Raw genomic sequence first — 71,199 nt, forward strand, 5'->3', positions numbered from 1 at the left:
ACCAAGGACTGGATATTATACAGATAGTAGGCTATTGGACAGAAACACACAAGACCAAGGACTGTATATTATACAGATAGTAGGCTATTGGACAGAAACACACAAGACCAAGGACTGTATATTATACAGATAGTAGGCTATTGGACAGAAACACACAAGACCAAGGACTGGATATTACACAGATAGTAGGCTATTGGACAGAAACACACAAGACCAAGGACTGTATATTACACAGATAGTAGGCTATTGGACAGAAACACACAAGACCAAGGACTGTATATTATACAGATAGTAGGCTATTGGACAGAAACACACAAGACCAAGGACTGTATATTATACAGATAGTAGGCTATTGGACAGGAACACACAAGACCAAGGACTGGATATTATACAGATAGTAGGCTATTGGACAGAAACACACAAGACCAAGGACTGTATATTATACAGATAGTAGGCTATTGGACAGAAACACACAAGACCAAGGACTGGATATTATACAGATAGTAGGCTATTGGACAGAAACACACAAGACCAAGGACTGGATATTATACAGATAGTAGGCTATTGGACAGAAACACACAAGACCAAGGACTGTATATTACACAGATAGTAGGCTATTGGACAGAAACACACAAGACCAAGGACTGTATATTATACAGATAGTAGGCTACTGGACAGGAACACACAAGACCAAGGACTGGATATTACACAGATAGTAGGCTATTGGACAGAAACTCACAAGACCAAGTTTCCCCGAAGGCAGCTGATGCTTGCTTGATCCTATTTTGAATTTCGAGGTCGATGCTGCAGTCCTCCGAGAGGATGCTGCCCAGGTATTTGAAGGAAGGGACTATTGCCAGTGATTTGTGTTCAATGGTGAAGACAGGCATGGTGTGTGGAGGGCTGGATCTCTCCATTGGCAGACCACCTCTGTCTTGGTGGTGTTGATAGCCAGTTCCATCCTGCTATAGACCCTCACAGCCGCTACAAGGACGGACTGAAGGTCTTCTGGGCCACAAGAGAACAGTCATCAGCATACTGCAGCTCAAGAACCCGCTCCGTCCAAACCTTGGTGGTTGCTTGGAGCCTCCGGATGTTGAATAGGCTTCCATCCAGCCTGAAGTCCACTGCAACCCCTCTGCTGGCCTCAAGCTCCTTGTGGAGAAGCTGGGTGACGCCTGAAGTCCACTGCAACCCCTCTGCTGGCCTCAAGCTCCTTGTGGAGAAGCTGGGTGACGCCTGAAGTCCCACTGCAATCCCGCTGCTGCTCTCAAGCTCCTTGTGGAGAAGCTGGGTGACGCCTGAAGTCCACTGCAACCCCTCTGCTGTCCTCAAGCTCCTTGTGGAGAAGCTGGGTGACGCCTGAAGTCCCACTGCAACCCCACTGCTGCTCTCAAGCTCCTTGTGGAGAAGCTGGGTGACGCCTGAAGTCCCACTGCAACCCCTCTGCTGTCCTCAAGCTCCTTGTGGAGAAGCTGGGTGACACATAGGAGGAAGATGTTAAAGAGTACAGGTGCCAGTACACACACCCCCTGCCTCACACCGATGCTTACTCCAAAGGGCACTGACTCCTGCCCACCTGTGGCCACCCGAGCCATCATCCCATCATGGAACTGGCAAAGGATGTTGACAAATTTGGCTGTCCAGAGTAGAACTCTCAAAGCACTTCATGATGACAGAAGTGAGTGCTACGGGGCGATAGTCATTTAGTTCAGTTGCCTTTGCTTTCTTGGGTACAGGAACAATGGTGGACATCTTGAAGCAAGTGGGGACAGCAGACTGGGATAGGGAGAGATTGAATATGTCCGTAAACACTCCAGCCAGCTGGTCTGCGCATGCTCTGAGGACGCGGCTAGGGATGCCGTCTGGGCCGGCAACCTTACGGGGGTTAACATGTTTAAATGTCTTACTCATGTCGGCCACAGTCCTTGGTAGCGGGCCGCGTCGGTGCCACTGTGTTATCCTCAAAGCGGGCGAAGAAGGTGTTTAGCTTGTCCAGGAGCAAGACGTCGGGTGTCGGCGACGTGGCTGGTTTTCCCTTTGTAGTCCGTGATTGTCTGTAGACCCTGCCACATACGTCTCGTGTCTGAGCCGTTGAATTGTGACTCCACTTTGTCTCTGTACTGACGTTTTGCCTGTTTGATTGCCTTACGAAGGGAATAACTACACTGTTTGTATTGAATAGTCAGTAGCAAGTCTTTAAACTGTAGCTAGAAAATATCAATTTTTTGTATAATCATTAGCTAGCTACATTGATGAACTCAGCTGATGGTGGGAGTTAGCTCATCCAACAGGCTTAAACTGCAGTGAAACAGAGACCAGACCAACAGAGACCAGACCAACAGAGACCAGACCAACAGAGACCAGACCAACAGAGACCAGACCAACAGAGACCAGACCAACAGAGACCAGACCAACAGAGACCAGACCAACAGAGACCAGACCAACAGAGACCAGACCAACAGAGACCAGACCAACAGAGACCAGACCAACAGAGACCAGACCAACAGAGACCAGACCAACAGAGACCAGACCAACAGAGACCAGACCAACAGAGACCAGACCAACAGAGACCAGACCAACAGAGACCAGACCAACAGAGACCAGACCAACATAGACCAGACCAGACAGACAGCCAGACCCTGATCCTATTGTGTTTAAGCTAGCTACCTAGTGGCCTTTTTATAGAGAATATAAATATATTCAGCGGCAGGTAGCTTAGTGGTTAAGAGCGTTGTGTCAGTAACCGAAAGGTCGCTGGTTGTAATCCCCGAGCCGACTAGGTTAAAAATCTGTCGATGTGCCCTTGAGCAAGGCACTTAACCCTAATTGCTCCTCTAAGTCGCTCTGGAAACCTGAACAACCCTCCATGACCCATCCATCAGACTTAATAATAATAATATAATATGCCATTTAGCAGACGCTTTTATCCAAAGCGACTTACAGTCATGCGTGCATAAATTTTTGTGTATGGGTGGTCCCGGGGATCGAACCCACTACCTTGGCGTTACAAGCGCTGTGCTCTACCAGCTGAGCTAAAGAGGACCAAAAAAATTTAACAATTGACACACTTTTTATTTTTTTGTATTTTGTATTTTTTTGTATTTTTTTAGTCATTTAGCAGACGCTCTTATCCAGATCGACTTACAGTTATTGAGTGCATACATTATAAAAAAAATAATATATATATACTGGCCCCCCGTGCGAATCGAACCCACAACCCTGGCGTTGCAAACGCCATGCTCTACCAACTGAGCTACATCCCTGCCGGCCATTCCCTCCCCTACCCTGGACAACGCTGGGCCAATTGTGCGCCGCCCCATGGGTCTCCCGGTCGCGGCCGGCTACGACAGAGCCTGGATTCAAACCAGAATCTCTAGTGGCACAGCTAGCACTGCGATGCAGTGCCTTAGAGCGTCCGCTAAATGAATAAAATGTAATAACTCGATCCGGTGGAATACGACGATTTGAGCGCTTATTCCAGAGGCTCAGTAAGCCAGCCACGACGCAGTGGGCATGTTGGACTGGGACACGTTTCAATACGATAAAAAGCCTCCCATTTTACAGTGGGACCTGCCATGTAGCCTAGTTATGCTCATATATTATGGAAGAGTTACAGTGAATATAGATAGAGATGTTGTATTGGTATTTATTATAGAAGAGTTAAAGTGAATATAGATAGAGATGTTGTATTGGTATTTATTATAGAAGAGTTACAGTGAATATAGATAGAGATGTTGTATTGGTATTTATTATGGAAGAGTTACAGTGAATATAGATATAGATGTTGTATTGGTATTTATTATGGAAGAGTTACAGTTAATATAGATATACAGTGGGGAAAAAAAGTATTTAGTCAGCCACCAATTGTGCAAGTTCTCCCACTTAAAAAGATGAGAGAGGCCTGTAATTTTCATCATAGGTACACGTCAACTATGACAGACAAAATGAGAAAAAAAATTCCAGAAAATCACATTGTAGGATTTTTAATGAATTATTTGCAAATTATGGTGGAAAATAAGTATTTGGTCAATATCAAAAGTTTCTCAATACTTTGTTATATACCCTTTGTTGGCAATGACACAGGTCAAACGTTTTCTGTAAGTCTTCACAAGGTTTTCACACACTGTTGCTGGTATTTTGGCCCATTCCTCCATGCAGATCTCCTCTAGAGCAGTGATGTTTTGGGGCTGTCGCTGGGCAACACGGACTTTCAACTCCCTCCAAAGATTTTCTATGGGGTTGAGATCTGGAGACTCCAGGACCTTGAAATGCTTCTTACGAAGCCACTCCTTCGTTGCCCGGGCGGTGTGTTTGGGATCATTGTCATGCTGAAAGACCCAGCCACGTTTCATCTTCAATGCCCTTGCTGATGGAAGGAGGTTTTCACTCAAAATCTCACGATACATGGCTCCATTCATTTTTCCTTTACACGGATCAGTCATCCTGGTCCCTTTGCAGAAAAACAGCCCCAAAGTATGATGTTTTCACTCCCATGCTTCACAGTAGGTATGGTGTTCTTTGGATGCAACTCAGCATTCTTTGTCCTCCAAACACGACAAGTTGAGTTTTTACCAAAAAGTTCTATTTTGGTTTCATCTGACCATGTGACTTTCTCCCAATCCTCTTCTGGATGCACTCTAGCAAACTTCAGACGGGCCTGGACATGTACTGGCTTAAGCAGGGGGACACGTCTAGCACTGCAGGATTTGAGTCCCTGGCGGCGTAGTGTGTTACTGATGGTAGGCTTTGTTACTTTGGTCCCAGCTCTCTGCAGGTCATTCACTAGGTCCCCCCGTGTGGTTCTGGGATTTTTGCTCACTGTTCTTGTGATCATTTTGACCCCACGGGGTGAGATCTTGCGTGGAGCCCCAGATCGAGGGAGATTATCAGTGGTCTTGTATGTCTTCCATTTCCTAATAATTGCTCCCACAGTTGATTTCTTCAAACCAAGCTGCTTACCTATTGCAGATTCAGTCTTCCCAGCCTGGTGCAGGTCTACAATTTTTTTTCTGGTGTCCTTTGACAGCTCTTTGGTCTTGGCCATAGTGGAGTTTGGAGTGTGACTGTTTGAGGTTGTGGACAGGTGTCTTTTATACTGATAACAAGTTCAAACAGGTGCCATTAATACAGGTAACGAGTGGAGGACAGAGGAGCCTCTTAAAGAAGAAGTTACTGGTCAGTGAGAGCCAGAAATCTTGCTTGTTTGTAGGTGACCAAATACTTATTTTCCACCATAATTTGCAAATAAATTCATAAAAAATCCTACAATGTGATTTTCTGGATTTTCTTTTCTCAATTTGTCTGTCATAGTTGACGTGTACCTATGATGAAAATTACAGGCCTCTCTCATCTTTTTAAGTGGGAGAACTTGCACAATTGGTGGCTGACTAAATACTTTTTTTCCCCACTGTAGATATAGATGTTGTATTGGTATTTATTATGGAAGAGTTACAGTGAATATAGATAGAGATGTTGTATTGGTATTTATTATGGAAGAGTTACAGTGAATATAGATATAGATGTTGTATTGGTATTTATTATGGAAGAGTTACAGTGAATATAGATATAGATGTTGATGTTGTATTGGTATTTATTATGGAAGAGTTACAGTGAATATAGATAGAGATGTTGTATTGGTATTTATTATGGAAGAGTTACAGTGAATATAGATATAGATGTTGTATTGGTATTTATTATGGAAGAGTTACAGTGAATATAGATAGAGATGTTGATGTTGTATTGGTATTTATTATGGAAGAGTTACAGTGAATATAGATATAGCTGTTGTATTGGTATTTATTATGGAAGAGTTACAGTGAATATAGATAGAGATGTTGATGTTGTATTGATAGGGTGACCTTTGGGATGCATTCTGCACCATTGCTCCAGGGTTGGAATGAGTTCCATGTAGTCACGTCTCTGTGTAGCCCCACCCGCACCAAAAAATATATAAAATAATAATAATTAAAGAGCAGCAGTAGAATAACAGTAGGGAGGCTATATACAGGGGGGTACCGGTACAGAGTCAATGGGAAATAACAGTAGGGAGGCTATATACAGGGGGTACCGGTACAGAGTCAATGGGAAATAACAGTAGGGAGGCTATATACAGGGGGTACCGGTACAAAGTCAATGGGAAATAACAGTAGGGAGGCTATATACAGGGGGGTACCGGTACAGAGTCAATGGGAAATAACAGTAGGGAGGCTATATACAGGGGGTACCCGGTACAGAGTCAATGGGAAATAACAGTAGGGAGGCTATATACAGGGGTACCGGTACAGAGTCAATGGGAAATAACAGTAGGGAGGCTATATACAGGGGTACCGGTACAGAGTCAATGGGAAATAACAGTAGGGAGGCTATATACAGGGGGTACCGGTACAGAGTCAATGGGAAATAACAGTAGGGAGGCTATATACAGGGGGTACCGGTACAGAGTCAATGGGAAATAACAGTAGGGAGGCTATATATAGGGGGTACCGGAACAGAGTCAATGGGAAATAACAGTAGGGAGGCTATATACAGGGGGTACCGGTACAGAGTCAATGGGAAATAACAGTAGGGAGGCTATATACAGGGGGTACCGGTACAGAGTCAATGTGAAATAACAGTAGGGAGGCTATATACAGGGGGTACCGGTACAGAGTCAATGGGAAATAACAGTAGGGGAGGCTATATACAGGGGGTACCGGTACAGAGTCAATGTGAAATAACAGTAGGGAGGCTATATACAGGGGGTACCGGTACAGAGTCAATGGGAAATAACAGTAGGGAGGCTATATACAGGGGGTACCGGTACAGAGTCAATGGGAAATAACAGTAGGGAGGCTATATACAGGGGGTACCGGTACAGAGTCAATGGGAAATAACAGTAGGGAGGCTATATACAGGGGGTACCGGTACAGAGTCAATGGGAAATAACAGTAGGGAGGCTATATACAGGGGGGTACCGGTACAGAGTCAATGGGAAATAACAGTAGGGAGGCTATATACAGGGGGTACCGGTACAGAGTCAATGGGAAATAACAGTAGGGAGGCTATATACAGGGGGTACCGGTACAGAGTCAATGTGAAATAACAGTAGGGAGGCTATATACAGGGGGTACCGGTACAGAGTCAATGGGAAATAACAGTAGGGAGGCTATATACAGGGGGTACCGGTACAGAGTCAATGTGAAATAACAGTAGGGAGGCTATATACAGGGGGTACCGGTACAGAGTCAATGGGAAATAACAGTAGGGAGGCTATATACAGGGGGTACCGGTACAGAGTCAATGGGAAATAACAGTAGGGAGGCTATATACAGGGGGTACCGGTACAGAGTCAATGGGAAATAACAGTAGGGAGGCTATATACAGGGGGTACCGGTACAGAGTCAATGGGAAATAACAGTAGGGAGGCTATATACAGGGGGGTACCGGTACAGAGTCAATGGGAAATAACAGTAGGGAGGCTATATACAGGGGGGTGCCGGTACAGAGTCAATGGGAAATAACAGTAGGGAGGCTATATACAGGGGGTACCGGAACAGAGTCAATGTCCGGGGGCACCGGTTAGTCTAGGTAATTGAGGTAATATGTACATGTGGGTAGAGTTAAAGTGACTATGCATAGATAATAAACAGAGAGTAGCAGTGTAAAAGAGGGGGTGGGGGGACAATGCAAAGAGTCTGGTTAGTTTGATTAGATGTTCAGGAGTCTTATGGCTTGGTGATACAGACTGGTTCAGGAGTCTTATGGCTTGGGGATACAGACTGGTTCAGGAGTCTTATGGCTTGGGGATACAGACTGGTTCAGGAGTCTTATGGCTTGGGGATACAGACTGGTTCAGGAGTCTTATGGCTTGGTGATACAGACTGGTTCAGGAGTCTTATGGCTTGGGGATACAGACTGGTTCAGGAGTCTTATGGCTTGGGGATAGAGACTGGTAAGCAAAGGTAGCATTAAATGTCCTGTGTTTTGTATTTTAACCATTTATTTAAATCTCTAGTTGAGTAAAATACTGGAAGTTGTTTTGTTCTGGTCACAAGATCATTCTGATATATGCGCTAAACAGCGCCACACTCAGGCAGAAAACAGAATGTTCCGTTCCCGGCCAGGCCCATCTTTTCAAAGAAAACACAATTTAATGATATCTCTATTTCAGCAAAATACGTAGTTTTGTTGTGATCACAAGAAAATCCTAATAATTCAGATAAAGAGTCCCACGGTCAGACAGACAAATCAGAATGTTCCATCATGAAGTGAGAACAATTAGTTTCCCTGGCGATATTCTACTCAGAAATACTATGAGTAAATTAATAGATGACATTCACTGCTATAAACATTTTTACATTTTTAGTCATTTAGCAGACGCTCTTATCCAGAGCGACTTACAGTTATAGTGAATGCATACACGCTATTGTAGATTTGGAAGGACACAGCCTTCATACCGCGCAAGCACTGGCGGATGTCGAGAGAGCGCAGGCAAGTATACCGTGGGCAGAGAGATGCCTGATCGACACGTCGTTTCTCGCTCTCAATTCCACTTTCTCCACACGCCGCGCTCAACATTATTCTCTGCGTTCTCGACATGCCTCCTTGCTTCTGTTCTGGGAAATAATCACTATACTTTATTAAAAATCAAAGTTCTTCCAGAGTTTTTTTTTTGTAGAATCAAGATTTACTTTATTACAATTCAACAAAGCCGGGCTGGTCTGTAGAGTAGCCTCCTTCCTCTCTCTCTGCTCCCCATCTATATAGTCCCGGTCTGTAGAGTAGCCTCCTTCCTCTCTCTCTGCTCCCCGTCTATATAGTCCCGGTCTGCAGAGAAGCCTCCCTCCTCTCTCTCTGCTCCCCATCTATATAGTCCCGGTCTGTAGAGTAGCCTCCTTCCTCTCTCTCTGCTCCCCATCTATATAGTCCCGGTCTGTAGAGTAGCCTCCTTCCTCTCTCTCTGCTCCCCGTCTATATAGTCCCGGTCTGTAGAGTAGCCTCCTTCCTCTCTCTCTGCTCCCCGTCTATATAGTCCCATTCTCATCCCTTCTAGCCCCTCCCAAAACCCCTCCCTCCTCTCTCTCTGCTCCCCGTCTATATAGTCCCATTCTCATCCCTTCTAGCCCCTCCCAAAACCCCTCCCTCCTCTCTCTCTGCTCCCCGTCTATATAGTCCCATTCTCATCCCTTCTAGCCCCTCCCAAAACCCCTCCCTCCTCTCTCTCTGCTCCCCGTCCCATTCGCATCCCTTCTAGCCCCTCCCAAAACCCCTCCCTCCTCTCTCTGCTCCCCGTCCCATTCGCATCCCTTCTAGCCCCTCCCAAAACCCCTCCCTCCTCTCTCTCTGCTCCCCGTCTATATAGTCCCATTCTCATCCCTTCTAGCCCCTCCCAAAACCCCTCCCTCCTCTCTCTGCTCCCCGTCCCATTCGCATCCCTTCTAGCCCCTCCCAAAACCCCTCCCTCCTCTCTCTCTGTTCCCCGTCTATATAGTCCCATTCTCATCCCTTCTAGCCCCTCCCAAAACCCCTCCCTCTTCAGTTTCCCGCTCTCTATCACTCCGCCCACTCCCTTTGTCTATGATGGCGGCTAAATTTGACTTTCATTCAGTTCAGAATCAATAGTATTACAATCAATCACTTATCTTGCAAAAACACTCATGTTTAGTTTAAACTCCGTTCAACCCCGGCTCTCCCGGGCTTGACCTGAAGACTGATGGTTGGACATGACAGGTCCACACTTAATATTTCAAACATACACAAACCCCACCCATCAGTCAAGAAGATAGCCAAGGAGAGACAAAAGGTTTAGCCTGAACTCTGTTCAACCCTGGTTCGCTCCAGGGATCTGCCCAAGGAGAGCCACAGGCTCCAACCCTGGTTCGCTCCAGGGATCTGCCTAAGGAGAGCCACAGGGTTCAACCCTGGCTCGCTCCAGGGATCTGCCTAAGGAGAGCCACCCTGGTTCGCTCCAGGGATCTGCCCAAGGAGAGCCACAGGGTTCAACCCTGGCTCGCTCCAGGGATCTGCCCAAGGAGAGCCACCCTGGTTCGCTCCAGGGATCTGCCTAAGGAGAGCCACAGGGTTCAACCCTGGCTCGCTCCAGGGATCTGCCTAAGGAGAGCCACCCTGGTTCGCTCCAGGGATCTGCCCAAGGAGAGCCACAGGCTCCAACCCTGGCTCGCTCCAGGGATCTGCCCAAGGAGAGCCACAGGGTTCAACCCTGGTTCGCTCCAGGGATATGCCCAAGGAGAGCCACAGGGTCATAGTCTGGTTCGCTCCAGGGATCTGCCCAAGGAGAGCCACAGGGTCACAGTCTGGTTCGCTCCAGGGATATGCCCAAGGAGAGCCACAGGGTCATAGTCTGGTTCGCTCCAGGGATCTGCCCAAGGAGAGCCACAGGGTCATAGTCTGGTTCGCTCCAGGGATCTGCCCAAGGAGAGCCACAGGGTCATAGTCTGGTTCGCTCCAGGGATATGCCCAAGGAGAGCCACAGGGTCCAACCCTGGTTCGCTCCAGGGATCTGCCCAAGGAGAGCCACAGGGTCATAGTCTGGTTCGCTCCAGGGATCTGCCCAAGGAGAGCCACAGGGTCATAGTCTGGTTCGCTCCAGGGATCTGCCCAAGGAGAGCCACAGGGTCATAGTCTGGTTCGCTCCAGGGATCTGCCCAAGGAGAGCCACAGGGTCATAGTCTGGTTCGCTCCAGGGATCTGCCCAAGGAGAGCCACAGGGTCATAGTCTGGTTCGCTCCAGGGATCTGCCCAAGGAGAGCCACAGGGTCATAGTCTGGTTCGCTCCAGGGATCTGCCCAAGGAGAGCCACAGGGTCCAACCCTGGTTCGCTCCAGGGATCTGCCCAAGGAGAGCCACAGGGTCATAGTCTGGTTCGCTCCAGGGATCTGCCCAAGGAGAGCCACAGGGTCATAGTCTGGTTCGCTCCAGGGATATGCCCAAGGAGAGCCACAGGGTCCAACCCTGGTTCGCTCCAGGGATCTGCCCAAGGAGAGCCACAGGGTCATAGTCTGGTTCGCTCCAGGGATCTGCCCAAGGAGAGCCACAGGGTCATAGTCTGGTTCGCTCCAGGGATCTGCCCAAGGAGAGCCACAGGGTCATAGTCTGGTTCGCTCCAGGGATCTGCCCAAGGAGAGCCACAGGGTCCAACCCTGGTTCGCTCCAGGGATCTGCCCAAGGAGAGCCACAGGCTCCAACCCTGGCTCGCTCCAGGGATCTGCCCAAGGAGAGCCACAGGGTCATAGTCTGGTTCGCTCCAGGGATCTGCCCAAGGAGAGCCACAGGGTCATAGTCTGGTTCGCTCCAGGGATCTGCCCAAGGAGAGCCACAGGGTCATAGTCTGGTTCGCTCCAGGGATCTGCCCAAGGAGAGCCACAGGGTCATAGTCTGGTTCGCTCCAGGGATCTGCCCAAGGAGAGCCACAGGGTCATAGTCTGGTTCGCTCCAGGGATCTGCCCAAGGAGAGCCACAGGGTCACAGTCTGGTTGCAGTCACAGATAACATAAGACTACTGTAGAATTTGACCCAATGACAGGGCAGATGCCCATTTTAAACACACACACAAACCTAGTGAGAGGAATTCACTAAGTTCTTGCCTAGCAACAGCAATGTACCAATGTTTAATTATGACTCCTTGTTTGTCATGTGTGTAATTAACTTTGTTTATCTAATAGTTTACAGAAAAATCACCATCACTTCTTTCAATTGTGAGACTGAAACGACGCCATAAGGTTTGCGCGCTAACCCAGAGCAGTGAGACAGGTTCTCTCTCTGACCCAGAGCAGTGAGACAGGTTCTCTCTCTGACCCAGAGCAGTGAGACAGGTTCTCTCTCTGAACCAGAGCAGTGAGACAGGTTCACTTTCTGACCCAGAGCAGTGAGACAGGTTCACTCTCTGACCCAGAGCAGTGAGACAGGTTCTCTCTCTGACCCAGAGCAGTGAGACAGGTTCACTCTCTGACCCAGAGCAGTGAGACAGGTTCTCTCTCTGACCCAGAGCAGCGAGACAGGTTCACTCTCTGACCCAGAGCAGTGAGACAGGTTCTCTGACCCAAAGCAGTGAGACAGGTTCACTTTCTGACCCAGAGCAGTGAGACAGGTTCACTTTCTGACCCTGAGCAGTGAGACAGGTTCACTTTCTGACCCAGAGCAGTGAGACAGGTTCTCTCTCTGACCCAGAGCAGTGAGACAGGTTCACTTTCTGACCCAGAGCAGTGAGACAGGTTCTCTCTCTGACCCAGAGCAGTGAGACAGGTTCTCTCTCTGACCCAGAGCAGTGAGACAGGTTCACTTTCTGACCCAGAGCAGTGAGACAGGTTCTCTCTCTGACCCAGAGTAGTGAGACAGGTTCACTCTCTGACCCAGAGCAGTGAGACAGGTTCTCTCTCTGACCCAGAGCAGTGAGACAGTGTAATATATGTAAAAATTTATGCACACATGACTGTAAGTCGCTTTGGATAAAAGCATCTGCTAAATGGCATATTATTATTATTATTGTAATAGTGAGCCAGTGGAACACCAGTTTCTCTCCTCCTAACCCAGAGGAACTGGAGAAACTGGACTCACCTCCACTGAGACGCGTAAAGACGCCATTTTGTGCCAAAACTCTTCTTCCTTCCGTCGCCCCAGTTTTGTTCTTCCTCGTTGAATTTAAAATTCACTGCACAACTGAGGGACCTTACAGATACTTGTGTGTGTGGGGTCCAGAGATGAAGTAAATGATTATTGATCACAGTGTGAGTCCATGCAACTTATGTGACTTAAACTCATTTTTCCTCCTGACCTTCAGGCCATAACAAAAAAGGGGTTGAATACTTATTGACTCAAGGCATTTCAGCTTTTCTTTTTTTAATCAACTTGTAAAAAAAAAACATGTTGACAAACATCATTCCACTTTGACATTATGGGGTATTTTGGGTAGGCCAGTGACCAAATACATATATTTTTAGGCTGTAACACAACAAAAATGTGGAGAAAGTCAAGGGGTGTGAATACTTTGTGAAGGAACTGTGATGTCTATGTCACGCAGCGCGAGTCTTAAAGAAGCATTCAACACAGGATGGTGTGAGAGAGTTTAACGGGGTGTGTGAGGGGGATCCCACTCCTGGATGGTGTGAGAGAGTTTAACGGGGGTGTGTGAGGGGGATCCCACTCCTGGATGGTGTGAGAGAGTGTAACGGGGTTGGTGAGGGGGATCCCACTCCTGGATGGTGTGAGAGAGTGTAACGGGGTTGGTGAGGGGGGATCCCACTCCTGGATGGTGTGAGAGAGTGTAACGGGGTTGGTGAGGGGGATCCCACTCCTGGATGGTGTGAGAGAGTGTAACGGGGTTGGTGAGGGGGATCCCACTCCTGGATGGTGTGAGAGAGTGTACGGGGTTGGTGAGGCGGGGGTTGGTGAGGGGGAGCCCACTCCTGGATGGTGTGAGAGAGTGTAACGGGGGTTGGTGAGGGGGAGCCCACTCCTGGATGGTGTGAGAGAGTGTAACGGGGTTGGTGAGGGGGAGCCCACTCCTGGATGGTGTGAGAGAGTGTAACGGGGTTGGTGAGGGGGATCCCACTCCTGGATGGTGTGAGAGAGTGTAACGGGGTGTGTGTGGGGACGGGGTTGGTGAGGGGGATCCCACTCCTGGATGGTGTGAGAGAGTGTAACGGGGTTGGTGAGGGGGATCCCACTCCTGGATGGTGTGAGAGAGTGTAACGGGGTTGGTGAGGGGGAGCCCACTCCTGGATGGTGTGAGAGAGTGTAACGGGGTTGGTGAGGGGGATCCCACTCCTGGATGGTGTGAGAGAGTGTAACGGGGTGTGTGTGGGGGCGGGGTTGGTGAGGGATCCCACTCCTGGATGGTGTGAGAGAGTGTAACGGGGTTGGTGAGGGGGGATCCCACTCCTGGATGGTGTGAGAGAGTGTAACGGGGTTGGTGAGGGGGATCCCACTCCTGGATGGTGTGAGAGAGTGTAACAGGGTTGGTGAGGGGGATCCCACTCCTGGATGGTGTGAGAGAGTGTAACGGGGTGTGTGTGGGGGCGGGGTTGGTGAGGGGGTCCCACTCCTGGATGGTGTGAGAGAGTGTAACGGGGTTGGTGAGGGGGTCCCACTCCTGGATGGTGTGAGAGAGTGTAACGGGGTTGGTGAGGGGGTCCCACTCCTGTAGCATACGAATGATGAAAAGTACAGAGATCCCTGTTAAAATAGTACATTTTATACAAATTGACAAAACCTCTTTAGAGGACAAACCAACCAGTCAGTTTGTGTTAAATTCATCATCCTCAGGGTGTCTTGTGCTTCCGAACGCTGTAAGGATCCTTCTATAGCCTCATGTAGCGTTACAACCCCCAACAGCTGATATAACAGCCACGTTGTTAATAAATAAAATACCCAGAGTTCAGACTGCGAGTCCATCTGAGCGCGTTCCACGACCCCTGACCCCTGGCCAGTCTCTTGTTGCCATGGTATCAGCCAGTCAACTCTCTGTGTGTGTGTGTGTCTCAGTCGATGCGGTTTCCACAGATGGTGAAGCGGTCGATCTCCAATAAGTCTTTCTTGGGGGCGGGGTTTCTATGTTTAAGCCCCTCACCTTCCTCTCCCGTTGCTGCGGAGATGTCCTTGTCGCCGTCCTCGTCGTCGGGTGTGGTCAGGAAGTGATCGTCTGATTGGCTGGTGGGCAGAGTGGAGGTGGAACTCTCTGGCAGGTGGTTGGTTGGCTGAATAGTGATTGACGCTGAAGACACGGCCCCCTCTTCTACGATTGGCACACCTTGGGGGTGGGGTTAGCAACCGTTAGCATGGAGACTATATTTTTCCTAACTTTATTTAAACAGTTCTGAACCACATGGACATAATGATATTTAGGGGGGGGTTAGGGTTAGGGACAGAGAGGAGGAGGGGTTAGGGAGGAGGAGGGGTTAGGGAGGAGGAGGGGTTAGGGAGGAGGAGGGGTTAGGGACAGAGAGGAGGAGGGGTTAGGGGAGGAGGAGGGGTAGGGGGGAGGAGGGGTTAGGGAGGAGGAGGGGTTAGGGAGGAGGAGGGGTTAGGGAGGAGGAGGGGTTAGGGACAGAGAGGAGGAGGGGTTAGGGAGGAGGAGGGGGTTAGGGACACAGAGGAGGAGGGGTCAGGGAGGAGGAGGGGTTAGGGGAGGAGGAGGGGTTAGGGAGGAGGAGGGGTTAGGGAGGAGGAGGGGGTAGGGAGGAGGAGGGGTTAGGGAGGAGGAGGGGTTAGATACAGAGAGGAGGAGGGGTCAGGGACAGAGAGGAGGAGGGGTCAGGGAGGAGGAGGGGTTAGGGACAGAGAGGAGGAGGGGTTAGAGACAGAGAGGAGGAGGGGTTATAGACAGAGAGGAGGAGGGGTTAGAGACAGAGAGGAGGAGGGGTTAGAGAGGAGGAGGGGTCAGGGACAGAGAGGAGGAGGGGTTATAGACAGAGAGGAGGAGGGGTTAGGGAGGAGGAGGGGTTAGGGAGGAGGAGGGGGTTAGGGAGGAGGAGGGGTTAGGGACAGAGAGGAGGAGGGGTTAGGGAGGAGGAGGGGTTAGGGAGGAGGAGGGGTTAGGGACAGAGAGAGAGCGGTAGGAGGAGGGGTTAGGGACAGAGAGGAGGAGGGGTTAGGGAGGAGGAGGGGTTAGGGACACAGAGGAGGAGGGGTCAGGGAGGAGGAGGGGTTAGGGAGGAGGAGGGGTTAGGGAGGAGGAGGGGTTAGGGAGGAGGAGGGGTTAGGGACAGAGAGGAGGAGGGGTTAGGGAGGAGGAGGGGTTAGGGACACAGAGGAGGAGGGGTCAGGGAGGAGGAGGGGTTAGGGAGGAGGAGGGGTTAGGGAGGAGGAGGGGTTAGGGAGGAGGAGGGGTTAGGGAGGAGGAGGGGTTAGATACAGAGAGGAGGAGGGGTCAGGGACAGAGAGGAGGAGGGGTCAGGGAGGAGGAGGGGTTAGGGACAGAGAGGAGGAGGGGTTATAGACAGAGAGGAGGAGGGGTTAGAGACAGAGAGGAGGAGGGGTTAGAGAGGAGGAGGGGTTAGAGAGGAGGAGGGGTCAGGGACAGAGAGGAGGAGGGGTTATAGACAGAGAGGAGGAGGGGTTAGAGACAGAGAGGAGGAGGGGTTAGAGAGGAGGAGGGGTTAGGGACAGAGAGGAGGAGGGGGTTAGGGAAAGAGAGGAGGAGGGGTTAGAGAGGAGGAGGGGTTAGAGACAGAGAGGAGGAGGGGTTAGAGACAGAGAGGAGGAGGGGTTAGAGACAGAGAGGAGGAGGGGTTAGAGACAGAGAGGAGGAGGGGTTAGAGACAGAGAGGAGGAGGGGTTAGAGACAGAGAGGAGGAGGGGTTAGGGACAGAGAGGAGGAGGGGTTAGGGAGGAGGAGGGGTTAGGGAGGAGGAGGGGTTAGAGACAGAGAGGAGGAGGGGTTAGAGACAGAGAGGAGGAGGGGTTAGAGACAGAGAGGAGGAAGGGTTAGAGACAGAGAGGAGGAGGGGTTAGGGACAGAGAGGAGGAGGGGTTAGAGACAGAGAGGAGGAGGGGTTAGAGACAGAGAGGAGGAGGGGTTAGAGACAGAGAGGAGGAGGGGTTAGAGAGGAGGAGGGGTTAGAGACAGAGAGGAGGAGGGGTTAGAGACAGAGAGGAGGAGGGGTTAGAGAGGAGGAGGGGTTAGAGACAGAGAGGAGGAGGGGTTAGAGACAGAGAGGAGGAGGGGTTAGAGACAGAGAGGAGGAGGGGTTAGAGAGGAGGAGGGGTTAGAGACAGAGAGGAGGAGGGGTTAGAGACAGAGAGGAGGAGGGGGTTAGAGACAGAGAGGAGGAGGGGTTAGAGAGGAGGAGGGGTTAGAGACAGAGAGGAGGAGGGGTTAGAGACAGAGAGGAGGAGGGGTTAGAGACAGAGAGGAGGAGGGGTTAGAGACAGAGAGGAGGAGGGGTCAGGGACAGAGAGGAGGAGGGGTTAGAGAGGAGGAGGGGTTAGAGACAGAGAGGAGGAGGGGTTAGAGACAGAGAGGAGGAGGGGTTAGAGACAGAGAGGAGGAGGGGTTAGAGAGGAGGAGGGGTTAGAGACAGAGAGGAGGAGGGGTTAGAGAGGAGGAGGGGTTAGAGACAGAGAGGAGGAGGGGTTAGAGACAGAGAGGAGGAGGGGTTAGAGAGGAGGAGGGGTCTGGTGTGTTACCTGTCTGAAACCTGTCTTACCTACTAAAACTACATACTGTGTACTCATCATACTACATACTATTTAGAACAGACTGATTAGTAGAAATGTATGCAGTAAGCAACAAATATCAACATCCATACTGAGAAGGCATCATCCAATGAGCAATTGTGTTGTTTGTTGATAGTCAGTCCTCTTATCTGATTATCAGCTGATTATGAAAATACCGTTCTCTTCCTCAATAGTGTTCAGTGAATTCTACTAGATAAAGACCGTTCTCTTCCTCAATAGTGTTCAGTGAATTCTACTAGATAAAGACCGTTCTCTTCCTCAATAGTGTTCAGTGAATTCTACTAGATAAAGACCGTTCTCTTCCTCAATAGTGTTCAGTGAATTCTACTAGATAAAGACCGTTCTCTTCCTCAATAGTGTTCAGTGAATTCTACTAGATAAAGACCACTCTCTTCCTCAATAGTGTTCAGTGAATTCTACTAGATAAAGACCGTTCTCTTCCTCAATAGTGTTCAGTGAATTCTACTAGATAAAGACCGTTCTCTTCCTCAATAGTGTTCAGTGAATTCTACTAGATAAAGACCGTTCTCTTCCTCAATAGTGTTCAGTGAATTCTACTAGATAAAGACCGTTCTCTTCCTCAATAGTGTTCAGTGAATTCTACTTGATAAAGACCATTCTCTTCCTCAATAGTGTTCAGTGAATTCTACTAGATAAAGACCGTTCTCTTCCTCAATAGTGTTCAGTGAATTCTACTAGATAAAGACCGTTCTCTTCCTCAATAGTGTTCAGTGAATTCTACTAGATAAAGACCGTTCTCTTCCTCAATAGTGTTCAGTGAATTCTACTAGATAAAGACCGTTCTCTTCCTCAATAGTGTGTGTGTGTTTTACCTGAGGGGGCGGTCTGTGTGTGTTTTACCTGAGGGGGCGGTCTGTGTGTGTTTTACCTGAGGGGGCGGTCTGTGTGTGTTTTACCTGAGGGGGCGGTCTGTGTGTGTGTGTTTTACCTGAGGGGGCGGTCTGTGTGTGTTTTACCTGAGGGGGCGGTCTGTGTGTGTTTTACCTGAGGGGGCGGTCTGTGTGTGTGTGTTTTACCTGAGGGGGCGGTCTGTGTGTGTTTTACCTGAGGGGGCGGTCTGTGTGTGTTTTACCTGAGGGGGCGGTCTGTGTGTGTTTTACCTGAGGGGGTGGTCTGTGTGTGTTTTACCTGAGGGGGCGGTCTGTGTGTGTGTTACCTGAGGGGGCGGTCTGTGTGTGTTACCTGAGGGGGCGGTCTGTGTGTGTGTTACCTGAGGGGGCGGTCTGTCTGTGTGTATTACCTGAGGGGGCGGTCTGTGTGTGTTTTACCTGAAGGGGCGGTCTGTGTGTGTTTTACCTGAGGGGGCGGTCTGTGTGTGTGGGTTACCTGAGGGGGCGGTCTGTGTGTGTGTTACCTGAGGGGGCGGTCTGTGTGTGTTTTACCTGAGGGGGCGGTCTGTGTGTGTGTGTGTTACCTGAGGGGGCGGTCTGTGTGTATTACCTGAGGGGGCGGTCTGTGTGTATTACCTGAGGGGGCGGTCTGTGTGTGTTTTACCTGAGGGGGCGGTCTGTGTGTGTTTTACCTGAGGGGGCGGTCTGTGTGTGTGTTACCTGAGGGGGCGGTCTGTGTGTGTTTTACCTGAGGGGGCGGTCTGTGTGTGTTTTACCTGAGGGGGCGGTCTGTGTGTGTGTTTTACCTGAGGGGGCGGTCTGTGTGTGTTTTACCTGAGGGGGCGGTCTGTGTGTGTTTTACCTGAGGGGGCGGTCTGTGTGTGTGTTACCTGAGGGGGCGGTCTGTGTGTGTTTTACCTGAGGGGACGGTCTGTGTGTGTGTGTTTTACCTGAGGGGGCGGTCTGTGTGTGTTTTACCTGAGGGGGCGGTCTGTGTGTGTTTTACCTGAGGGGGTGGTCTGTGTGTGTTTTACCTGAGGGGGTGGTCTGTGTGTGTTTTACCTGAGGGGGCGGTCTGTGTGTGTTTTACCTGAGGGGGCGGTCTGTGTGTGTGTTACCTGAGGGGGCGGTCTGTCTGTGTGTATTACCTGAGGGGGCGGTCTGTGTGTGTTTTACCTGAAGGGGCGGTCTGTGTGTGTGTGGGTTACCTGAGGGGGCGGTCGTGTGTGTGTTACCTGAGGGGGGCGGTCTGTGTGTGTTTTACCTGAGGGGGCGGTCTGTGTGTGTTTTACCTGAGGGGGCGGTCTGTGTGTGTGTGGGTTACCTGAGGGGGCGGTCTGTGTGTGTGTTACCTGAGGGGGCGGTCTGTGTGTGTTTTACCTGAGGGGGGCGGTCTGTGTGTGTGTGTGTTACCTGAGGGGGCGGTCTGTGTGTATTACCTGAGGGGGCGGTCTGTGTGTGTGTGTTTTACCTGAGGGGGCGGTCTGTGTGTGTTTTACCTGAGGGGGCGGTCTGTGTGTGTGTATTACCTGAGGGGGCGGTCTGTGTGTGTTTTACCTGAGGGGGTGGTCTGTGTGTGTTACCTGAGGGGGCGGTCTGTGTGTGTGTGTTTTACCGGAGGGGGTGGTCTGTGTGTGTTTTACCTGAGGGGGGCGGTCTGTGTGTGTGTTTTACCTGAGGGGGCGGTCTGTGTGTGTTTTACCTGAGGGGGCGGTCTGTGTGTGTTTTACCTGAGGGGGCGGTCTGTGTGTGTTACCTGAGGGGGCGGTCTGTGTGTGTGTGTGTTACCTGAGGGGGCGGTCTGTGTGTGTGTGTTTTACCTGAGGGGGCGGTCTGTGTGTGTGTGTTTTACCTGAGGGGGCGGTCTGTGTGTGTTTTACCTGAGGGGGCGGTCTGTGTGTGTGTGTGTTACCTGAGGGGGCGGTCTGTGTGTGTGTGTTTTACCTGAGGGGGCGGTCTGTGTGTGTTTTACCTGAGGGGGCGGTCTGTGTGTGTTACCTGAGGGGGCGGTCTGTGTGTGTTTTACCTGAGGGGGCGGTCTGTGTGTGTGTGTTTTACCTGAGGGGGCGGTCTGTGTGTGTTTTACCTGAGGGGGCGGTCTGTGTGTGTTACCTGAGGGGCGGTCTGTGTGTGTGTGTGTTACCTGAGGGGGTGGTCTGTGTGTGTGTTACCTGAGGGGGCGGTCTGTTGTGTGTGTGTTACCTGAGGGGGCGGTCTTGTGTGTGTTACCTGAGGGGGGCGGTCTGTGTGTGTGTTACCTGAGGGGGCGGTCTGTGTGTGTTACCTGAGGGGGCGGTCTGTGTGTGTGTGTGTTACCTGAGGGGGCGGTCTGTGTGTGTTTTACCTGAGGGGGCGGTCTGTGTGTGTGTATTACCTGAGGGGGTGGTCTGTGTGTGTGTGTTACCTGAGGGGGCGGTCTGTGTCTGTGTTTTACCTGAGGGGGCGGTCTGTGTGTGTATTACCTGAGGGGGCGGTCTGTGTGTGTTTTACCTGAGGGGGCGGTCTGTGTGTGTTTTACCTGAGGGGGCGGTCTGTGTGTGTGTGTTTTACCTGAGGGGGCGGTCTGTGTGTGTGTATTACCTGAGGGGGCGGTCTGTGTGTGTGTGTTTTACCTGAGGGGGCGGTCTGTGTGTGTTACCTGAGGGGGCGGTCTGTGTGTGTGTGGGTCTGTACGCTCTAGAGTTGGAGCGGCTGGAGGCAGCAGAGGGGGGAGACTGGAACAGCTTCTCCTCCATATTGGCTTCTTTAACGAACACACACGACGTCCCCAGCAACACGATACTGTTCAGTACCTTCAGAGAGATCATCCTACACACACACACACACACACACACACACAGACACACACACACACACACACACACACACACACACACACACACACAGACACACACACACACACACACACACACACACACACACACACACACACACACACACACACACACACACACACACACACACACACACACACACACACACACACACACACACACACACACACACACAGACACACACACACAGACACACACACAGACACACACACACACAGACACAGACACAGACACAGTTAAAGATACCCTTTCGGGTGGTAAGGTAAGGTGATGCTGCACCTTAGAACCCATCATACCAGAGTGGTAAGGTGATGCTGCACCTTAGAACCCATCATACCAGAGTGGTAAGGTGATGCTGCACCTTAGAACCCATCATACCAGAGTGGTAAGGTGATGCTGCACCTTAGAACCCATCATACCAGAGTGGTAAGGTGATGCTGCACCTTAGAACCCATCATACCAGAGTGGTAAGGTGATGCTGCACCTTAAAACCCATCATACCAGAGTGGTAAGGTGATGCTGCACCTTAGAACCCATCATACCAGAGTGGTAAGGTGATGCTGCACCTTAGAACCCATCATACCAGAGTGGTAAGGTGATGCTGCACCTTAGAACCCATCATACCAGAGTGGTAAGGTGATGCTGCACCTTAGAACCCATCATACCAGAGTGGTAAGGTGATGCTGCACCTTAGAACCCATCATACCAGAGTGGTAAGGTGATGCTGCACCTTAGAACCCATCATACCAGAGTGGTAAGGTGATGCTGCACCTTAGAACCCATCATACCAGAGTGGTAAGGTGATGCTGCACCTTAGAACCCATCATACCAGAGTGGTAAGGTGATGCTGCACCTTAGAACCTATCATACCAGAGTGGTAAGGTGATGCTGCACCTTAGAACCCATCATACCAGAGTGGTAAGGTGATGCTGCACCTTAGAACCTATCATACCAGAGTGGTAAGGTGATGCTGCACCTTAGAACCCATCATACCAGAGTGGTAAGGTGATGCTGCACCTTAGAACCCATCATACCAGAGTGGTAAGGTGATGCTGCACCTTAGAACCTATCATACCAGAGTGGTAAGGTGATGCTGCACCTTAGAACCCATCATACCAGAGTGGTAAGGTGATGCTGCACCTTAGAACCCATCATACCAGAGTGGTAAGGTGATGCTGCACCTTAGAACCCATCATACCAGAGTGGTAAGGTGATGCTGCACCTTAGAACCCATCATACCAGAGTGGTAAGGTGATGCTGCACCTTAGAACCCATCATACCAGAGTTGTAAGGTGATGCTGCACCTTAGAACCTATCATACCAGAGTGGTAAGGTGATGCTGCACCTTAGAACCTATCATACCAGAGTGGTAAGGTGATGCTGCACCTTAGAACCCATCATACCAGAGTGGTAAGGTGATGCTGCACCTTAGAACCCATCATACCAGAGTGGTAAGGTGATGCTGCACCTTAGAACCCATCATACCAGAGTGGTAAGGTGATGCTGCACCTTAGAACCCATCATACCAGAGTGGTAAGGTGATGCTGCACCTTAGAACCCATCATACCAGAGTGGTAAGGTGATGCTGCACCTTAGAACCCATCATACCATAGTTGTAAGGTGATGCTGCACCTTAGAACCCATCATACCAGAGTGGTAAGGTGATGCTGCACCTTAGAACCTATCATACCAGAGTGGTAAGGTGATGCTGCACCTTAGAACCCATCATACCAGAGTGGTAAGGTGATGCTGCACCTTAGAACCCATCATACCAGAGTGGTAAGGTGATGCTGCACCTTAGAACCCATCATACCAGAGTGGTAAGGTGATGCTGCACCTTAGAACCCATCATACCAGAGTGGTAAGGTGATGCTGCACCTTAGAACCCATCATACCAGAGTGGTAAGGTGATGCTGCACCTTAGAACCTATCATACCAGAGTTGTAAGGTGATGCTGCACCTTAGAACCCATCATACCAGAGTGGTAAGGTGATGCTGCACCTTAGAACCTATCATACCAGAGTGGTCGTATGCATGACCTTATCAGAATGCATCTCTCCCTTTACTCCATGTGCGAGTGCTGGCCCATCCGATATGGGACATAAGCCTTCGTTTAGACCCCTGGGATCACTAGGGGGCCTTTTAAAATGTTGTCTTACCCCAGGTAGAAGAGAAGGTGTCTTACCCCAGGTAGAAGAGAAGGTGTCTTACCCCAGGTAGAAGGGAAGGTGTCTTACCCCAGGTAGAAGAGAAGGTGTCTTACCCCAGGTAGAAGGGAAAGTGTCTTACCCCAGGTAGAAGAGAAGGTGTTTTACCCCAGGTAGAAGAGAAGGTGTTTTACCCCAGGTAGAAGAGAAGGTGTTTTACCCCAGGTAGTAGAGAAGGTGTCTTACCCCAGGTAGAAGAGAAGGTGTCTTACCCCAGGTAGAAGAGAAGGTGTCTTACCCCAGGTAGAAGAGAAGGTGTATTACCCCAGGTAGAAGAGAAGGTGTCTTACCCCAGGTAGTAGAGAAGGTGTCTTACCCCTTGTAGAAGAGAAGGTGTCTTACCCCAGGTAGTAGAGAAGGTGTCTTACCCCAGGTAGTAGAGAAGGCGTCTTACCCCAGGTAGTAGAGAAGGCGTCTTACCCCTTGTAGAAGAGAAGGTGTCTTACCCCAGGTAGTAGAGAAGGTGTCTTACCCCAGGTAGTAGAGAAGGTGTCTTACCCCGGGTAGAAGGGAAGGTGTCTTACCCCAGGTAGTAGAGAAGGTGTCTTACCCCAGGTAGTAGAGAAGGTGTCTTACCCCGGGTAGAAGGGAAGGTGTCTTACCCCAGGTAGAAGAGAAGGTGTCTTACCCCAGGTAGAAGAGGTGTCTTACCCCAGGTAGTAGAGAAGGTGTATTACCCCAGGTAGTAGAGAAGGTGTCTTACCCCAGGTAGTAGAGAAGGTGTCTTACCCCAGGTAGTAGAGAAGGTGTCTTACCCCAGGTAGTAGAGAAGGTGTCTTACCCCAGGTAGAAGGGAAGGTGTCTTACCCCAGGTAGTAGAGAAGGTGTATTACCCCAGGTAGAAGAGAAGGTGTCTTACCCCAGGTAGAAGGGAAGGTGTATTACCCCAGGTAGAAGGGAAGGTGTATTACCCCAGGTAGTAGAGAAGGTGTCTTACCCCAGGTAGAAGGGAAGGTGTATTACCCCAGGTAGAAGGGAAGGTGTATTACCCCAGGTAGAAGGGAAGGTGTATTACCCCAGGTAGTAGAGAAGGTGTCTTACCCCAGGTAGAAGGGAAGGTGTATTACCCCAGGTAGAAGGGAAGGTGTATTACCCCAGGTAGTAGAGAAGGTGTCTTACCCCAGGTAGTAGAGAAGGTGTCTTACCCCAGGTAGTAGAGAAGGTGTCTTACCCCGGGTAGAAGAGAAGGTGTCTTACCCCAGGTAGAAGAGAAGGCATCTTACCCCAGGTAGAAGAGAAGGTGTCTTACCCCAGGTAGAAGAGAAGGTGTCTTACCCCAGGTAGAAGGGAAGGTGTATTACCCCAGGTAGTAGAGAAGGTGTCTTACCCCAGGTAGAAGAGAAGGTGTCTTACCCCAGGTAGAAGAGAAGGCATCTTACCCCAGGTAGTAGAGAAGGTGTATTACCCCAGGTAGAAGAGAAGGTGTCTTACCCCAGGTAGTAGAGAAGGTGTCTTACCCCAGGTAGTAGAGAAGGTGTCTTACCCCAGGTAGAAGAGAAGGTGTCTTACCCCGGGTAGTAGAGAAGGTGTCTTACCCCAGGTAGTAGAGAAGGTGTCTTACCCCAGGTAGTAGAGAAGGTGTCTTACCCCAGGTAGAAGAGAAGGTGTCTTACCCCAGGTAGTAGAGAAGGTGTCTTACCCCGGGTAGAAGGGAAGGTGTCTTACCCCGGGTAGTAGAGAAGGTGTCTTACCCCAGGTAGTAGAGAAGGTGTCTTACCCCAGGTAGAAGAGGAGGTGTCTTACCCCAGGTAGTAGAGAAGGTGTCTTACCCCAGGTAGTAGAGAAGGTGTCTTACCCCAGGTAGAAGAGGAGGTGTCTTACCCCAGGTAGTAGAGAAGGTGTCTTACCCCAGGTAGAAGAGGAGGTGTCTTACCCCAGGTAGTAGAGAAGGTGTCTTACCCCAGGTAGTAGAGAAGGTGTCTTACCCCAGGTAGAAGAGGAGGTGTCTTACCCCAGGTAGTAGAGAAGGTGTCTTACCCCAGGTAGTAGAGAAGGTGTATTACCCCAGGTAGTAGAGAAGGTGTCTTACCCCGGGTAGAAGGGAAGGTGTCTTACCCCAGGTAGTAGAGAAGGTGTCTTACCCCAGGTAGTAGAGAAGGTGTCTTACCCCAGGTAGTAGAGAAGGTGTCTTACCCCAGGTAGTAGAGAAGGTGTCTTACCCCAGGTAGTAGAGAAGGTGTCTTACCCCGGGTAGAAGGGAAGGTGTCTTACCCCAGGTAGTAGAGAAGGTGTCTTACCCCAGGTAGTAGAGAAGGTGTCTTACCCCGGGTAGAAGAGAAGGTGTCTTACCCCGGGTAGTAGAGAAGGTGTCTTACCCCAGGTAGAAGGGAAGGTGTCTTACCCCAGGTAGTAGAGAAGGTGTCTTACCCCAGGTAGTAGAGAAGGTGTCTTACCCCAGGTAGTAGAGAAGGTGTCTTACCCCAGGTAGTAGAGAAGGTGTCTTACCCCGGGTAGAAGGGAAGGTGTCTTACCCCGGGTAGTAGAGAAGGTGTCTTACCCCAGGTAGTAGAGAAGGTGTCTTACCCCAGGTAGTAGAGAAGGTGTCTTACCCCAGGTAGAAGAGAAGGTGTCTTACCCCAGGTAGTAGAGAAGGTGTCTTACCCCGGGTAGTAGAGAAGGTGTCTTACCCCGGGTAGTAGAGAAGGTGTCTTACCCCAGGTAGAAGGGAAGGTGTCTTACCCCAGGTAGTAGAGAAGGTGTCTTACCCCAGGTGGTAGAGAAGGTGTCTTACCCCTTGTAGAAGAGAAGGTGTCTTACCCCAGGTAGAAGAGAAGGTGTCTTACCCCTTGTAGAAGAGAAGGTGTCTTACCCCAGGTAGAAGAGAAGGTGTCTTACCCCGGGTAGAAGAGAAGGTGTCTTACCCCAGGTAGTAGAGAAGGTGTCTTACCCCGGGTAGTAGAGAAGGTGTCTTACCCCAGGTAGAAGGGAAGGTGTCTTACCCCAGGTAGTAGAGAAGGTGTCTTACCCCAGGTAGAAGGGAAGGTGTCTTACCCCGGGTAGTAGAGAAGGTGTCTTACCCCAGGTAGTAGAGAAGGTGTCTTACCCCAGGTAGTAGAGAAGGTGTCTTACCCCGGGTAGTAGAGAAGGTGTCTTACCCCAGGTAGTAGAGAAGGTGTCTTACCCCAGGTAGAAGAGAAGGTGTCTTACCCCAGGTAGTAGAGAAGGTGTCTTACCCCAGGTAGTAGAGAAGGTGTCTTACCCCAGGTAGTAGAGAAGGTGTCTTACCCCAGGTAGTAGAGAAGGTGTCTTACCCCAGGTAGTAGAGAAGGTGTCTTACCCCAGGTAGTAGAGAAGGTGTCTTACCCCTTGTAGAAGAGAAGGTGTCTTACCCCAGGTAGTAGAGAAGGTGTCTTACCCCAGGTAGAAGAGAAGGTGTCTTACCCCGGGTAGTAGAGAAGGTGTCTTACCCCAGGTAGAAGAGAAGGTGTCTTACCCCAGGTAGAAGGGAAGGTGTCTTACCCCAGGTAGTAGAGAAGGTGTCTTACCCCAGGTAGTAGAGAAGGTGTCTTACCCCAGGTAGAAGGGAAGGTGTCTTACCCCAGGTAGAAGAGGAGAACACACATGAAGGAGAGAGATCCCTGGATCTTCACTGAGCTGGTCACCACCCTGATCAACTGAAACAGACCCACACCAATATCAGCCAAATCAATAATAAACCTGTTCCCCCCTCCCATCTAAAATACACCAATATCAGCCAAATCAATAATAAACCTGTTCCCCCCTCCCATCTAAAATACACCAATATCAGCCAAATCAATAATAAACCTGTTCCCCCCTCCCATCTAAAATACACCAATATCAGCCAAATCAATAATAAACCTGTTCCCCCCTCCCATCTAAAATACACCAATATCAGCCAAATCAATAATAAACCTGTTCCCCCCTCCCATCTAAAATACACCAATATCAGCCAAATCAATAATAAACCTGTTCCCCCCCATCTAAAATACACCAATATCAGCCAAATCAATAATAAACCTGTTCCCCCCATCTAAAATACACCAATATCAGCCAAATCAATAATAAACCTGTTCCCCCCCATCTAAAATACACCAATATCAGCCAAATCAATAATAAACCTGTTCCCCCCATCTAAAATACACCAATATCAGCCAAATCAATAATAAACCTGTTCCCCCCCCATCTAAAATACACCAATATCAGCCAAATCAATAATAAACCTGTTCCCCCCCCATCTAAAATACACCAATATCAGCCAAATCAATAATAAACCTGTTCCCCCCATCTAAAATACACCAATATCAGCCAAATCAATAATAAACCTGTTCCCCCCTCCCATCTAAAATACACCAATATCAGCCAAATCAATAATAAACCTGTTCCCCCCCCATCTAAAATACACCAATATCAGCCAAATCAATAATAAACCTGTTCCCCCCATCTAAAATACACCAATATCAGCCAAATCAATAATAAACCTGTTCCTCCCATCTAAAATACACCAATATCAGCCAAATCAATAATAAACCTGTTCCACCTCCCATCTAAAATACACCAATATCAGCCAAATCAATAATAAACCTGTTCCCACAAATCAAATAACCTTCCCCCATCTAAAATACACCAATATCAGCCAAATCAATAATAAACCTGTTCCCCCCCATCTAAAATACATGTGTATGTGAGTATTGACCTGTCCCCCTCCCACAGTGAGTATTGACCTGTCCCCCTCCCACAGTGAGTATTGACCTGTCCCCCTCCCACAGTGAGTATTGACCTGTCCCCCTCCCACAGTGAGTGATTGACCTGTCCCCCTCCCACAGTGAGTATTGACCTGTCCCCCTCCCACAGTGAGTATTGACCTGTCCCCCTCCCACAGTGAGTATTGACCTGTCCCCCTCCCACAGTGAGTATTGACCTGTCCCCCTCCCACAGTGAGTATTGACCTGTCCCCCTCCCACAGTGAGTATTGGTTATTTAAATACTTGTTTCTTTCCATTTGAGAATTTTCAAATCCACAGCCCAAAACAAGTACTTTTATTTGAGTATTTGAATGGTTATTTGAACAATCCAAATAGTCTAGCAATAGTATTTTTAAGTTTTTTCAAACACTTATTTCAAATACATGGGAGTGTATTTGAGTCAGAGGCCGAGTCTGAAATCTGTCTTACCTACTAAAACTACATACTGTGTACTCATCATACTACATACTATTTAGAAAGTACTGTTTAGTAGAAATGTATGCAGTAAGCAACAAATATCAACATCCTGCTTCCTCAATAGTGTTCAGTGAATTCTACTAGATAAAGACCGTTCTCTTCCTCAATAGTGTTCAGTGAATTCTACTAGATAAAGACCGTTCTCTTCCTCAATAGTGTTCAGTGAATTCTACTAGATAAAGACCGCTCTCTTCCTCAATAGTGTTCAGTGAATTCTACTAGATAAAGACCATTCTCTTCCTCAATAGTGTTCAGTGAATTCTACTAGATAAAGACCATTCTCTTCCTCAATAGTGTTAAGTGAATTCTACTAGATAAAGATCGTTTCTCTTCCTCAATAGTGTTCAGTGAATTCTACTAGATAAAGACCGTTCTCTTCCTCAATAGTGTTCAGTGAATTCTACTAGATAAAGACCGTTCTCTTCCTCAATAGTGTTCAGTGAATTCTACTAGATAAAGACCATTCTCTTCCTCAATAGTGTTCAGTGAATTCTACTAGATAAAGACCATTCTCTTCCTCAATAGTGTTCAGTGAAATCTACTAGATAAAGACACGTTCTCTTCCTCAATAGTGTTCAGTGAATTCTACTAGATAAAGACCATTCTCTTCCTCAATAGTGTTCAGTGAATTCTACTAGATAAAGACCATTCTCTTCCTCAATAGTGTTCAGTGTAAATTCTACTAGATAAAGACCATTCTCTTCCTCAATAGTGTTCAGTGAATTCTACTAGATAAAGACCATTCTCTTCCTCAATAGTGTTCAGTGAATTCTACTAGATAAAGACCATTCTCTTCCTCAATAGTGTTCAGTGAAATCTACTAGATAAAGACCGTTCTCTTCCTCAATAGTGTTCAGTGAATTCTACTAGATAAAGACCATTCTCTTCCTCAATAGTGTTCAGTGAATTCTACTAGATAAAGACCGTTCTCTTCCTCAATAGTGTTCAGTGAATTCTACTAGATAAAGACCATTCTCTTCCTCAATAGTGTTCAGTGAATTCCTACTAGATAAAGACCGTTTCTCTTCCTCAATAGTGTTCAGTGAATTCTACTAGATAAAGACCGTTCTCTTCCTCAATAGTGTTCAGTGAATTCTACTAGATAAAGACCGTTCTCTTCCTCAATAGTGTTCAGTGAATTCTACTAGATAAAGACCGTTCTCTTCCTCAATAGTGTTCAGTGAATTCTATTAGATGAGAAGCTGAAATGAGGATGACATCCTGGCATTTAAAGTATACTCGATTTTCGAAATTCGTTCTATTTTCGCATACTCAAACGGCCTACTATTTACGATACCAGTATGGGTTAGGGTTAGTATGGGCATTGGGACACAGCCAGTGTATTTCAGATTAAATACATTCCAATATTCAACTACTTGTTTTTTGAAATAAAAAGGTAAATCTGAATACTTATTTTGAAATGAATTGAAAAGTAATTTAAATACCTGAAATAGTACTTGAACCCAGGTCTGCACACACACACACACACACACACACACACACACACACACACACACACACAGACAAAGGACAGACACACACAGACAGACACACACACACAGACAGACACACACACAGACACACACACACACACAGACACACACACACACACACACACACACACAGAGACAGACACACACAGAGACACACACACAGAGACAGACACACACACAGACACACACACACACACACACACACACACACACACACAGACACACACACACACACACACAGACACACACACACACACACACACACACCCAGTCAGTCTCTTACCAGCAGTGCTAAAGGCAGTGGTATGAAGCCCATTCTCCTGGAGACTGCGTCGCTGTAGTCTGTATAGGCCTGGTAAGCAACACCATTATAATAATGACCCCGTCAATAACAACTAATCAACACAATCAACACAATCTATTCATCATCAAGATACATTTTTAAAGCTCACGTTTTTCTGTCTGCTGCTGACGAGGTCGAAGGCCAGGCTGGCGCGGTACTCTCCGTACACCTGATGACATAGTTAGATGTTTCATACAGATTAACTCTAATATATATTGGCACCCCTTGATGACATAGATGTTTTATACAGATTAACTCTAATACACTGCTCAAAAAAATTAAGGGAACACTTAAACAACACAATGTAACTCCAAGTCAATCACACTTCTGTGAAATCAAACTGTCCACTTAGGAAGCAACACTGATTGACAATACATTTCCATGCTGTTGCGCAAATGGAATAGACAACAGGTGAAATTATAGGCAATTAGCAAGACACCCCAATAAAGAAGTGGTTCTGCAGGTGGCGACCACAGACCACTTCTCAGTTCCTATGCTTCCTGGCTGATGTTTTGGTCACTTTTTGAATGCTGGCGTTGCTTTCACTCTAGTGGTAGCATTAGTCGGAGTCTACAACCCCACATAAGTGGCTCAGGTAGTGCAGCTCATCCAGGATGGCACATCAATGCGAGCTGTGGCAAGAAGGTTTGCTGTGTCTGTCAGCGTAGTGTCCAGAGCATGGAGGCGCTACCAGGAGACAGGCCAGTACATCAGGAGACGTGGAGGAGGCTGTAGGAGGGCAACAACCCAGCAGCAGGACTGCTACCTCCGCCCCTTGTGCAAGGAGGAGCAGGAGGAGCACTGCCAGAGCCCTGCAAAATGACCTCCAGCAGGCCACAAATGTGCATGTGTCTGCTCAAACGGTCAGAAACAGACTCCATGAGGGGGTGGTATGAGGGCCCGACGTCCACAGGTGGGGGGTTGTGCTTACAGCCCAACACCGTGCAGGACGTTTGGCATTTGCCAGAGAACACCAAGATTGGCAAATTCGCCACTGGCGCCCTGTGCTCTTCACAGATGAAAGCAGGTTCACACTGAGCACGTGACAGACGTGACAGAGTCTGGAGACGCCGTGGAGAACGTTCTGCTGCCTGCAACATCCTCCAGCATGACCGGTTTGGCGCTGGGTCAGTCATGGTGTGGGGTGGCATTTCTTTGGGGGCCGCACAGCCCTCCATGTGCTTTCGCACAGAGGTAGCCTGACTGCCATTAGGTACCGAGATGAGATCCTCAGACCCCTTGTGAGACCATATGCTGGTGCGGTTGGCCCTGAGTTCCTCCTAATGCAAGACAATGCTAGACCTCATGTGGCTGGAGTGTGTCAGCAGTTCCTGCAAGAGGAAGGCATTGATGCTATGGACTGGCCTGCCCGTTCCCCCAGACCTGAATCCAATTGAGCACATCTAGGGGACATCATGTCTCGCTCCATCCACCAACGCACGTTGCACCACAGACTGTCCAGGAGTTGGCGGATGCTTTAGTCCAGGTCTGGGAGGAGATCCCTCAGAGACCATCCGCCACCTCATCAGGAGCATGCCCAGGCGTTGTAGGGAGGTCATACAGGCACGTGGAGGCCACACACTACTGAGCATCATTTTGACTTGTTTTAAGGACATTACATCAAAGTTGGATCAGCCTGTAGTGTGGTTTTCCACTTTAATTTTGAGGGTGACTCCAAATCCAGACCTCCATGGGTTGATACATTTGATTTCCATTGATAATTTTTGTGTGATTTTGTTGTCAGCACATTCAACTATGTAAAGAAAAAAGTATTTAATAAGATTATTTCATTCATTCAGATCTAGGATGTGTTATTTTAGTGTTCCCTTAATTTTTTTGAGCAGTGTATATTGGCACCCTTGATGACATACTGTGCATTCGGAAAGTATTCAGACCCCTTGACTTTTTCAACATTTTGTTACGTTACAGCCTTATTCTAAAATGGATTGTTTTTTCCCCCCCTCATCAATCTACACACAATTCCCCATGACGACAAACTGAAATAACAAATTTTACATAAGTATTCAGACGCTTTACTCAGTACTTTGTTGAAGCACCTTTGGCAGCGATTACAGCCTTGAGTCTTCTTGGGTATGACACTACAAGTTTGTCACACCTGTATTTGGGGAGTTTCTCACATTCTTCTCTGCAGATCCTCTCAAGCTCTGTCAGGTTGGATGGGGAGTGTCGCTGCACAGCTATTTTCAGTTCTCTCCAGAGATGTTCGATCGGGTTCAAGTCCGGGCTCTGGCTGGGCCACTCAATGACATTCAGAGACTTGTCCCGAAGCCACTCCTGCGTTGTCTTGGCTGTGTGCTTAGGGTCGTTGTCCTGTTGGAAGGTGAACCTTCACCCCAGTCTGAGGTCCTGAGCGCTCTGGAGCAGGTTTTCATCAAGGATCTCTCTGTACTTTGCTCCGTTCATCTTTCCCTCGATCCTGAATAGTCTCCCAGTCCCTGCCGCTGAAAAACATCCCCACAGCATGATGCTGCCACCACCGTGCTTCACCGTAGGGATGGTGCCAGGTTTCCTCCAGACGTGAGGCTTGGCCTTCAGGCCAAAGAGTTCCATCTTGGTTTCATCAGACCTGAGAGTCTTTAGGTGCCTTTTGGCAAACTCCAAGCGGGCTGTCATGTGCCTTTTACTGAGGAGTGGCTTCCGTCTGGCTACTCTACCATAAAGGCCTGATTGGTGGAGTGCTGCAGAGATGGTTGTCCTTCTGGAAGGTTCTCCCATCGCCACAGAGGAACTCTGGAGCTCTGCCAAAGTGACCATCGGGTTCTTGGTCACCTCCCTGACCAAGGCCCTTCTCCCCCGATTGCTCAGTTTGGCCGGGCGGCCAGCTCTAGGAAGAGTCTTGGTGGTTCCAAACTTCTTCCATTTAAGAATGATGGAGGCCACTGTGTTCTTGGGGACCTTCAATGCTGCAGAAATGTTTTGGTACCCTTCCCCAGATCTGTTCCTCGACACAATCCTGTCTCGGAGCTCTACGGACAATTCCTTCGACCTCATGGCTTGGTTTTTGCTCTGACATGCACTGTCAACTGTGGGACCTTATATAGACAGGTGTGTGCCTTTCCAAATCATGTCCAATCAATTACATTTACCACAGGTGGACTCCAATCAAGTTGTAGAAACATCTCAAGGATGATCAATGGAAACAGGATGCACCGGAGCTCAATTTCGAGTCTCATAGCAAAGGGTCTGAATACTTATGTAAATAAGGTATCTGTTTTTATTTTTAATAAATTTGCAAACATATATAAAAACCTGTTTTCAATTTGTCATTATTGGGTATTGTGTGTAGATTGATGAGGACATATTTTTATTAAATCAACTTTAGAATAAGGCTGTAACGTAACAAAATGTGGAAAAAGTGAAGGGGTCTGAATACTTTCCGAATGCACAGTAGTTAGATGTGGTATATAGATTAATTCTAATATATTGGCACCCTTGACGACGTCGATGGAGCACAACGTTCTGTTTTAAAAAATTGGTTGAATGTCTATTTATACCCTGTAAACACCAGCAAATCAAAACTGGTTGAATGTATATTTATACCCTGTAAACACCAGCAAATCAAAACTGGTTGAATGTCTATTTATACCCTGTAGTTGTAAGCATCTGCAATTTACCTCAGGTGTGATAAATTACACAGGAAATTAGAATCACCCGCCTTCAACCAAACTATTTGGAATCATTTAGTCCTGGCCATTTGTTTTTTACTTTGAAGCGAAAAATCTAAATTTCAGTTAGGAAACCAAACTTTTTTTCAATTCCAACTTATTTTAGAAGGAATAGTGAATCATGCAAAAGGTGCCAATATATTTGACCTCATCTGTAGAGTGACACTCAACAACATTGTATCTGGACAGTAAAGCTGCATTTCTTTCAGCTGGGCTCTTTACTCCACCATTTTGGATGTATCTGGACAGTAAAGCTGCATTTCTTTCAGCTGGGCTCTTTACTCCACCATTTTGGATGTATCTGGACAGTAAAGCTGCATTTCCTTCAGCTGGGCTCTTTTTCTCCAGCATTTTGGATGTATCTGGACAGAAAGCTACCATTTCTTTCAGCTGGGCTCTTTACTCCAGCATTTTGGATGTATCTGGACAGAAGCTGCATTTCTTTCAGCTGGGCTCTTTACTCCCACCATTTTGGATGTATCTGGACAGTAAAAGCTGCATTTCTTTCAGCTGGGCTCTTTACTCCACCATTTTAGATGTATCTGGACAGTAAAGCTGCATTTCTTTCAGCTGGGCTCTTTACTCCACCATTTTGGATGTATCTGGACAGTAAAGCTGCATTTCTTTCAGCTGGGCTCTTTAATCCCAGCTTTGGATGTATCTGGACAGTAAAGCTGCATTTCTTTCAGCTGGGCTCTTTACTCCACCATTTTGGATGTATCTGGACAGTAAAGCTGCATTTCTTTCAGCTGGGCTCTTTACTCCACCATTTTGGATTTGAGATCAAATGTTTCATATCAGGAGACAGCACAGAATATCAGCTTTATTTCAGGCTGTTTTCCCACATACCCCAAGAGACACACACAAACACACACCCTCTCTTACGTCTGCAGTGATGTCGTTAAACTTGGTGATGAAGGCGTGCTGACGACATCCACGGTAACCTCAGATGCTATCACCATGACGACGTCAGAAACAGCACCCACAGGTGATCTGTCATTAAAATCAATAATGTTAACCCGATCAGTATGTTATCAATACATCACTAATCAATAAAAATCAAGTACATCTTAACAATACAACACTAATCAATCATATTAACCGATCAGCATGTTATCAATACATCACTAATCAATAATGAAATCAGTACATTAACAATACAACACTAATCAATCATATTAACCGATCAGATACGTTATCAATACATCACTAATCAATAATGAAATCAGTACATCAACAATACAACACTAATCAATCATAATAACCGATCAGAAATTATCAATACTATATTAATACAGCACTAATCAATAACATAACTGGATCGATACATTATCAATACAGACACCCAGCTGATACGGGTCCATAATGCTGCATAAATCTGCTTGTAAAACCGTCTCCAAAGTGCACAAAATGGTCTAGGATTCTCCTCTATTCAACACTGGCCATGTAATTATGATATATTACAATAGCCTAATTGACAAGTAACTCCTATGCTGAATATTTTGAGCATTCGAAATAGATCAACATCTTAGTTAGCTACCTCGCCCACCTTAGCCATTTGATCTCTGGTTCATTGAATGAGGAAATTATTTTAGAAAGTATTTGGTTGTAATTGTAATGTTGCAGGATGGCCAACCATCCTCCAGGAGAGTCCAGGCTGGCGATATTGGGTGTGCAGGATGGCCAACCATCCTCCAGGAGAGTCCAGGAGCGATACTGGGTGTGCAGGATGGCCAACCGTCCTCCAGGAGAGTCCAGGAGTGATACTGGGTGTGCAGGATGGCCAACCATCCTCCAGGAGAGTCCAGAGAGCGATACTGGATCGTGCAGGATGGCTAACCGTCCTCCAAGAGAGTCCAGGAGTGATACTGGGTGCTGCAGGATGGCTAAACCATCCTCCAGGAGAGTCCAGGAGCGATACTGGGTGTGGGATGGCCAACCGTCCTCCAGGAGAGTCCAGGAGTGATACTGGGTGTGCAGGATCGCCAACCATCCTCCAGGAGAGTCCAGGAGCGATACTGGATGTGCAGGATGGCCAACCGTCCTCCAGGAGGAGTCCAGGAGTGATACTGGGTGTGCAGGATGGCCAAACCATCCTCCAGGAGAGTCCAGGAGCGATACTGGGTGTGCAGGATGGCCAACCTCCTCCAGGAGAGTCCAGGAGTGATACTGGGTGTGCAGGATGGCCAACCATCCTCCAGGAGAGTCCAGGAGCGATACTGGGTGTGCAGGATGGCCAACCATCCTCCAGGGAGAGTTCAGGAGTGATACTGGGTGTGCAGGATGGCCAACCATCCTCCAGGAGAGTCCAGGAGGATACTGTGGGTGTGCAGGATGGCCAACCATCCTCCAGGAGAGTCCAGGAGCGATACTGGGTGTGCAGGATGGCCAACCCTCCTCCAGGAGAGAGATCCTGGATGTGCAGGATGGACAACCGTCCTCCAGGAGAGATACTGGGTGTGCAGGATGGCCAACCATCCTCCAGGAGAGATAGTGGGTGTGCAGGATGGCCAACCATCCTCCAGGAGAGTCCAGGAGCGATACTGGGTGTGCAGGATGGCCAACCCTCCTCCAGGACAGTCCAGGAGAGATACTAGGAGCAGGATGGCCAAGCCTCCTCCAGGAGAGATACTGGGTGCAGGATGGCCAACCATCCTCCAGGAGATACTGGGTGCAGGATGGCCAACCCTCCTCCAGGAGAGTCCAGGAGAGATACTAGGAGCAGGATGGCCAACCATCCTCCATGAGAGGAGATACTAGGTGTGCAGGCTTTTGCTCCAGCCCTGCTCTAACACAGCACATTGTAAAAAATAAAAATAAGCTTTCAACAGGACCTTGTTAAGCGGACTCTGGTGTATTTGAGCAGGGGCTCAAACAGACAGACAGGCAGACAGACAGGCAGACAGGCAGACAGACAGGCAGACAGGCAGACAGACAGGCGAGACAGGCAGACAGACAGGCAGACAGACAGACAGACAGACAGACAGACAGACAGACAGTGTTACCAGGGTTCCAGGAGAACTGCTCCATGTTTCGTAGACAGACAATGAGTAACAGAACATAGTTGCGAGTGAACCGCTCCTTTATATCTGTGGAGAGAGAGAGGGGGGAGGAGGGGAGAAAGAGGAGGGGAGAGAGAGAGGAGGGGAGAGAGAGAGAGAGGGGGAGGAGGGGAGAGAGAGAGAGAGAGAGAGAGAGAGGAGGGGGAGGAGAGAGAGAGAGAGAGAGAGAGAGGAGAAGAGCAGGATTACTGTTATATTTACCTCAATAACAATCCAGATGGAATAAAAATGTTTTAATGGCAGAATATGACCACCAGGGGTTAGAGAGGTCAGGGGTTAGAGAGGCCAGGGGTTAGAGAGGCCAGGGGTTAGAGAGGCCAAGGGTTAGAGAGGCCAAGGTTAGAGAGGCCAGGGGTTAGAGAGGCCAGGGGTTAGAGAGGCCAGGGGTTAGAGAGGCCAAGGTTAGAGAGGCCAGGGGTTAGAGAGGCCAGGGGTTAGAGAGGTTAGAGAGGCCAGGGGTTAGAGAGGTCAGGGGTTAGAGAGGCCAGGGGTTAGAGAGGTCAGGGGTTAGAGGGATTAGAGAGGCCAGGGGTTAGAGAAGGCCAAGGTTAGAGAGGCCAGGGGTTAGAGAGGCCAGGGGTAGAGGCCAGGGTTAGAGAGAGGCCAGGGGTTAGAGAGGCCAGGGGTTAGAGAGGCCAGGGGTTAGAGAGGCCAGGGTTAGAGAGGCCAGGGGTTAGAGAGGCCAGGGGTTGAGAGGGCCAGGGGTTAGAGAGGCCAGGGGTTAGAGAGTCAGGGGTAGAGGCCAGGGTTAGAGAGGCCAGGGGTTAGAGAGGCCAGGGTTAGAGAGGCCAGGGTTAGAGGCCAGGGGTTAGAGAGGCCAGGGTTAGAGAGGCCAGGGGTTAGAGGGTTAGAGAGGCCAGGGGTTAGAGAGGCCAGGGGTTAGAGAGGCCAGGGGTAGAGGTTAGAGGCCAGGGGTTAGAGAGGCCAGGGTTAGAGAGGCCAGGGGTTAGAGAGGCCAGGGTTAGAGAGGCCAGGGGTTGAGAGGCCAGGGGTTAGAGAGGCCAGGGGTTAGAGAGGTTGGAGAGGCCAGGGGTTAGAGAGGCCAGGGGTTAGAGGAGAGGTTAGAGAGGCCAGGGGTAGAGAGGCCAGGGGTTAGAGAGGCCAGGGGTTAGAGAGGCCAGGGGTTAGAGAGGCCAGGGGTTAGGAGAGGCCAGGGGTTAGAGAGGCCAGGGTTAGAGAGGTTAGAGAGGCCAGGGGTTAGAGAGGTCAGGGGTTAGAGAGGCCAGGGGTTAGAAGAGAGGCCAGGGGTTAGAGAGGCCAGGGTTGAGAGGTTAGAGAGGCCATGGGGTTAGAGAGGACAGGGTTAGAGAGGCCAGGGGTTAGAGAGGCCAGGGGTTAGAAAGGTTAGAGAGGCCAGGGTTGAGAGGACAGGGGTTAGAGAGGCCAGGGGTTAGAGAGGCCAGGGGTTAGAGAGGTTAGAGAGGCCAGGGGTTAGAGAGGTTAGAGAGGCCAGGGGTTAGAGAGGACAAGGGGTTAGAGAGGCCAGGGGTTAGAGAGAGGGTTAGAGAGGCCAGGGGTTAGAGAGGCCAGGGGTTAGAGAGGTTAGAGAGGCCAGGGGTTAGAGAGGCCAGGTGGAGGTTAGAGAGGCCAGGGGTTAGAGAGGCCAGGGGTTAGAGAGGCCAGGGTTAGAGAGGCCAAAGGGTTAGAGAGGCCAGGGGTTAGAGAGGCCAGGGGTTAGAGAGGTTAGAGAGGCCAGGGGTTAGAGAGGCCAGGGGTTAGAGAGGCCAGGGGTTAGAGAGGCCAGGGGTTAGAGGCCAGGGGTTAGAGAGGTCAGGGGTTAGAGGGGTTAGAGAGGCCAGGGGTTAGAGAGGCCAGGGGTTAGAGAGGTTAGAGAGGCCAGAGGTTAGAGAGGCCAGGGTTAGAGAGGCCAGGGGTTAGAGAGGCCAGGGGTTAGGGGGGTTAGAGAGGCCAGGGGTTAGAGAGGTTAGAGAGGCCAGGGTTAGAGAGGCCAGGGGTTAGAGAGGTTAGAGAGGCCAGGGGTTAGAGGCCAGGGGTTAGAGAGGTTAGAGAGGCCAGGGGTTAGAGGCCAGGGGTTAGAGGGTTAGAGAGGCCAGGGTTGAGAGGCCAGGGGTTAGAGAGGCCAGGGGTTAGAGAGGCCAGGGGTTAGAGAGGCCAGGAATTAGAGGGGGTTAGAGAGGCCAGGGGTTAGAGAGGCCAGGGGTTAGAGAGGCCAGGGGTTAGAGAGGCCAGGGGTTAGAGAGGCCAGGGGTTAGAGAGGCCAGGGGTTAGAGAGGCCAGGTAGAGAGGCCAGAGGGTTAGAGAGGCCAGGGGTTAGAGAGGCCAGGGGTTAGAGAGGCCAGGGTTAGAGGGCCAGGGGTTAGGAGAGGCCAGGGGTTAGAGAGGTTAGGGTAGAGGCCAGGGGTTGAGAGGCCAGGGTTAGAGGGGAGAGGCCAGGGGTTAGAGAGGCCAGAGGTTAGAGAGGCCAGGGGTTAGAGAGGCCAGGGGGTTAGAGAGGCCAGGGGTTGAGAGGCCAGGGGTTAGAGAGGCCAGGGGTTAGAGAGGCCAGGGGTTAGAGAGACAGGGGTTAGAGAGGCCAGGGGTTAGAGAGGCCGGGTTAGAGAGGACAGGGGGTTAGAGGCCAGGGGTTAGAGGTTAGAGGCCAGGGGTTAGAGAGGCCAGGGGTTAGAGAGGACAGGGGTTAGAGAGGCCAGGGGTTAGAGAGGCCAGGGGTTAGAGAGGCCAGGGGTTAGAGAGGCCAGGGGTTAGAGAGGACAGGGGTTAGAGAGGCCAGGGGTTAAAGAGGTTAGAGAGGCCAGGGGTTAGAGAGGCCAGGGGTTAGAGAGGCCAGGGGTTAGAGAGGTTAGAGAGGCCAGGGGTTAGAGAGGCCAGGGGTTAGAGAGGACAGGGGTTAGAGAGGCCAGGGGTTAGAGAGGACAGGGGTTAGAGAGGACAGGGGTTAGAGAGGCCAGGGGTTAGAGAGGCCAGGGGGTTAGAGAGGTTAGAGAGGCCAGGGGTTGAGAGGCCAGGGGTTAGGGAGGCCAGGGGTTAGAGAGGCCAGGGGTTAGAGAGGCCAGGGGTTAGAGAGGCCAGGGGTTAGAGAGGCCAGGGGTTAGAGAGGCCAGGGGTTAGAGAGGCCAGGGGTTAGAGAGGTTAGAGAGGCCAGGGGTTAGAGAGGCCAGGGGGTTAGAGGCCAGGGGTTAGAGAGGCCAGGGTTAGGGGTTAGAGAGGCCAGGGTTAGAGAGGTTAGAGAGGCCAGGGGTTAGAGAGGCCAGGGAGGTTAGAGAGGGGGTTAGAGAGGCCAGGGGTTAGAGAGGCCAGGGGGTTAGAGAGGCCAGGGGTTAGAGAGGCCAGGGGTTAGAGGAGAGAGGCCAGGGGTTAGAGAGGCCAGGGGTTAGAGAGGCCAGGGTTAGAGAGGCCAGGGGTTAGAGAGGCCAGGGGTTAGAGAGGCCAGGGTTAGAGAGGCCAGGGGTTAGAGAGGCCAGGGGTTAGAGAGGCCAGGGGGTTAGAGAGGCCAGGGGTTAGAGAGGCCAGGGGTTAGAGAGGTTAGGGGTTAGAGAGGCCAGGGGTTAGAGAGGCCAGGGGTTAGAGTAGAGGCCAGGGGTTAAGAGAGGTTAGAGGCCAGGGGTTAGAGAGGCCAGGGGTTAGAGAGGCCAGGGGTTAGAGAGGCCAGGGTTAGAGAGGCCAGGGGTTAGAGAGGCCAGGGGTTAGAGAGGCCAGGGGTTAGAGAGGTTAGAGAGGCCAGGGGGTTAGAGAGGCCAGGGGTTAGAGAGGACAGGGGTTAGAGAGGCCAGGGTTAGAGAGGCCAGGGGTTAGAGAGGACAGGGTTAGAGAGGCCAGGGGTTAAAGAGGTTAGAGAGGCCAGGGGTTAGAGAGGCCAGGGGTTAGAGAGGACAGGGGTTAGAGAGGCCAGGGGTTAGAGAGGCCAGGGGTTAGAGAGGCCAGGGGTTAGAGAGGCCAGGGGTTAGAGAGGCCAGGGGTTAGAGAGGACAGGGGTTAGAGAGGCCAGGGGTTAAAGAGGTTAGAGAGGCCAGGGGTTAGAGAGGCCAGGGGTTAGAGAGGCCAGGGGTTAGAGAGGTTAGAGAGGCCAGGGGTTAGAGAGGCCAGGGGTTAGAGGACAGGGGTTAGAGAGGCCAGGGGTTAGAGAGGACAGGGGTTAGAGAGGACAGGGGTTAGAGAGGCCAGGGGTTAGAGAGGCCAGGGGTTAGAGAGGTTAGAGAGGCCAGGGGTTAGAGAGGTCAGGGGTTAGAGAGGCCAGGGGTTAGAGAGGCCAGGGGTTAGAGAGGCCAGGGGTTAGAGAGGCCAGGGGTTAGAGAGGACAGGGGTTAGAGAGGCCAGGGGTTAGAGAGGCCAGGGGTTAGAGAGGTTAGAGAGGCCAGGGGTTAGAGAGGCCAGGGGTTAGAGAGGCCAGGGGTTAGAGAGGCCAGGGGTTAGAGAGGCCAGGGGTTAGAGAGGCCAGGGGTTAGGAGAGGCCAGGGTTAGAGAGGCCAGGGGTTAGAGAGGCCAGGGGTTAGAGAGGCCAGGGGTTGAGAGGCCAGGGGTTAGAGAGGCCAGGGTTAGAGAGGCCAGGGGGTTAGAGAGGCCAGGGGTTAGAGAGGCCAGGGTTGGTTAGAGAGGCCAGGGGTTAGAGGGTGAGGCCAGGGGTTGAGAGGCCAGGGGTTAGAGAGGCCAGGGGTTAGAGAGGTTAGAGAGGCCAGGGGTTAGAGAGGCCAGGGGTTAGAGAGGCCAGGGGTTAGAGAGGCCAGGGTTAGAGAGGCCAGGGGTTAGAGAGGCCAGGGTTAGAGAGGCCAGGGGTTAGGAGAGAGCCAGGGGTTAGAGAGGCCAGGGGTTAGAGGCCGGGGTTAGAGAGTGAGAGGCCAGGGGTTAGAGAGGCCAGGGGTTAGAGAGGCCAGGGGTTAGAGAGGCCAGGGTTAGAGAGGCCAGGGTTGAGAGGCCAGGGGTTAGAGAGGCCAGGGGGGTTGAGAGGCCAGGGTTAGAGAGGTTAGGGAGAGGCCAGGGGTTAGAGAGGCCAGGGGTTAGAGAGGCCAGGGGTTAGAGAGGCCAGGGGTTAGAGAGGCCAGGGGTTAGAGAGGCCAGGGGGGTTAGAGAGGCCAGGGGTTAGAGAGAGGCCAGGGGTTAGAGAGGCCAGGGGTTAGAGAGGCCAGGGGTTAGAGAGGCCAGAGGTTGAGAGGGGTTAGAGAGGCCAGGGGTTAGAGAGGCCAGGGGTTAGAGAGGCCAGGGTTAGAGAGGCCAGGGGTTAGAGAGGCCAGGGTTAGAGAGCCAGGGGTTAGAGAGGCCAGGGGTTAGAGAGGCCAGGGTTAGAGGCCAGGGTTAGAGAGGCCAGGGGTTAGAGAGGCCAGGGGTTAGAGAGGCCAGGGTTAGAGAGGCCAGGGGTTAGAGAGGCCAGGGGTTAGAGAGGCCAGGGGTTAGAGAGGCCAGGGGTTAGAGGCCAGGGGTTAGAGAGGCCAGGGGTTAGAGAGGCCAGGGGTTAGAGAGGCCAGGGTTAGAGAGGCCAGGGGTTAGAGAGGCCAGGGGTTAGAGGCCAGGGTTTAGAGAGGCCAGGGGTTAGAGAGGCCAGGGTTAGAGAGGCCAGGGGTTAGAGAGGCCAGGGTTAGAGAGGCCAGGGGTTAGAGAGGCCAGGGGTTAGAGAGGCCAGGGGTTAGAGAGGCCAGGGGTTAGAGAGGCCAGGGGTTAGAGAGGCCAGGGGTTAGAGAGGCCAGGGGTTAGGAGAGGCCAGGGGTTAGAGAGGCCAGGGGTTAGAGAGGCCAGGGGTTGGAGAGGCCAGGGGGTTAGAGGCCAGGGGTTAGAGAGGCCAGGGGTTAGAGAGGCCAGGGGTTAGAGAGGCCAGGGGTTAGAGAGGCCAGGGGTTGAGAGGCCAGGGGTTAGAGAGGCCAGGGTTAGAGAGGTTAGAGAGGCCAGGGGTTAGAGAGGCCAGGGGTTAGAGAGGCCAGGGGTTAGAGAGGCCAGGGGTTAGAGGCCAGGGGTTAGAGAGGCCAGGGGTTAGAGAGGCCAGGGTTAGAGGCCAGGGGTTAGAGAGGCCAGGGGTTAGAGAGGCCAGGGGTTAGAGAGGCCAGGGGTTAGAGAGGCCAGGGGTTAGAGAGGCCAGGGGTTAGAGAGGGTTAGAGAGGCCAGGGTTAGAGAGGCCAGGGGGTTAGAGAGGCCAGGGGTTAGAGAGGCCAGGGGTTAGAGAGGCCAGGGGTTAGAGAGGTTAGAGAGGCCAGGGGTTAGAGAGGACCAGGGGGTTAGAGGCCAGGGGTTAAGAGAGGCCAGGGGTTAGAGAGGCCAGGGTTATAGAGAGGCCAGGGGTTAGAGAGGCCAGGGTTAGAGGCCAGGGTTAGAGAGGTTAGAGGCCAGGGGTTAGAGAGGTTAGAGAGGCCAGGGGTTAGAGAGGCCAGGGGTTAGAGAGGCCAGGGTTGAGGGGTTAGAGAGGCCAGGGGTTAGAGAGGCCAGGGGTTAGAGAGGCCAGGGTTAGAGAGGCCAGGGGTTAGAGGGAGGGTTAGAGAGGCCAGGGGTTAGAGAGGCCAGGGGTTAGAGAGGCCAGGGGTTAGAGGCCAGGGGTTAGAGAGGCCAGGGGTTAGAGAGGCCAGGGGTTAGAGAGGCCAGAGGTTAGAGAGGCCAGGGGTTAGAGAGGCCAGGGGTTAGAGAGGCCAGGGGTTAGAGAGGCCAGGGGTTAGAGAGGCCAGGGGGTAGAGAGGCCAGGGTTAGAGAGGCCAGGGGTTAGAGAGGCCAGGGGTTAGAGAGGCCAGGGGTTAGAGAGGCCAGGGGTTAGAGAGGCCAGGGGTTAGAGAGGCCAGGGGTTAGAGAGGCCAGGGGTTAGAGAGGTTAGAGAGGCCAGGGGTTAGAGAGGCCAGGGGTTAGAGAGGTTAGAGAGGCCAGGGGTTAGAGAGGCCAGGGGTTAGAGAGGCCAGGGGGTTAGAGAGGCCAGGGGTTAGAGAGGCCAGGGTTAGAGAGGCCAGGTTAGAGAGGCCAGGGGTTAGAGGCCAGGGGTTAGAGAGGCCAGGGGTTAGAGAGGCCAGGGGTTAGAGAGGCCAGGGGTTAGAGAGGCCAGGGGTTAGAGAGGCCAGGGAGGTTAGAGAGGCCAGGGGTTAGAGAGGCCAGGGGTTAGAGAGGCCGTAAGAGGCCAGGGGTTAGAGAGGCCAGGGGTTAGAGAGGCCAGGGTTAGAGAGGCCAGGGGTTAGAGAGGCCAGGGTTAGAGAGGCCAGGGGTTAGAGAGGCCAGGGGTTAGAGAGGCCAGGGGTTAGGAGGGGTTAAGAGGCCAGGGTTAGGGAGAGGCCAGGGTTAGAGAGGCCAGGGGTTAGAGCGGGTTAGAGAGGCCAGGGGTTAGAGAGGCCAGGGGTTAGAGAGGCCAGGGTTAGAGAGGCCAGGGGTTAGAGAGGCCAGGGTTGAGAGAGGCCAGGGGTTAGAGAGGCCAGGGGTTAGGAGAGGCCAGGGGTTAGAGAGGCCAGGGGTTAGAGAGGCCAGGGGTTAGAGAGGCCAGGGGTTAGAGAGGCCAGGGGTTAGAGAGGCCAGGGTTAGAGAGGCCAGGGGGTTAGAGAGGCCAGGGGTTAGAGAGGCCAGGGGTTAGAGAGGCCAGGGGTTAGAGAGGCCAGGGGTTAGAGAGGCCAGGGGGTTAGAGGCCAGGGGTTAGAGAGGCCAGGGGTTAGAGAGGCCAGGGGTTAGAGAGGCCAGGGGTTAGAGAGGCCAGGGGTTAGAGAGGCCAGGAGGTTAGAGAGGCCAGGGGGTTAGAGAGGCCGAGAGGGTTAGAGAGGCCAGGGGTTAGAGGGTTAGAGAGGCCAGGGGTTAGAGAGGCCAGGGGTTAGAGAGGACAGGGTTAGAGAGGCCAGGGGTTAGAGAGGCCAGGGGTTAGAGAGGCCAGGGTTAGAGAGGCCAGGGGTTAGAGAGGCCAGGGGTTAGAGAGGCCAGGGGTTAGAGAGGCCAGGGGTTAGAGAGGCCAGGGGTTAGAGAGGTTAGAGAGGCCAGGGGTTAGAGAGGCCAGGGGTTAGAGAGGCCAGGGTTAGAGAAGAGGCCAGGGGTTAGAGAGGCCAGGGGTTAGGCGGGTTAGAGAGGCCAGGGGTTAGAGGCAGGGCCAGAGAGGTTAGGGCCAGGAGAGGCCAGGGTTAGGAGAGGCCAGGGGTTAGAGGCCAGGGTTAGAGAGGCCAGGGGTTAGAGGCCAGAGAGGCCAGGGGTTAGAGAGGGGGGCCAGGGTTAGAGAGGCCAGGAGGGCAGGGTTAGAGAGGCCAGGGGTTAGAGAGGCCAGGGGTTAGAGAGGCCAGGGTTAGAGTGAGAGGCCAGGGGTTAGAGAGGCCAGGGGTTAGAGAGGCCAGGGGTTAGAGAGGCCAGAGGGTTAGAGGCCAGGGTTAGAGGCCAGGGGTTTGAGAGGCCAGGGGTTAGAGAGGCCAGGGGTTAGAGAGGCCAGGGGTTAGAGAGGCCAGGGGTTAGAGAGGCCAGGGGTTAGAGAGGCCAGGGGTTAGAGAGGCCAGGGGTTAGAGAGGCCAGGGGAAGAGGCCAGGGGTTAGAGAGGCCAGGGTTAGAGGCCAGGGGTTAGAGAGGCCAGGGGTTAGAGAGGCCAGGGTTAGAGAGGCCAGGGGTTAGAGAGGCCAGGGGTTAGAGAGGCCAGGGGTTAGAGGCCAGGGGTTAGGGGTTAGAGGCCAGGGGTTAGAGAGGCCAGGGGTTAGAGAGGCCAGGGTTAGAGAGGCCAGGGGTTAGAGAGGCAGGGGTTAGAGAGGCCAGGGGTTAAGAGGCCAGGGGTTAGAGAGGCCAGAGGTTAGAGAGGGTTAGAGAGGCCAGGGTTAGAGGTCAGGGTTAGAGGCCAGGGGTTAGAGAGGCCAGGGGTTAGAGAGGCCAGGGGTTAGAGAGGCCAGGGGTTAGAGAGGCCAGGGTTAGAGAGGCCAGGGGTTAGAGAGGACAGGGGTTAGAGAGGCCAGGGGTTAGAGAGGCCAGGGTTAGAGAGGCCAGGGTTAGAGGCCAGGGTTAGAGAGGCCAGGTAGAGCCAGGGGTTAGAGAGGCCAGGGGTTAGAGAGGTCAGGGGTTAGAGAGGCCAGGGGTTGAGAGGCCAGGGGTTAGAGAGGCCAGGGGTTAGAGAGGCCAGGGGTTAGAGAGGCAGGGTTAGAGAGGCCAGGGTTAGAGAGGCCAGGGGTTAGAGGAGGGTTAGAGAGGCCAGGGGTTAGAGAGGCCAGGGGTTAGAGAGGCCAGGGGTTAGAGAGGCCAGGGGTTAGAGAGGCCAGGGGTTAGAGAGGCCAGGGTTAGAGAGGCCAGGGGTTAGAGAGGCCAGGGGTTAGAGAGGCTAGAGAGGCCAGGGGTTAGAGAGGCCAGGGGTTAGAGAGGCCAGGGGTTAGAGAGGCCAGGGGTTAGAGGCCAGGGGTTAGGAGAGGCCAGGGGTTAGAGAGGCCAGGGGTTAGAGAGGCCAGGGGTTAGAGAGGCCAGGGGTTAGAGAGGCCAGGGGTTGAGAGGCCAGGGGTTGAGAGGCCAGGGGTTGAGAGGCCAGGGTTGAGAGAGGCCAGGGTTAGGAGAGGCCTAGAGAGGCCAGGGGTTAGAGAGGCCAGGGGTTAGAGAGGCCAGGGGTTAGAGGCCAGGGGTTAGAGGCCAGGGGCAGGGGTTAGAGAGGCCAGGGGTTAGAGAGGCCAGGGGTTGGAGAGGCCAGGGTTAGGAGAGGGGTTAGAGGCCAGGGGTTAGAGGGGTTAGAGAGGCCAGGGGTTAGAGAGGCCAGGGGTTAGAGAGGCCAGGGGTTAGAGAGGCCAGGGGTTAGAGAGGCCAGGGGTTAGAGAGGCCAGGGTTAGAGAGGCCAGGGGTTAGAGAGGCCAGGGGTTAGAGAGGCCAGGGTTAGAGAGGCCAGGGGTTAGAGAGGCCAGGGGGTTGAGGGAGAGGCCAGGGTTAGAGAGGCCAGGGGTTAGAGAGGCCAGGGGTTAGAGAGGCCAGGGGTTAAGAGGCCAGGGGTTAGAGAGGCCAGGGGTTAGAGAGGCCAGGGGTTAGAGAGGCCAGGGGTTAGAGAGGCCAGGGGTTAGAGAGGCCAGGGGTTAGAGAGGCCAGGGGTTAGAGAGGCCAGGGGTTAGAGAGGCCAGGGGTTAGAGAGGCCAGGGGTTAGAGAGGCCAGGGGTTAGTTGTACTCACCACTGTTAGACATCTGAAAGAGGTTGTTCTTCTCAAACTTCTTAAACACACTTCCTTTGATCTCCACAAACTACAGAGAAACACAACAGTCACCGCTCTGTGTGTGTGTGTGTGTGTCTCAGTGTGTGTGTGTGTGTCTTAGTGTGCCTGTGTGTGTCTCAGTGTGTGTGTGTGTGTGTGTCTCAGTGTGTGTGTGTGTGTGTGTGTGTGTCTCAGTGTGCCTGTGTGTGTCTCAGTGTGTGTGTGTGTGTGTGTGTCTAAGTGTGTGTGTGTGTGTGTGTGTCTCAGTGTGTGTGTGTGTCTCAGTGTGTGTGTGTGTGTGTGTGTGTCAGTGTGTGTGTGTGTCTCAGTGTGTGTGTGTGTGTCTCAGTGTGTGTGTGTGTCTCTTAGTGTGTGTGTGTGTGTGTGTGTGTGTGTGTGTGTCTCAGTGTGCCTGTGTGTGTCTCAGTGTGTGTGTGTGTGTGTCTCAGTGTGTGTGTGTGTGTGTGTCTCAGTGTGCCTGTGTGTGTCTCAGTGTGTGTGTGTGTGCCTCAGTGTGTGTGTGTGTGTGTGTGTGTCTCAGTGTGCCTGTGTGTGTCTCAGTGTGTGTGTGTCTCAGTGTGTGTGTGTGTGTCAGTGTGTGTGTGTGTGTGTGTGTGTGTCTCAGTGTGTGTGTGTGTGTGTCTCAGTGTGCCTGTGTGTGTCTCAGTGTGTGTGTGTGTGTGTGTGTGTGTGTGTGTGTGTCTCAGTGTGTGTGTGTGTCTCAGTGTGTGTGTGTGTGTGTGTCTCAGTGTGTGTGTGTGTCTCAGTGTGTGTGTGTGTGTGTGTCTCATGTGTGTGTGTGTGTGTGTGTGTGTGTGTGTGTGTGTCTCAGTGTGTGTGTACTCACGTTGTTAGACATCATGATGGTGAGTAGAGACTTGTTGTGAGAGTTGAAGGCTACGTTGAGAGTAGTGGCCTGGACCATGATCAGGATAGCATGGAGAACTGACCCACACTCAGGAAAACACCCTAATAACACAGGATAGCATGGAGAACTGACCCACACTCAGGGAAACACCCTAATAACACAGGATAGCATGGAGAACTGACCCACACTCAGGAAAACACCCCAATAACACAGGATAGCATGGAGAACTGACCCACACTCAGGATAACACCCTAATAACACAGGATAGCATGGAGAACTGACCCACACTCAGGAAAACACCCCAATAACACAGGATAGCATGGAGAACTGACCCACACTCAGGAAAACACCCTAATAACACAGGATAGCATGGAGAACTGACCCACACTCAGGAAAACACCCCAATAACACAGGATAGCATGGAGAACTGACCCACACTCAGGGAAACAACCTAATAACACAGGATAGCATGGAGAACTGACCCACACTCAGGAAAAACACCCCAATAACACAGGATAGCATGGAGAACTGACCCACACACAGGAAAACACCTAATAACACAGGATAGCATGGAGAACTGACCCACACTCAGGGAAACACCCTAATAACACAGGATAGCATGGAGAACTGACCCACACTCAGGAAAACACCCTAATAACACAGGATAGCATGGAGAACTGACCCACACTCAGGAAAACACCCCAATAACACAGGATAGCATGGAGAACTGACCCACACTCAGGAAAACACCCCCAATAACACAGGATAGCATGGAGAACTGACCCACACTCAGGAAAACACCCTAATAACACAGGATAGCATGGAGAACTGACCCACACTCAGGAAAACACCCTAATAACACAGGATAGCATGGAGAACTTGACCCACACACAGGGGAAACACCCTAATAACACAGGATAGCATGGAGAACTGACCCACACTCAGGGAAACACCCTAATAACACAGGATAGCATGGAGAACTGACCCACACTCAGGGAAAACACCCTAATAACACAGGATAGCATGGAGAACTGACCCACACTCAGGAAAACACCCTAATAACACAGGATAGCATGGAGAACTGACCCACACTCAGGAAAACACCCTAATAACACAGGATAGCATGGAGAACCGACCCACACACAGGAAACACCCTAATAACACAGGATAGCATGGAGAACTGACCCACACACAGGGAAACACCCTAATAACACAGGATAGCATGGAGAACTGACCCACACTCAGGGAAACACCCTAATAACACAGGATAGCATGGAGAACTGACCCACACACAGGAAAACACCCCAATAACACAGGATAGCATGGAGAACTGACCCACACACAGGAAAACACCCTAATAACACAGGATAGCATGGAGAACTGACCCACACTCAGGGAAACACCCTAATAACACAGGATAGCATGGAGAACTGACCCACACACAGGGAAACACCCTAATAACACAGGATAGCATGGAGAACAGACCCACACTCAGGAAAACACCCTAATAACACAGGATAGCATGGAGAACTGACCCACACTCAGGAAAACACCCTAATAACACAGGATAGCATGGAGAACTGACCCACACTCAGGAAAACACCCCAATAACACAGGATAGCATGGAGAACTGACCCACACTCAGGAAAACACCCTAATAACACAGGATAGCATGGAGAACTGACCCACACTCAGGAAAACACCCTAATAACACAGGATAGCATGGAGAACTGACCCACACTCAGGAAACACCCCAATAACACAGGATAGCATGGAGAACTGACCCACACTCAGGAAAACACCCCAATAACACAGGATAGCATGGAGAACTGACCCACACTCAGGAAAACACCCCAACAACACAGGATAGCATGGAGAACTGACCCACACTCAGGAAAACACCCTAATAACACAGGATAGCATGGAGAACTGACCCACACTCAGGAAACACCCTAATAACACAGGATAGCATGGAGAACTGACCCACACACAGGGAAACACCCTAATAACACAGGATAGCATGGAGAACTGACCCACACTCAGGAAAACACCCTAATAACACAGGATAGCATGGAGAACTGACCCACACTCAGGAAAACACCCCAATAACACAGGATAGCATGGAGAACTGACCCACACTCAGGAAAACACCCCAATAACACAGGATAGCATGGAGAACTGACCCACACTCAGGAAAACACCCTAATAACACAGGATAGCATGGAGAACTGACCCACACTCAGGAAAACACCCTAATAACACAGGATAGCATGGAGAACTGACCCACACTCAGGGAAACACCCCAATAACACAGGATAGCATGGAGAACTGACCCACACTCAGGAAAACACCCCAATAACACAGGATAGCATGGAGAACTGGACCCACACACAGGAAAACACCCTAATAACACAGGATAGCATGGAGAACTGACCCACACTCAGGGAAACACCCTAATAACACAGGATAGCATGGAGAACTGACCCACACACAGGGAAACACCCTAATAACACAGGATAGCATGGAGAACTGACCCACACTCAGGAAAACACCCTAATAACACAGGATAGCATGGAGAACTGACCCACACTCAGGAAAACACCCTAATAACACAGGATAGCATGGAGAACTGACCCACACTCAGGAAAACACCCCAATAACACAGGATAGCATGGAGAACTGACCCACACTCAGGAAAACACCCCAGATAACACAGGATAGCATGGAGAACTGACCCACACTCAGGAAAAACACCCTAATAACACAGGATAGCATGGAGAACTGACCCACACTCAGGAAAACACCCTAATAACACAGGATAGCATGGAGAACTGACCCACACTCAGGGAAACACCCTAATAACACAGGATAGCATGGAGAACTGACCCACACTCAGGGAAACACCCTAATAACACACACACACAGTGACGGCCCTGAACTTGTCTGAACCGTGTCAGTGCTTCTCCTGCCGATGGGGAACTAACCCCTTTCATTCCCTGTGAAATAACCAGCATCAGCCGTGCATAAGAGGGGTGTGACAGTGGTGTGACCTACCTGGACCTACCACCCCTAACAAACCATAACCTCAGGTCAAAACTGTTACAACACACACACACAGGAAAACAACCTCCCATGAGGAAGTGAGGTACAACTGGCTTTTTGTTCTCAACTGGCTTACCTGGTTAAATAAAGGTGAAATAAAATTTTTAAAAATAAGGTAAGGATACAGACATATAGAACAGCCATGAGGAAGTGGGGTACAACTCCTAAATGAGCTCTCTTCTTCTCTTTGGGTTCTGTAGCGGTCCAGTAGAGGGCGTCCAGAATGTCCTGACCAAACGAAGAGAACAACCTGTCTGCTACCTGCAGGGGAAACACACATATAGATGGTTGGTCTGTTGTGTCTCTGTGTAGAGGCTGTGTGTCTCGGTGTAGAGGCTGTGTGTCTCGGTGTAGAGGCTGTGTGTCTCGGTGTAGAGGCTGTGTGTCTCGGTGTAGAGGCCGTGTGTCTCGGTGTAGAGGCCGTGTGTCTCGGTGTAGAGGCCGTGTGTCTCGGTGTAGAGGCTGTGTGTCTCGGTGTAGAGGCTGTGTGTCTCGGTGTAGAGGCTGTGTGTCTCAGTGTAAAGGCTGTGCGTCTCGGTGTAGAGGCTGTGTGTCTCAGTGTAGAGGCTGTGTGTCTCGGTGTAGAGGCTGTGTGTCTCGGTGTAGAGGCCGTGTGTCTCGGTGTAGAGGCCGTGTGTCTCGGTGTAGAGGCCGTGTGTCTCGGTGTAGAGGCTGTGTGTCTCGGTGTAGAGGCTGTGTGTCTCAGCGTAGAGGCTGTGTGTCTCGGTGTAGAGGCTGTGTGCCTCAGTGTAGAGGCTGTGTGTCTCGGTGTAGAGGCTGTGTGTCTCAGTGTAGAGGCTGTGTGTCTCGGTGTAGATGCTGTGTGTCTCGGTGTAGAGGCTGTGTGTCTCGGTGTAGAGGCTGTGTGTCTCGGTGTAGAGGCTGTGTGTCTCTGTGTAGAGGCTGTGTGTCTCGGTATAGAGGCTGTGTGTCTCAGTGTAGAGGCTGTGTGTCTCAGTGTAGAGGCTGTGTGTCTCGGTGTAGAGGCTGTGTGTCTCTGTGTGTGTGTCTCGGTGTAGAGGCGGTGTGTCTCGGTGTAGAGGCTGTCTGTCTCGGTGTAGAGGCCGTGTGTCTCAGTGTAGAGGCTGTGTGTCTCAGTGTAGAGGCCGTGTGTCTCGGTGTAGAGGCCGTGTGTCTCGGTGTAGAGGCCGTGTGTCTCAGTGTAGAGGCCGTGTGTCTCGGTGTAGAGGCTGTGTGTCTCGGTGTAGAGGCTGTGTGTCTCAGTGTAGAGGCTGTGTGTCTCAGTGTAGAGGCTGTGTGTCTCTGTGTAGAGGCTGTGTGTCTCATTGTAGAGGCTGTGCGTCTCAGTGTAGAGGCTGTGCGTCTCGGTGTAGAGGCTGTGCGTCTCGGTGTAGAGGCTGTGCGTCTCGGTGTAGAGGCTGTGCGTCTCGGTGTAGAGGCTGTGTGTCTCGGTGTAGAGGCTGTGTGTCTCGGTGTAGAGGCTGTGTGTCTCGGTGTAGAGGCTGTGTGTCTCAGTGTAGAGGCTGTGTGTCTCAGTGTAGAGAGGCTGTGTGTCTCAGTGTAGAGGCTGTGTGTCTCAGTGTAGAGGCTGTGTGTCTCGGTGTAGAGGCTGTGTGTCTCTGTGTGTGTGTCTCGGTGTAGAGGCGGTGTGTCTCGGTGTAGAGGCTGTCTGTCTCGGTGTAGAGGCCGTGTGTCTCAGTGTAGAGGCTGTGTGTCTCGGTGTAGAGGCTGTGTGTCTCGGTGTAGAGGCCGTGTGTCTCGGTGTAGAGGCCGTGTGTCTCGGTGTAGAGGCTGTGTGTCTCGGTGTAGAGGCTGTGTGTCTCAGTGTAGAGGCTGTGTGTCTCAGTGTAGAGGCTGTGTGTAGAGGCTGTGTGTCTCAGTGTAGAGGCTGTGTGTCTCAGCGTAGAGGCTGTGTGTCTCGGTGTAGAGGCTGTGTGTCTCGGTGTAGAGGCTGTGTGTCTCGGTGTAGAGGCTGTGTGTCTCGGTGTAGAAGCTGTGTGTCTCTGTGTAGAGGCTGTGTGTAGAGGCTGTGTGTCTCAGTGTAGAGGCTGTGTGTCTCAGCGTAGAGGCTCTGTGTCTCGGTGTAGAGGCTGTGTGTCTCGGTGTAGAGGCTGTGTGTCTCGGTGTAGAGGCGGTGTGTCTCAGTGTAGAGGCTGTGTGTCTCGGTGTAGAGGCTGTGTGTCTCGGTGTAGAGGCTGTGTGTCTCAGTGTAGAGGCTGTGCGTCTCGGTGTAGAGGCTGTGTGTCTCGGTGTAGAGGCTGTGTGTCTCGGTGTAGAGGCTGTGTGTCTCAGTGTAGAGCCTGTGTGTCGCTGTGTGTCTCAGTGTAGAGGCTGTGTGTATCGGTGTAGAGGCTATGCGTCTCGGTGTAGAGGCTGTGTGTCTCAGTGTAGAGGCTGTGTGTCTCAGTGTAGAGGCTGTGCGTCTCGGTGTAGAGGCTGTGTGTCTCGGTGTAGAGGCTGTGTGTCTCTGTGTAGAGGCTCTCCGTGTAGAGGCTGTGCGTCTCGGTGTAGAGGCTGTGCGTCTCGGTGTAGAGGCTGTGCGTCTCGGTGTAGAGGCTGTGTGTCTCGGTGTAGAGGCTGTGTTTCTCGGTGTAGAGGCTGTGTGTCTCTGTGTGTGTCTCAGTGTAGAGGCTGTGTGTCTCAGTGTAGAGGCTGTGTGTCTCGGTGTAGAGGCTGTGTGTCTCAGCGTAGAGGCTGTGTGTCTCGGTGTAGAGGCTGTGTGTCTCGGTGTAGAGGCTGTGTGTCTCGGTGTAGAGGCTGTGTGTCTCGGTGTAGAGGCTGTGTGTCTCGGTGTAGAGGCTGTGTGTCTCTGTGTGTGTCTCGGTGTAGAGGCTGTGTGTCTCGGTGTAGAGGCTGTGTGTCTCGGTGTAGAGGCTGTGTGTCTCGGTGTAGAGGCTGTGTGTCTCGGTGTAGAGGCTGTGTGTCTCGGTGTAGAGGCTGTGTGTCTCAGGTGTAGAGGCTGTGTGTCTCAGCGTAGAGGCTGTGTGTCTCAGCGTAGAGGCTGTGTGTCTCAGCGTAGAGGCTGTGTGTCTCGGTGTAGAGGCTGTGTGTCTCGGTGTAGAGGCTGTGTGTCTCGGTGTAGAGGCTGTGTGTCTCGGTGTAGAGGCTGTGTGTCTCGGTGTAGAGGCTGTGTGTCTCAGTGTAGAGGCTGTGTGTCTCGGTGTAGAGGATGTGTGTAGAGGCTGTGTGTCTCAGTGTAGAGGCTGTGTGTCTCAGTGTAGAGGCTGTGTGTCTCGGTGTAGAGGCTGTGTGTAGAGGCTGTGTGTCTCGGTGTAGAGGCTGTGTGTCTCGGTGTAGAGGCTGTGTGTCTCGGTGTAGAGGCTGTGTGTCTCTGTGTAGAGGCTGTGTGTAGAGGCTGTGTGTCTCAGTGTAGAGGCTGTGTGTCTCAGCGTAGAGGCTGTGTGTCTCGGTGTAGAGGCTGTGTGTCTCGGTGTAGAGGCTGTGTGTCTCGGTGTAGAGGCTGTGTGTCTCGGTGTAGAGGCTGTGTGTCTCTGTGTAGAGGCTGTGTGTAGAGGCTGTGTGTCTCAGTGTAGAGGCTGTGTGTCTCAGCGTAGAGGCTCTGTGTCTCGGTGTAGAGGCTGTGTGTCTCGGTGTAGAGGCTGTGTGTCTCGGTGTAGAGGCGGTGTGTCTCGGTGTAGAGGCGGTGTGTCTCAGTGTAGAGGCTGTGTGTCTCGGTGTAGAGGCTGTGTGTCTCGGTGTAGAGGCTGTGTGTCTCAGTGTAGAGGCTGTGCGTCTCGGTGTAGAGGCTGTGTGTCTCGGTGTAGAGGCTGTGTGTCTCGGTGTAGAGGCTGTGTGTCTCAGTGTAGAGCCTGTGTGTCGCTGTGTGTCTCAGTGTAGAGGCTGTGTGTCTCGGTGTAGAGGCTGTGCGTCTCGGTGTAGAGGCTGTGTGTCTCAGTGTAGAGGCTGTGTGTCTCAGTGTAGAGGCTGTGTGTCTCAGTGTAGAGGCTGTGTGTCTCAGTGTAGAGGCTGTGCGTCTCGGTGTAGAGGCTGTGTGTCTCGGTGTAGAGGCTGTGTGTCTCTGTGTAGAGGCTCTCCGTGTAGAGGCTGTGCGTCTCGGTGTAGAGGCTGTGCGTCTCGGTGTAGAGGCTGTGTGTCTCGGTGTAGAGGCTGTGTTTCTCGGTGTAGAGGCTGTGTGTCTCTGTGTGTGTCTCAGTGTAGAGGCTGTGTGTCTCAGTGTAGAGGCTGTGTGTCTCAGTGTAGAGGCTGTGTGTCTCAGTGTAGAGGCTGTGTGTCTCAGTGTAGAGGCTCTCCGTGTAGAGGCTGTGCGTCTCGGTGTAGAGGCTGTGCGTCTCGGTGTAGAGGCTGTGCGTCTCGGTGTAGAGGCTGTGTGTCTCGGTGTAGAGGCTGTGTGTCTCGGTGTAGAGGCTGTGTGTCTCTGTGTGTGTCTCAGTGTAGAGGCTGTGTGTCTCGGTGTAGAGGCTGTGTGTCTCAGTGTAGAGGCTGTGTGTCTCTGTGTAGAGGCTGTGTGTCTCGGTGTAGAGGCTGTGTGTCTCAGTGTAGAGGCTGTGTGTCTCAGTGTAGAGGCTGTGTGTCTCTGTGTAGAGGCTGTGTGTCTCGGTGTAGAGGCTGTGTGTCTCGGTGTAGAGGCTGTGTGTCTCGGTGTAGAGGCTGTGTGTCTCAGTGTAGAGGCTGTGTGTCTCGGTGTAGAGGCTGTGTGTCTCGGTGTAGAGGCTCTGTGTAGAGGCTGTGTGTCTCGGTGTAGAGGCTGTGTGTCTCGGTGTAGAGGCTGTGTGTCTCAGTGTAGAGGCTGTGTGTCTCAGTGTAGAGGCTGTGTGTCTCAGTGTAGAGGCTGTGTGTCTCAGTGTAGAGGCTGTGTGTCTCGGTGTAGAGGCTGTGTGTCTCGGTGTAGAGGCTGTGTGTCTCGGTGTAGAGGCTGTGTGTCTCGGTGTAGAGGCTGTGTGTCTCAGTGTAGAGGCTGTGTGTCTCGGTGTAGAGGCTGTGTGTCTCGGTGTAGAGGCTGTGTGTCTCGGTGTAGAGGCTGTGTGTCTCGGTGTAGAGGCTGTGTGTCTCGGTGTAGAGGCTGTGTGTCTCGGTGTAGAGGCTGTGTGTCGGTGTAGAGGCTGTGTGTCTCGGTGTAGAGGCTGTGTGTCTCGGTGTAGAGAGGCTGTGTGTCCCAGTGTGTGTACCTCTAGCATGTTGTAGATTATATATAGTTTGATGACAGACTGTCCTCTGATCAGGTGATACATCATGCTGTAGTCTACGTAGCTCATCATGACGTAACACAACACCATGATGAAACCCTTCAACACGTCGCAGACCTGGGCTGGCTGGAGGAGAGGAGACCCACTGTGGAGAGGAGAGGAGAGGGAGGGAGAGAGGGAGAGAGGGAGAGGGAGAGAGAGAGAGTGAGGGAGAGAGGGAGAGAGGGAGAGAGGAGAGAGGGAGAGGGAGGGAGAGAGGGAGAGAGAGAGAGAGAGAGAGAGAGAGAGAGAGGGAGAGAGAGAGAGAGAGAGAGAGAGAGAGAGAGAGAGAGAGAGGAGAGAGAGAGACGGAGAGGGAGAGAGGAGAGAGAGAGAGAGAGAGAGAGAGAGAGAGAGAGAGGGAGAGAGAGACGGAGAGGGAGAGAGAGCGAGGGAGAGAGAGAGGGAGATGGTTAGTGTGATGAAAACCTGCATTCGGAAAGTATTCAGACCCCTTGAATTTTTCCACATTTTGTTACGTTACAGCCTTATTCTAAAATTGATTAAATAAATAATGACAAAGCAAAAATTGGTTTTTACATTTTTACAAATTTATAAAAAAATAAAAAAATGAAATATCACATTTTACATAAGTATTCAGACCCTTTACTCAGTACTTTGTTGAAGCACCTTTGGCAGCGATTACAGCCTAGAGTCTTCTTGGGCATGACGCTACAAGCTTGGCACACCTGTATTTGGGGAGTTTCTCCCATTCTTCTCTGCAGATCCTCTCAAGCTCTGTCAGGTTGCATGGGGAGTGTCGCTGCACAGCTATTTTCAGGTCTCTCCAGAGATGTTCGATCGGGTTCAAGTCCGGGCTCTGCTGGGCCACTCAAGGACTTTCAGAGACTTGTCCCGAAGCCACTCCTGTGTTGTCTTGGCTGTGTGCTTAGGGTCGTTGTCCTGTTGGAAGGTGAACCTTCAACATAGTCTGAGGTCCTGAGCGCTGTGAAGCAGGTTTTCATCAACAATCTCTCTGTACTTTGCTCCGTTCATCTTTCGCTCGATCCTGACTAGCCTCCCAGTCCCTGCCGCTGAAAAACATCCCCACAGCATGATGCTGCCACCACCATGCTTCACCGTAGGGATGGTGCCAGGTTTCCTCCAGACGTGATGCTTGGCCAAAGAGTTCAATCTTGGTTTCATCAGACCACAGAATCTTGTTTCTCATGGTCAATGAGTCTTTAGGTGCCTTTTGGCAAACTCCAAGTGGGCTGTCATGTGCCTTTTACTGAGGAGTGGCTTCCGTCTGGCCACTGTACCATAAAGGCCTGATTGGTGGAGTGCTGCAGAGATGGTTGTCCTTCTGGAAGGTTCTCCCATCTCCAGAGAGGAACTCTGGAGCTCTGTCAGAGTGAGCATCGGGTTCTTGGTCACCTCCCTGACCAAGTCCCTTCTCCCCCGATTGCTCAGTTTGGCCGGGCGGCCAGCTCTAGGAAGAGTCTTGGTGGTTCCAAACTTCTTCCATTTAAGAACGATGGAGGCCAATGTGTTCTTGGGGACCTTCAATACTGCAGACATTTTTTGGTATCCTTCCCCAGATCTGTGCCTTGACACAATCCTGTCTTGGAGCTCTACGGACAATTCCTTCGACCTCATGGCTTGGTTTTTGCTCTGACATTCACTGTCAACTGTGGGATCTTATTTAGACAGGTGTGTTTCCAAGTCATGTCCAATCAATAGTATTTACCACAGGTGGACTCCAATCAAGTTGTAGAAACATCAAGGATGATCAATGGAAACAGGATGCACCTGAGCTCAATTTCAAGTCTCATAGCAAAGGGTCTGAACACTTATGTAAATAAGGTTTCTGTATTTTAATACATTTGCAAAAATTTCTAAAAACATGTTTTTGCTTTGTCATTATGGGGTACTGTGTGTAGATTGATGAGGGTAAAAAAATATTTAACACATTTTAGAATAAGGCTGTAACGAAACAAAAAGTGGAAAACGTCCCTGGGGTCTGAATACTTTCCGAATGCATTGTATATCAGTGCTCTGATTACAATGAAGAGCAAGACGTGCCGCTCTGTTTTCGGCCAGCTGCAGCTTAACTAGGTTTGTATGTTTCCTTGAATTTGTTCTGGACCTGGGGACTGTGAAAAGACCCCTGGTGGCATGTCTGATGGGGTAAGTGTGTGTGTCAGTGCTGTGTGTAAGTTGACTATGCAAACCATTTTGAATTTCCAACACATTGTTTCTTTTAAAAACAAGAAGTGACACAGTCAGTCTTTCCTCAACTCTTAGCCAAGAGAGACCGGCATGCATAGTATTGATATTAGTCCTCTGATTACAATGAAGAGCAAGACGTGCCGCTCTGTTCTGGACCAGCTGCAGATTAACTAGGTCTTTCTTTGCAGCACTGGACCACATGACTGGACAATTATCAAGATAAGACAAAACTAGAGCCTGCAGGACTTGCTTTGTGGAGTGTGGTGTCAAAAAAGCAGAGCATCTCTTTATTACGGACCTCTCCCCATCTTTACAACCATTGAATCTATATGTTTTGACCATGACAGTTTACAATCTAAGGTAACACAAAGTAATTTAGTCTCCTCAACTTGTTCAACAGCCACACGATTAATTACCAGATTCAGCTGAGGTCTAGAACTTAGGGAATGATTTGTACAAAATACAATGCTCTTAGTTTTAGAGATGTTCAGGACCAGTTTATTAGTGGCCACCCATTCCAAAACAGACTGCAACTCTTTGTTAAGGGTTTCAGTGACTTCATTAGCTGTGGTTGCTGATGCGTATATGGTTGAATCATCAGCATACATGGACACATGCTTTGTTTAATGCCAGTGGCAGATCATTGGTAAAAATATAAAATAGTAGAGGGCCTAGAGAGCTGCCCTGTGGTACACCACACTTTACATGTTGACATTAGAAAAGCTTCCATTAAAGAAAACCCTTTGAGTTCTATTAGATAGATAGCTTTGAATCCACGATATGGCAGAGGTTGAAAAGCCATAACACATACGTTTTCTCAACAAGTTTGCTAAGAGCTGGTAGCAAGCTGATAGGTCTGCTGTTAGAACCAGTAAAGGCCGCTTTACCATTCTTGGGTAGCGGAATGACTTCCCTCCAGGCTTGTGGGCAAAGACTTTCCTCTAGGCTCAGATTAAAGATATGACAGATAGGAGTGGCTATAGAGTCAGCTACCATCCTCAGTAGCTTTCCATCTATGTTGTCAATGCCAGGAGGTTTGTCATTATTGATCGATAACAATAATTATTCCACCTCTCCTACACTAACTTTACAAAATTCAAATTTACAATGCTTTTCTTTCATTATTTATTTATTTTAATGCATGAGTACGATGGCTCACTGTTCATTGTTGGCATTTCCTGCCTAAGTTTGCCCACTTCGCCAATAAAGTAATCATTAAAATAATTGGCAACATAAAATGGTTTTGTGATGAATAAGCCATCTGATTAGATGAAAGATGGAGTTGAATTAGTCTTACTGCCCATAATTTCATTTAAAGTTCTCCAAAGTTTTTTTCCATCATTCTTTATATCATTGATCTTGGCTTCATAATACAGTTTCTTCTTCTTTTTGTTGAGTTTAGTCACATCATTTCTCTATTTGCAGTAAGTCAGCCAGTCAGATGTGTAGCCAGACTTATTAGCCAATCCTTTTGTCCCGTCTCTTTCAACCAGACAGTTTTTCAATTCCTCATCAATCCATGGAACCTTAACAGTTCTAACAGTCAGTTTCTTAACAGGTGCATCTTTATCAATAATTGGAAGAAGCAATTTACTAAATTCATCAAGTGCAGCGTCTGGATGCTCCTTATTAATCACATCAGACCAACAAATATTTTTAACATCATCCACATAAGAGTCACAGCAAAATCGTTTGTATGATCTCTTATATACTATTTTAGGCCCAGCTTTTGGAACTTTGTCTTTCCTGGATATAGCCACTATATTGTGATCACTGCATCCAATGGGTACGGATACAGCTTTAGAACAAAGTTCTACAGTATTAGTACAAATGTGATCAATAAATGTGGATGATCTTGTTCCTGTAGTGTTTGTAAACACCCTGGTAGGTTGATTAATAACCTGAACCAGATTACAGGCACTGGTTACAGTGAGAAGCTTCCTCTTGAGCGGACAGCTTGATGAAAACCGGTCAATATTCAGGTCCCCAAGAAAGTAGCCCTCTCTCTTTGAATCACATACACTATCAAGCATTTCACACATATTATTTAGATACTGACTGTTAGCACTTGGTGGTCTATAGCAACACCCCAAAAGAAAAGGCTTTAGATGTGCCAAGTGAACCTGCAACCACAACACTTCAATAACACTTGACATAAGATCTTCTCTAAGCATTACAGGAATATGGCTCTGAATATATATACAGCAGCACCTCCCCCATTAGCATTCCTGTCTCTTCTATAGATGTTATATCCTTGTATTGCTACTGCTGTATCATCAGATGAATGATCCAAACGAGTCTCAGAAATGGCTAATAACTAACTCCCTCTACTGGTGGACTGTAGTATTACATCCTGTTGACTACCATCAATACAACACTATAGGGTATAACTCCCTCTCCTGGTGGACTGTAGTATTACATCCTGTTGACTACCATCAATACAACACTATAGGGTATAACTCCCTCTACTGGTGGACTGTAGTATTACATCCTGTTGACTACCATCAATACAACACTATAGGGTATAGCTCCCTCTCCTGGTGGACTGTAGTATTACATCCTGTTGACTACCATCAATACAACACTATAGGGTATAACTCCCTCTACTGGTGGGCTGTAGCATTACATCCTGTTGAGGGTATAACTCCCTCTCCTGGTGGACTGTAGTAGTGTCCGTAGGTTCCCTCCTCCCTTGTACTGTGATTGATGAATTAAGGTCATTGTTCAGTTAGGAAGTCCCCTCACCTGGTTGTCTAGAGCTTAACTGGAAACCAATGGAAAGGAACTAAGAAAAAGCAGCCCGAGACTCCGCCTCCATGGAATGAGTTGGACAGGGGGTTCATATCCATAATAATATATAACCCAATGCTATTCTATAGGGCAGACAGCCTCCATGGAATGAGTTGAACAGGGGGTTCATATCCATAATAATATATAACACAATGCTATTCTATAGGTCAGACAGCCTCCATGGAATGAGTTGGACAGGGGGTTCATATCCATAATAATATATAACCCAATGCTATTCTATAGGTCAGACAGCCTCCATGGAATGAGTTGAACAGGGGGTTCATATCCATAATAATATATAACCCAATGCTATTCTATAGGGCAGACAGCCTCCATGGAATGAGTTGGACAGGGGGTTCATATCCATAATAATATATAACCCAATGCTATTCTATAGGTCAGACAGCCTCCATGGAATGAGTTGAACAGGGGGTTCATATCCAAATAATATATAACCCAATGCTATTCTATAGGTCAGGCAGCCTCCATGGAATAGAGTTGGACAGGGGTTCATATCCATAATAATATAACCCAATGCTATTCTATAGGTCAGACAGCCTCCATGGAATGAGTTGGACAGGGGTTCATATCCATAATAATATATAACCCAATGCTATTCTATAGGTCAGGCAGCCTCCATGGAATGAGTTGGACAGGGGGTTCATATCCACATAATATATAACCCAATGCTATTCTATAGGTCAGGGCAGCCTCCATGGAATGAGTTGAACAGGGGGTTCATATCCATAATAATATATAACCCAATGCTATTCTATAGGTCAGGCAGCCTCCATGGAATGAGTTGGACAGGGGTTCATATCCATAATAATATATAACCCAATGCTATTCTATAGGTCAGGCAGCCTCCATGGGAATGAGTTGGACAGGGGGTTCATATCCATAATAATATATAACCCAATGCTATTCTATAGGTCAGGCAGCCTCCATGGAATGAGTTGGACAGGGGTTCATATCCATAATAATATATAACCCAATGCTATTCTATAGGTCAGACAGCCTCCATGGAATGAGTTGAACAGGGGTTCAGTATCCATAATAATATATAACCCAATGCTATTCTATAGGTCAGACAGCCTCCATGGAATGAGTTGGACAGGGGTTCATATCCATAATAATATATAACCCAATGCTATTCTATAGGTCAGACTCCGCCTCCATGGAATGAGTTGAACAGGGGGTTCATATCCATAATAATATATAACACAATGCTATTCTATAGGTCAGGCAGCCTCCATGGAATGAGTTGGACAGGGGGTTCATATCCATAATAATATATAACACAATGCTATTCTATAGGTCAGACGACCTCCATGGAATGAGTTGGACAGGGGGTTCCTTATCCATAATAATATATAACCCAATGCTATTCTATAGGTCAGACAGCCTCCATGGAATAGAGTTGGACAGGGGGTTCATATCCATAATAATATATAACACAATGCTATTCTATAGGTCAGACAGCCTCCATGGAATGAGTTGGACAGGGGGTTCATATCCATAATAATATATAACACAATGCTATTCTATAGGTCAGACAGCCTCCATGGAATGAGTTGAACAGGGGTTCATATCCATAGATAATATATAACACAATGCTATTCTATAGGTCAGAGCAGCCTCATGGAATGAGTTGGACAGGGGTTCATATCCATAATAATATATAACACAATGCTATTCTATAGGTCAGACAGCCTCCATGGAATGAGTTGGACAGGGGGTTCATATCCATAATAATAGTATAACCCAATGCTATTCTATAGGTCAGACCGCCTCCATGGAATGAGTTGGACAGGGGTTCATATCCATAATAATATATAACACAATGCTATTCTATAGGTCAGACAGCCTCCATGGAATGAGTTGGACAGGGGGTTCATATCCATAATAATATATAACCCAATGCTATTCTATAGGTCAGACAGCCTCCATGGAATGAGTTGGACAGGGGGTTCATATCCATAATAATATATAACCCAATGCTATTCTATAGGTCAGGACAGCCTCCATGGAATGAGTTGGACAGGGGGTTCATATCCATAATAATATATAACACAATGCTATTCTATAGGTCAGACAGCCTCCATGGAATGAGTTGGACGAGGGTTCATATCCATAATAATATATAACCCAATGCTATTCTATAGGTCAGACGCCTCCATGGAATGAGTTGGACAGGGGGTTCATATCCATAATAATATATAACCCAATGCTATTCTATAGGTCAGACAGCCTCCATGGAATGAGTTGGACAGGGTTCATATCCATAATAATATATAACACAATGCTATTCTATAGGTCAGACAGCCTCCATGGAATGAGTTGGACAGGGGTTCATATCCATAATAATATATAACCCAATGCTATTCTATAGGTCAGGCAGCCTCCATGGAATGAGTTGGACAGGGGTTTCATATCCATAATAATATATAACCAATGCTATTCTATAGGTCAGGACAGCCTCCATGGAATGAGTTGGACAGGGGGTTCATATCCATAATAATATATAACCCAATGCTATTCTATAGGTCAGACAGCCTCCATGGAATGAGTTGGACAGGGGTTCATATCCATAATAATATATAACCCAATGCTATTCTATAGGTCAGACAGGAATAGTTTGGACAGGGGGTTCATATCCATAATAATATATAACACAATGCTATTCTATAGGTCAGACCGCCTCCATGGAATGAGTTGGACAGGGGGTTCATATCCATAATAATATATAACCCAATGCTATTCTATAGGTCAGACAGCCTCCATGGAATGAGTTGGACAGGGGTTCCATATCCATAATAATATATAACACAATGCTATTCTATAGGTCAGACAGCCTCCATGGAATGAGTTGGACAGGGGTTCATATCCATAATAATATATAACCCAATGCTATTCTATAGGTCAGACCGCCTCCATGGAATGAGTTGGACAGGGGGTTCATATCCATAATAATATATAACCCAATGCTATTCTATAGGTCAGACAGGAATGAGTTGAACAGGGGGTTCATATCCATAATAATATATAACCCAATGCTATTCTATAGGTCAGACAGGAATGAGTTGGACAGGGGGTTCATATCCATAATAATATATAACCCAATGCTATTCTATAGGTCAGACAGCCTCCATGGAATGAGTTGGACAGGGGGTTTCATATCCATAATAATATATAACCCAATGCTATTCTATAGGTCAGACAGCCTCCATGGAATGAGTTGGACAGGGGGTTCATATCCATAATAATATATAACCCAATGCTATTCTATAGGTCAGACAGCCTCCATGGAATGAGTTGGACAGGGGGTTCATATCCATAATAATATATAACCCAATGCTATTCTATAGGTCAGACAGCCTCCATGGAATGAGTTGGACAGGGGGTTCATATCCATAATAATATATAACCCAATGCTATTCTATAGGTCAGGCAGCCTCCATGGAATGAGTTGGACAGGGGGTTCATATCCATAATAATATATAACCCAATGCTATTCTATAGGTCAGACAGGAATGAGTTGGACAGGGGGTTCATATCCATAATAATATATAACCCAATGCTATTCTATAGGTCAGACAGCCTCCATGGAATGAGTTGGACAGGGGGTTCATATCCATAATAATATATAACCCAATGCTATTCTATAGGTCAGACAGCCTCCATGGAATGAGTTGGACAGGGGTTCATATCCATAATAATATATAACACAATGCTATTCTATAGGTCAGACAGCCTCCATGGAATGAGTTGGACAGGGGGTTCATATCCATAATAATATATAACCCAATGCTATTCTATAGGTCAGACAGCCTCCATGGAATGAGTTGGACAGGGGGTTCATATCCATAATAATATATAACCCAATGCTATTCTATAGGTCAGACAGCCTCCATGGAATGAGTTGAACAGGGGGTTCATATCCATAATAATATATAACCCAATGCTATTCTATAGGGCAGGCAGCCTCCATGGAATGAGTTGGACAGGGGGTTCATATCCATAATAATATATAACCCAATGCTATTCTATAGGTCAGACAGGAATGAGTTGAACAGGGGGTTCATATCCATAATAATATATAACCCAATGCTATTCTATAGGTCAGACAGCCTCCATGGAATGAGTTGGACAGGGGTTCATATCCATAATAATATATAACCCAATGCTATTCTATAGGTCAGACAGCCTCCATGGAATGAGTTGGACAGGGGTTCATATCCATAATAATATATAACCCAATGCTATTCTATAGGTCAGGCAGCCTCCATGGAATGAGTTGGACAGGGGTTCATATCCATAATAATATATAACACAATGCTATTCTATAGGTCAGACAGCCTCCATGGAATGAGTTGGACAGGGGGTTCATATCCATAATAATATATAACCCAATGCTATTCTATAGGTCAGACCGCCTCCATGGAATGAGTTGGACAGGGGTTCATATCCATAACAATATATAACCCAATGCTATTCTATAGGTCAGACAGCCCATGGAATGAGTTGGACAGGGGTTCATATCCATAATAATATATAACACAATGCTATTCTATAGGTCAGACAGCCTCCATGGAATGAGTTGAACAGGGGTTCATATCCATAATAATATATAACCCAATGCTATTCTATAGGTCAGACAGCCTCCATGGAATGAGTTGGACAGGGGGTTCATATCCATAATAATATATAACCCAATGCTATTCTATAGGTCAGACAGCCTCCATGGAATGAGTTGGACGAGGGGTTCATATCCATAATAATATATAACACAATGCTATTCTATAGGTCAGACAGCCTCCATGGAATGAGTTGGACAGGGGGTTCATATCCATAATAATATATAACCCAATGCTATTCTATAGGTCAGACAGCCTCCATGGAATGAGTTGGACAGGGGGTTCATATCCATAATAATATATAACCCAATGCTATTCTATAGGTCAGGCAGCCTCCATGGAATGAGTTGGACAGGGGGTTCATATCCATAATAATATATAACCCAATGCTATTCTATAGGTCAGACAGCCTCCATGGAATGAGTTGGACAGGGGGTTCATATCCATAATAATATATAACCCAATGCTATTCTATAGGTCAGACAGCCTCCATGGAATGAGTTGAACAGGGGGTTCATATCCATAATAATATATAACACAATGCTATTCTATAGGTCAGACAGCCTCCATGGGAATGAGTTGGACAGGGGGTTCCATATCCATAATAATATATAACACAATGCTATTCTATAGGTCAGACAGCCTCCATGGAATGAGTTGGACAGGGGGTTCTATCCATAATAATATATAACCCAATGCTATTCTATAGGTCAGGCAGCCTCCATGGAATGAGTTGGACAGGGGGTTCATATCCATAATAATATATAACCCAATGCTATTCTATAGGTCAGACAGCCTCCATGGAAATGAGTTGGACAGGGGGTTCATATCCATAATAATATATAACACAATGCTATTCTATAGGTCAGACAGCCTCCATGGAATGAGTTGGACAAGGGGTTCATATCCATAATAATATATAACCCAATGCTATTCTATAGGTCAGACAGCCTCCATGGAATGAGTTGGACAGGGGTTCATATCCATAATAATATATAACCCAATGCTATTCTATAGGTCAGACAGCCTCCATGGAATGAGTTGGACAGGGGGGTTCATATCCATAATAAATATAACCCAATGCTATTCTATAGGTCAGACAGCCTCCATGGAATGAGTTGGACAGGGGGTTCATATCCATAATAATATATAACACAATGCTATTCTATAGGTCAGACAGGAATGAGTTGAACAGGGGGTTCATATCCATAATAATATATAACCCAATGCTATTCTATAGGTCAGACCGCCTCCATGGAATGAGTTGGACAGGGGGTTCATATCCATAATAATATATAACCCAATGCTATTCTATAGGTCAGACAGGAATGAGTTGGACAGGGGGTTCATATCCATAATAATATATAACCCAATGCTATTCTATAGGTCAGACAGGAATGAGTTGGACAGGGGGTTCATATCCATAATAATATATAACCCAATGCTATTCTATAGGTCAGACAGCCTCCATGGAATGAGTTGGACAGGGGTTCATATCCATATAATATATAACCCAATGCTATTCTATAGGTCAGACAGCCTCCATGGAATGAGTTGGACAGGGGGTTCATATCCATAATAATATATAACCCAATGCTATTCTATAGGTCAGACAGCCTCCATGGAATGAGGTTGGACAGGGGTTCATATCCATAATAATATATAACCCAATGCTATTCTATAGGTCTGGCCAGCCTCCATGGAATGAGTTGGACAGGGGGTTCATATCCATAATAATATATAACCCAATGCTATTCTATAGGTCAGACAGGAATGAGTTGGACAGGGGTTCATATCCAACCAATATATAACCCAATGCTATTCTATAGGTCAGACAGCCTCCATGGAATGAGTTGGAATCAGGGGTTCATATCCATAATAATATATAACACAATGCTATTCTATAGGTCAGACCCGCCTCCATGGAATGAGTTGGACAGGGTTCATATCCATAATAATATATAACACAATGCTATTCTATAGGTCAGGACAGCCCTCCATGGAATGAGTTGGACAGGGGTTCATATCCATAATAATATATAACTCTAATGCTATTCTATAGGTCAGACAGCCTCCATGGAATGGAGTTGGACAGGGGTTCATATCCATAATTATATAACCAATGCTATTCTATAGGTCAGACAGCCTCCATGGAATGAGTTGAACAGGGGGTTCATATCCATAATAATATATAACCCAATGCTATTCTATAGGGTCAGGCAGCTCCATGGAATGAGTTGGACAGGGGGTTCATATCCATAATAATATATAACCCAATGCTATTCTATAGGTCAGACAGGAATGAGTTGAACAGGGGGTTCATATCCATAATAATATATAACCCAATGCTATTCTATAGGTCAGACAGCCTCCATGGAATGAGTTGGACAGGGGGTTCATATCCATAATAATATATAACCCAATGCTATTCTATAGGTCAGGCAGCCTCCATGGAATGAGTTGGACAGGGGGTTCATATCCATAATAATATATAACCCAATGCTATTCTATAGGTCAGGCAGCCCATGGAATGAGTTTGGACAGGGTTCCCATATCCATAATAATATATAACCCAATGCTATTCTATAGGTCAGACAGCCTCCATGGAATGAGTTGGACAGGGGTTCATATCCATAATAATATATAACCCAATGCTATTCTATAGGTCAGACCGCCTCCCATGGAATGAGTTGGACCAGGGGTTCATATCCATAATAATATATAACCCAATGCTATTCTATAGGTCAGACAGCCTCCATGGAATGAGTTGAACAGGGGGTTCATATCCATAATAATAATCCAATGCTATTCTATAGGTCAACGCAGCCTCCATGGAATAGAGTTGGACAGGGTTCATATCCTAATAATATATAACCCAATGCTATTCTATAGGTCAGGCCGCCTCCATGGAATGAGGTTGGACAGGGGGTTCATATCCATAATAATATATAACCCAATGCTATTCTATAGGTCAGGCAGCCTCCAGGAATGAGTTGGACAGGGGGTTCATATCCAATAATATATAACCCAATGCTATTCTATAGGTCAGACAGCCTTGGAATGAGTTGGACAGGGGTTCATATCCATAATAATATATAACCCAATGCTATTCTATAGGTCAGACAGCCTCCATGGAATGAGTTGGACCCAGGGGTTCATATCCATAATAATATATAACCCAATGCTATTCTATAGGTCAGACAGCCTCCATGGAATGAAGTTGGACAGGGGTTCATATCCATATAATATATAACCCAATGCTATTCTATAGGTCAGACAGCCTCCATGGAATGAGAGTTGGACAGGGGGTTCATATCCATAATAATATATAACCCAATGCTATTCTATAGGTCAGACAGCCTTGGAATGAGTTGGACAGGGGGTTCATATCCATAATAATATATAACCCAATGCTATTCTATAGGTCAGGGACTCAGCCTCCATGGAATGAGTTGAACAGGGGGTTCATATCCATAATATATAACCCAATGCTATTCTATAGGTCAGACTCGCCTCCATGGAATGAGTTGGACAGGGGGTTCATATCCATAATAATATATAACCCAATGCTATTCTATAGGTCAGACAACCTTGGAATGAGTTGGACAGGGGGTTCATATCCATAATAATATATAACCCAATGCTATTCTATAGGTCAGACAGCCTCCATGGAATGAGTTGGACAGGGGGTTCATATCCATAATAATATATAACCCAATGCTTTCTATAGGTCAGGCAGCCTCCATGGAATGAGTTGGACAAGGGGTTCATATCCATAATAATATATAACCCAATGCTATTCTATAGGTCAGGCAGCCTCCATGGAATGAGTTGGACAGGGGTTCCATATCCATAATAATATATAACCCAATGCTATTCTATAAGTCAGACAGCCTCCATGGAATGAGTTGGACAGGGGGTTCATATCCATAATAATATATAACACAATGCTATTCTTAGTCAGACCCGCCTCCATGGAATGAGTTGGACAGGGGGTTCATATCCATAATAATATATAACCAATGCTATTCTATAGGTCAGAGCAACCTATGGAATGAGTTGGACAGGGGGTTCATATCCATAATAATATATAACCCAATGCTATTCTATAGGTCAGGCAGCCTCCATGGAATGAGTTGGACAGGGGTTCATATCCATAATAAGGAGTATATAACTCAATGCTATTCTATAGGTCAGACAGCCTCCATGGAATGAGTTGGACAGGGGGTTCATATCCATAATAATATATAACCCAATGCTATTCTATAGGTCAGGCAGCCTCCATGGAATGGAGTTGGACAGGGGGTTCATATCCATAATAATATATAACCCAATGCTATTCTATAGGTCAGACAGCCTTGGAATGAGTTGGACAGGGGGTTCATATCCATAATAATATATAACCCAATGCTATTCTATAGGTCAGACAGCCCCATGGAATGAGTTGGACAGGGGTTCATTATCCATAATAATATATAACCCAATGCTATTCTATAGAGTCAGACAGCCTCCATGGAATGAGTTGGACAGGGGTTCATATCCATAATAATATATAACCCAATGCTATTCTATAGGTCCGGCAGCCTCCATGGAATGAGAGAGTTGGACAGGGGGTTCATATCCATAATAATATAACCCAATGCTATTCTATAGGTCAGACAGCCTCCATGGAATGGTTGGACAGGGGTTCATATCCTTAATAATATATAACCCAATGCTATTCTATAGGTCAGACAGCCTCCATGGAATGAGTTGGACAGGGGGTTCATATCCATAATAATATATAACCCAATGCTATTCTATAGGTCAGACAGCCTCCATGGAATGAGTTGGACAGGGGGTTCATATCCATAATAAATATAACCCAATGCTATTCTATAGGTCAGACAGCCTCCATGGAATGAGTTAACAGGGGTTCATATCCATAATATATAACCCAATGCTATTCTATAGGTCAGACAGCCTCCATGGAATGAATTGGACAGAGGTTCACTTATCCATAATAATATATAACTCAATGCTATTCTATAGGTCAGACAGCCTCCATGGAATGAGTTGGACAGGGGTTCATATCCATAATAATATATAACCCAATGCTATTCTATAGGTCAGAGCAGCCTCCATGGAATGGGAGTTGGACAGGAGGTTCATATCCATAATAATATATAACCCAATGCTATTCTATAGGTCAGACCGCCTCCATGGAATGAGTTGGACAGGGGGTCATATCCAAATAATATATAACCCAATGCTATTCTATAGGTCAGACAGCCTCCATGGAATGAGTTGGACAGGGGGTTCATATCCATAATAATATATAACCCAATGCTATTCTATAGGTCAGACAACCTCCATGGAATGAGTTGGACAGGGGGTTCATATCCATAATAATATATAACCCATACTATTCTATAGGTCAGACAGCCTCCATGGAATGAGGTTGGACAGGGGTTCATATCCATAATAATATAACCCAATGTGCTATTCTATAGGTCAGACAGCCTCCATGGAATGAGTTGGACAGGGGGGTTCATATCCATAATAATATATAACACAATGCTATTCTATAGGTCAGACCGCCTCCATGGAATAAAGTTGGACAGGGGTTCATATTCATAATATATAACCCAAT

The 71,199-nt window shown here is 49.1% G+C and overlaps 1 protein-coding gene and 1 pseudogene across 10 annotated transcripts; both read right to left on the reverse strand.

Annotated features, from left to right (window-relative positions):
- Nucleotides 1–12,916: 12,916 nt before the first annotated feature.
- Nucleotides 12,917–14,453, reverse strand: LOC123485467 (leucine-rich repeat extensin-like protein 5). 10 transcript variants are annotated; one of them, XM_045216412.1, is made up of 3 exons: nucleotides 13,977–14,453; nucleotides 13,829–13,927; nucleotides 12,917–13,340 (listed from the first exon to the last, which is right to left on the reverse strand). In XM_045216412.1, exons 1-3 carry the CDS (start codon nucleotides 14,144–14,146, stop codon nucleotides 13,064–13,066), a joined length of 546 nt encoding a protein of 181 aa, XP_045072347.1. In that variant the 5' UTR covers nucleotides 14,147–14,453; the 3' UTR covers nucleotides 12,917–13,063. The 10 variants fall into 10 exon arrangements, with proteins under 10 accessions (XP_045072347.1, XP_045072342.1, XP_045072341.1 ...); XM_045216407.1 differs by having other exon boundaries at nucleotides 12,917–13,715; nucleotides 13,977–14,451; XM_045216406.1 differs by having other exon boundaries at nucleotides 12,917–13,764; nucleotides 13,977–14,450.
- Nucleotides 14,454–14,465: 12 nt separating this feature from the next.
- LOC121564243 lies at nucleotides 14,466–56,076 on the reverse strand (annotated as a pseudogene).
- Nucleotides 56,077–71,199: the final 15,123 nt, after the last annotated feature.

This window comes from Coregonus clupeaformis, unplaced genomic scaffold (assembly GCF_020615455.1).
Source record: "Coregonus clupeaformis isolate EN_2021a unplaced genomic scaffold, ASM2061545v1 scaf0703, whole genome shotgun sequence".
NCBI lineage: Eukaryota > Metazoa > Chordata > Actinopteri > Salmoniformes > Salmonidae > Coregonus > Coregonus clupeaformis.

Bases quoted from the DNA above. Each gene is read 5' to 3' on its own strand.
- LOC123485467 (XM_045216403.1), bottom strand. From the start codon at position 14,146: ATGCTACAGGAGTGGGACCCCCTCACCAACCCCGTTACACTCTCTCAC. The intron at 13,765-13,828 runs GAGTGGGATCCC...CACACCATCCAG, and splicing joins CACTCTCTCACACCATCCAG to GAGTGGGATCCCCCTCACCA.